Source organism: Salvelinus fontinalis, unplaced genomic scaffold, assembly GCF_029448725.1.
Source record: "Salvelinus fontinalis isolate EN_2023a unplaced genomic scaffold, ASM2944872v1 scaffold_0361, whole genome shotgun sequence".
In the NCBI taxonomy this organism is placed as follows: Eukaryota; Metazoa; Chordata; class Actinopteri; order Salmoniformes; family Salmonidae; genus Salvelinus; species Salvelinus fontinalis.
In genome coordinates, this window is record NW_026600570.1 from 118988 (window position 1) to 191076 (window position 72089).

Consider the following 72089-nt stretch of genomic DNA (forward strand, 5'->3'; position numbering starts at 1 on the left):
CACTCTGCTTGAGTGGAAAAAGAGATCATTAGAGGTTTTCAGTCTGCTTGAGATGCCATATAAGTCAATTATAATTTATTTATCCACATGTGGTGGCTTTCAGAAGCTAATTCATTTGGATACAAACAAATGCTATTCAGTTTCACGAGTGGTAATTCCTCTGTAAACAACAATTTTTTCTCAGTAACTGGAAATGTATTGAACAATTATCTTAAAATGTTGTTTTACCCGGAACCCATTAGTAGTTTCCACAAAGTGTCAAGTGTTTATTGTCACGTGCACTAGTACATTGATGCCTAGTACATTGAATGCCTTTCTTGCTCTTTCTCAACAATGCAGTAGTACTATAAAACATTACATAGAAGACAAGTAGAGTAAAAACACATGAGAAATAGAAATAAGAAGAACAGGAGAGAGTAAGTAAGCTATATACAGGGACAGTTCCAGGGTCAGTAGCTATATACAGGGTCAGTAGCTATATACAGGGTCAGTTCCAGGGTCAGTAGCTATATACAGGGTCAGTTCCGTGGTCAGTAGCTATATACAGGGTCAGTAGCTATATACAGGGTCAGTAGCTATATACAGGGTCAGTTCCAGGGTCAGTAGCTATATACAGGGTCAGTTCCAGGGTCAGTAGCTATATACAGGGTCAGTTCCAGGGTCAGTAGCTATATACAGGGTCAGTAGCTATATACAGGGTCAGTTCCAGGGTCAGTAGCTATATACAGGGTCGGTTACAGGGTCAGTAGCTATATGCAGGATCAGTTCCAGGGTCAGTAGCTATATACAGGGTCAGTTCCAGGGTCAGTAGCTATATACAGGGTCAGTTCCAGGGTCAGTAGCTATATACAGGGTCAGTTCCAGGGTCAGTAGCTATATACAGGGTCAGTTCCAGGGTCAGTAGATTGTAAATAGACATCAGAGGTGAGAATTTGACCATTGAGCAGTTCTCTTTCTTCGTACCACTTATCATAACGTTCACATTTGGAAGCAGAGCTGCTCATTCAAACAGAATGCAGTGTGAGACACGTCGGTGTGGGCCAGACGCCTGCAGGCTGGCAATGATGAATTAATTCCATCACTGTCATTGTGGGAAGCCGGTTGGTCGCTGGGAAGCTGTGTTGTAGCTCTCTCTAGAGTCTACACAGGGCTCAGTATGCTCTTGTAGGCCTAACGGCAGAATGTGCTGTAGGTCCACATCTGCGTCATGCAAGGAGAGATAAAGAAGAATGGATATGAGTTACTATCGATGTCATTAGGAAACAAGTGTTAACATTCAACTTGAAAGACAATTAGCATAACGCCATAGAAACATTGAAAACGTAAAATGTAAATGTGTAAAATGTATGTATGCATGACTGTAACTCTCTTTGGATAAAAGCGTCTGCTAAATAAATTATAAGAATTAATTTGACTACCATCACTAAACACGAATGATGGTACCCTGGCATTATGTGGCTGAGTGATGGTAGTACCCTGGCATTATGTGGCTGAGTGATGATAGTACCCTGGCATTATGTGGCTGAGTGATGATAGTACCCTGGCATTATGTGGCTGAGTGATGATAGTACCATGGCATTATGTGGCTGAGTGATGATAGTACCATGGCATTATGTGGCTGAGTGATGAAAGTACCCTGGCATTATGTTGCTGAGTGATGATAGTACCCTGGCATTATGTGGCTGAGTGATGATAGTACCCTGGCATTATATGGCTGAGAGATGATAGTACCCTGGCATTATGTGGCTGAGTGATGAAAGTACCCTGGCATTATGTGGCAGAGTGATGATAGTAACATGGCATTATGTGGCTGAGTGATGAAAGTACCCTGGCATTATGTTGCTGAGTGATGATAGTACCCTGGCATTATGTGGCTGAGTGATGATAGTACCATGGCATTATGTGGCTGAGTGATGAAAGTACCCTGGCATTATGTTGCTGAGTGATGATAGTACCCTGGCATTATGTGGCTGAGTGATGATAGTACCCTGGCATTATGTGGCTGAGTGATGATAGTACCCTGGCATTATGTGGCTGAGTGATGATAGTACCCTGGCATTATGTGGCTGAGTGATGAGGAGAAACTGAAATGTGTTTTGTCCATTGTGTATTCCCGTTTGCGGAATATTTAGATAAAGGCTGGAATAAAAGAAAAAGGGACACCTATAATTAAATTGTAAAAATATTTCGCTTCTATGTGGTAAATGGTATGTGTGTATATAGATTGTGTATAGGCTTGTCTCCCATATATATATTTTTTAAAATATTTTTAACCTTTATTTAAATATGTATATATATTTTTTAAGTGGCTATATATAATACAAATCGAGGTGAGGGCGGTTGAAATGCATTTGGCGGTTGATCCGCTTCTGTTATGTGGGTGGCACCTTGTGCTCTTTTCCAAGGATGGGTCCCGGGCATTGGGATGACAACCCAACTCGGGATGAGGAGGGGTTTTAGCGAGTGGAATAGTGGGGACCAATTGGAGGTTTACTTAGTAGCAATGCAAATATCAATGTACAGCTATACAGACACTCAATCATCATGTTACTTTTTAATGGTACGTTTACAAACATATATTTGATCAATGTAATTGAAACTTGTGGTGAAATAAGTATTTATAATTGTAATGGCTAAGCAGATAATAAGAAAAGACGATCAGTATTTACCTGGATAAAAAAGAAGGAATATAATATCTATTGTTTTACAGGAAACTCATTCAACAATTTTAGATGAAGTTTTGTGGAAAAAAGGACTGGGGGGGGGGTGAAATATATTTCTCCCATAGGCAAAGAAATTCAAAAGGGGTGATGGTATTAATTAACTGTAATTTTGATCCAAATGTTGAAATTGTCGAAACAGATCATCAAGGTAGATGGATTATTTTAAATATGTTATTGGACAATAAACAGATATGGCTTATTAACCTATACGGTCCAAATCATTTTTATTTTTATTTCACCTTTATTTAACCAGGTAGGCTAGTTGATAACAAGTTCTCATTTGCAACTGTGACCTGGCCAAGATAAAGCATAGCAATTCGACACATACAACAACACAGAGTTACACATGGAATAAACAAAACATACAGTCAATAATACAGTAGAAAAAAAGAAAACAAAAAGTATATATACAGTGAGTACAAATGAGGTAAGATAAGGGAGTTAAGGAAATAAATAGGCCATGGTGGCGAAGTAATTACAATATAGCAGAATATGAATGTGCAAGTAGAGATACTGGGGTGCAAAGGAGCAAAATAAATAAATAAATACAGTATGGGGATGAGGTAGATAGATGGGCTATGTACAGGTGCAGTGATCTGTGAGCTTCTCTGACAGCTGGTGCTTAAAGCTAGTGAGGGAGATATGAGTCTCCAGCTTCAGTGATTTTTACAGTTTGTTCCAGTCATTGGCAGCAGAGAACTGGAAGGAAAGCGACCAAAGGAGGAATTGGCTTTGGGGGTGACCAGTGAGATATACCTGCTGGAGCGCGTGCAACAAGTGGGTGCTGCTATGGTGACCAGTGAGCTGAGATAAGGCGGGGCTTTACCTAGCAGAGACTTGTAGATAACCTGTAGCCAGTGGGTTTGGCGACGAGTATGAAGCGAGGGCCAACCAACGAGAGCATACGTAGTGTATGGGGCTTTGGTGACAAAACGGATGGCACTGTGATAGACTGCATCCAATTTGTTGAGTAGAGTGTTGGAGGCTATTTTATAGATGACATTCCCGAAGTCAAGGATCGGTAGGATGGTCAGTTTTACGACGGTATGTTTGGCAGTGAAGGATGCTTGAAGGAGTGAAGGATGCTTTGTTGCGATATAGGAAGCCGATTCTAGATTTAATTTTGCATTGGAGATGCTTAATGTGAGTCTGGAAGGAGAGTTTACAGTCTAACCAGACACCTAGGTATTTGTAGTTGTCCACGTATTCTAAGTCAGAGCCGTCCAGAGTAGTGATGCTGGATGGGCGGGCAGGTGCGGGCAGTGATCGATTGAATAGCATGCATTTAGTTTTACTCGCATTTAAAAGCAGTTGGATGCCACGGAAGGGGGGTTGTACGGCATTGAAGCTCATCTGGAGGTTAGTTAACACAGTGTCCAAAGAGGGGCCAGAAGTATACAGAATGGTGTCATCATCATTTCTCCCCTTTTTCAGGGGTGTAACACATAGAGGTGGATCAGAGAAGCACCAGCAGCAAGAGCGACATCATTGATGTATACAGAGAAGAGAGTCGGCCCAAGAATTGAACCCTGTGGCACCCCCATAGAGACTGCCAGAGGTCCGGACAACAGGCCCTCCGATTTGACACACTGAACTCTATCAGAGAAGTAGTTGGTAAACCAGGCGAGGCAATCATTTGAGAAACCAAGGCTGCCGAGTCTGCCAATAAGAATGTGGTGATTGACAGAGTCGAAAGCCTTGGCCAGGTCGATGAATACGGCTGCACAGTAATGTCTCTTATCGATGGCTGTTATGATGTCGGTGGTAACAGTGCTTCCTAGCCTCAGAGCAGTGGGCAGCTGGGAGGAGGTGCTCTTATTCTCCTTGGACTTTACAGTGTCCCAGAACTTTTTTGAGTTTGTACTACAGGATGCAAATATCTGTTTGAAAAAACTAGCCTTAGCTTTCCTAACTGCCTGTGTATATGATGATCCAAGCCTCTTTGAAAATATATATAAGAATTTATCAACTCTACAAGCAACACTAGATGCTATTATTTTGGTGGGAGATTTTAATACGGTCTTAAATACCTCTATGGACCGTAAAGGAAATCACACTACAAACTATCACCCTCAGGCACTTAAGGAAATCCTGAATGTCATGGATATATTGGAATTAGTGGATATATGGAGGATTAAATACCCTGACGTAGTGAGATATACATGGCGGAGGCTTAATCAAGCTAGTTGTCTTGATTACTTTCTTATGTCATTCTCTCTGGCACCAAAAGTTTTAAAGTGTTGATAGGGGACAGAATGCGGTCGGATCATCACATAATTGGCATATATATTACTGTTACAGCATTTCCACGTGGGCAAGGATATTGGAAATTTAATCAAAGCCTACTATATGATAAATTGTTTAGAACTAGGACAGAAGAATTTATAACTGACTTTTTCCGACATAACATAGGTACAGCAGATCCCCTTATTGTATGGGACACTTTTAAATGTGCCTTTAGAGGCCATGCAATTCAGTACTCATCTATAAAACAAAACCAATTTAGGTCAAAAGAGTCCATATTAACAAAGGAAATTGAAGAATTAACAGTACAGCTAAGATAGCAATAAAAACTGTACCGTAGAGGCACAGAATAAGTTAGAGGAAAAACAAAAAGAAATGGAGGAACTTGTTCAAGAAAGATCCAGTGTAATATATTATAAAAAATAAAGCGAACTGGTTGGAATATGGGGAAAAATGCACCAAATTCTTTTTCAATCTTCAATATAGAAATGCTACCAAAATGTTTTTATTGAAACTTGTTACAAATGATGGAGTCACGCATGATTCACTGAATTATATTTTGAAAGAGCAAGTAAAGTACTTTAAGAATATGTTTTCGTTTCAGTCTCCTCCATCTCCACTAACCGAAGCTAATTGTATAGATTTTGTCCCCTATTAATAATGTACAATTAACATCTGTACAGAAAGACTCATGTGAAGGCCAAATTACAGAGGAGGAACTTCTTGACGCAATTAAAGCCTTTAAGTCTGGGAAAACTCCAGGGCTGGATGGCGTACCAGTGGAAGTATACCAAACGTTTTTTTGATATACTCAAAGGACCATTATTAGCATGTTTGAACCATTCCCATATAAACGGTAGATTATCGGGCACGCAACAAGAAGATAAAAAAAATTGGCGGCCTCTTACACTTCAGTGTTGTGATCCAAAAATTAGAGCTAAATGCTTGGCGCATAGAATTAAAAAGGGATTGTCAGATATTATTCATCCTAATCAGACAGGTTTTTTACATGGACAATACATTAGAGATAGTATAAGACAAGTACTGAAAACAATAGAATACTATGAAGTATCGGGGAAACCAGGCCTGGTTTTCATAGCTGATTTTGAAAAGGCTTTTGATAAAGTACGACTGGAGTTTATATATAAAAGCCAAGAATATTTCAATTTTGGAGAATCTCTTATAAAATGGGTTAAAGTTATGTATAGTAACCCTAGGTGTAAAATAGTAAATAATGGCTACATCTCCGAAAGTTTTAAACTGTCAAGAGGAGTATTACAAGGTTGTCCACTATCGGCATATCTATTTATTATTGCCATTGAAATGTTAGCTGTTAAAATTAGATCCAACAATATTATTAAGGGATTAGAAATCCGTGGCTTAAAAACAATGGTGTCATTGTACGCCACAGGTGTCAAACTCATTCCACGGGGGGCCGAGTGTCTGCGGGTTTTCGCTCCTCCCTTGTACTTGATTGATGAATTAACATCACTAATTAGTTAGGAACTCCCCACACCTGGTTGTCTAGGGCTTTATTGAAAGGAAAAACCAAAAACCTGCAGACACTAGGCCCTCCGTGGAATGAGTTTGACACCCCTGTTGTACGCTGATGATTCATGTTTTCTTTTAAAACCACAATTAGAATCCCTCCACAGCCTCATGGAGGATCTAGATACGTTTGCTAACCTCTCTGGATTAGAACCAAATTATGATAAGTGTACTACTATATTACGTATTGGATCACAAAAATGTTCTACTTTTACATTACAGTGTAGGTTACCAATAAAATGGTCTGACAGTGTTGTGGACATATCCCAAAAGAAAGAAATGATCTCACTCCAATACATTTGTATAGAAAGTAAGCAAAAATAGATAAGATCTCGCTACCATGGAAATGAAAACACCTGTCTATTTGTGGAAAAATCACCCTGATTAACTCTTTAGTCATATCACAGTTTAACCGTATGCGTATGGTTTTGCCTACACCTAGTGATCTGCTTTTTAAATTATATGAAGAAAAAATATTACATTTTTGGGGGGATTGGCAAGCCAGACAAAATTTAAAAGGCCTATTTATATAGCAAATATGAATTTGGAGGGTAGAAATGATTAAATATTAAAGCATTAGACCTCTCACTAAAGGCATCAGTCATACAAAAGTTATACTTAAATAGAAATGGTTTTCTAGTAAATTAGTAAGAATGTCTCACACCATGTTCAAGAATGGCCTTTTTCCCTTTATTCAGATTACAACTGCTCACTTTCGGTTATTTGAAAACGAAATCATTGCAAAATATTGTTATTTTTTAAACAAGCCTTAGAAAGCTGGTTGCAATTTCAGTTTAATCCACCTGAAAAGGCAACAAATAATACAACAAATATTGTGGTTAAACTCAAATATAGTAATCGATAAAATAAACGTATTTTTCAATAACATTTTTTTTAAGTATAATTTTTGTAAATTATATCATAAATAGGACTGGTGGAGTTATGTCACACATGTAGCTAATACGGATGGAAATGTCTTCTCTACCTAAAATTACAACCAACTAGTGCAGCATTTTCACATTAATGGAAGAGGCAAGTAGAAGGGGGAAAAAGTAAGGAACTTGTCTGTCAGCCCTGCATTAAAAACCATAAATGGTTAAAGAGAATTGTGATAAATAAAAGCATACAGTATACCAATTTCATTTAAGGACCAAAAATTGACAGCTGTGCCATATAAATTGCAAAATAGTTGGGAAGAGATTTTTGATGTACCAATTCCATGGAACATGGTTTATGACTTGACACGCAAAACAACGCCGGATTCAAAACTTCAAATTTTTCCATTTAAATTATTATACAAAATTATTGCAACCAATAGAATGTTATATATATTTGGGGGTTACAATCTTCCCAGCGCTGCAGATTTTGCTGCGAGGAGGCAGAGTCATTCGATCGTTATTTTGGTACTATCCATATGTAACTCGTTTTTGGTCACAGGTCCAGGAATGGCTGAATAATTGCAACATTTACCTAGAACTAACTCTGCAGATCGCAGTACTGGGTGATTTGAAAAGTCATAGTCAATCGATCAATAATATAATAATTAATTTAGCAAAAATGTTTATCTTTAATTTACAATCTGAGAAGCTATGAGAATAGAAAGGTTCAGTACTTTTGTGAAGCATCACAGCACAGTTGAAAAATATATGGCAAATAGAAATACAAAATGGATGGTGTTAAAGGATAGATGGGAGGTGTTTAATGGAGCTGAAGGGTGGGACTAAACAAACAGAATATAACTATTGTATTGTGTCTGTAAAATGTGTAAAACATGTATAAACTGAAGGTCGAAGCCTAAGTGTTATTGTTTATTAGTTTACTCCAATTGGGGGAGGGGTGGTATATGTATGTATGTATGTAGTGTAATGTATCTGTGTAGTGTAATGTATATACAGTTGAAGTCGGAAGTTTACACCTTAGCCAAATACATTTAAACTCAGTTTTTCACAATTCCTGACATTTAATCAAAGTAAAAATTCCCTGTCTTAGGTCAGTTAGGATCACCACTTTATTTTAAGAATGTGAAATGTCAGAATAATAGTATAGAGAATGATTAATTTCAGATTTTATTTCTTTCATCACATTCCCAGTGGGTCAGAAGTGTACATACACTCAATTAGTATTTGGTAGCATTGCCTTTAAATTGTTTAACTTAGGTCAAATGTTTCGGGTAGCCTTCCACAAGCTTCCAACAGTAAGTTGGGTCAATTTTGGACCATTCCTCCTGACAGAGCTGGTGTAACTGAGTCATGTTTGTTGGTCTCCTTGCTCGCACACACTTTTTCAGTTCTGCCCACACATCTTCTGTAGGATTTGAGGTCAGGGCTTTGTGATGGCCACTCCAATTCCTTGACTTTGTTGTCCTTAAGGCATTTTACCACAACTTTGGAAGTATGCTTGGGGTCATTGTCCATTTGGAAGACCCATTTTCAACCAAGCTTTAACTTCCTGACTGATGTCTTGAGATGTTGCTTCAATATATCCACATAATTTTCCTTCCTCATGATGCCATCTATTTTGTGAAGTGCACCAGTCCCTCCTGCAGCAAAGCACCCCCACAACATGATGCTGCCACCCCCGTGCTTCACGGTTGGGATGGTGTTCTTCGGCTTGCAAGCTTCCCCCTTTTTCCTCCAAACATAACAATGGTCATGATGACCAAACTATTCTATTTTTGTTTCATCAGACCAGAGGACATTTCTCCAAAAAGTATGATGTTTGTCCCCATGTGCAGTTGCTAACCGTAGTCTGGCTTTTTTATGGCGGTTTTGGAGCAGTGGCTTCTTCCTTGCGGAGCGGCCTTTCAGGTTATGGCGACATAGGACTCGTTTTACTGTGGATAGAGAAGATTTCCTCCAGCATCTTCAGAAGGTCCTTTGCTGTTGTTCTGGGAATGATTTGCACTTTTCGCACCAAAGTACGTTAATCTCTAGGAGACAGAACATGTCTCCTTCCTGAGCGTTATGATGGCTGCGTGGTCCCATGGTGTTTATACTTGCGTACTATTGTTTGTAAAGATGAACGTGGTACCTTCAGGCGTTTGGAAATTGCTCCCAAGGATGAACCAGACTTCTGGAGGTCTACAATTTTTTTTATGAGGTCTTGGCTTGGCTGATTTCTTTTGATTTTCCCATGATGCCAATTAAAGAGGCACTGAGTTTGAAGGTAGGCCTTGAAATTGATCCACAGGTACACCTCCAATTGACTCAAATGATGTCAATTAGCCTATCAGAAGCTTCTAAAGCCATGACATAATTTTCTGGAATTTTCCAAGCAGGTTTAATGGCACTGTCAACTTAGTTAATTTAAACTTCTGAGCCACTGGAATTGTGATACAGTGAATTATAAGTGAAATAATCTGTCTGTAAACAATTGTTGGAAAAATGACTTGTGTCATGCACAAAGTAGATGTCCTAACCGACTTGCCAGTGTGGTTGAAAAACTAGTTTTAATGACTCCAACCTAAGTGTATGTAAACTTCCGACTTCATCTGTATGTATGTGTATATATGTATAAATACAATTAAAGATGACTGCAAGAGCACAGCGCAGAATACTCAATGAGTTAAGAAGAATCCTAGAGTGTCAGCTAAAGACTTACAGAAATCTCTGAAACATGCTAACATCTCTGTTGACGAGTCTACGATACGTAAAACACTGAACAAGAATGGTGTTCATGGGAGGACACCACAGAAGAAGCCGCTGCACGTCTGAAGTTCGCAAAGGGCACCTCGATGTTCCACATGTTCTACTTGCAAAATATTCTGTGGACAGATTAAACTAAAGTTGAGTTGTTTGGAAGGAACACACAACACTATGTGTGGAGAAGCTTTAGCCAAAAAGTCACAGCATACCAACATCAAAGCCTCATCCCAACTGTAAAGTATGGTGGAGGGAGCATCATGGTTTGGGTCTGCTTTGCTGCCTCAGGGCCTGGACACCTTGCTATCATAGACGGAAAAATTAGTTCCCAAGTTTATCAAGACTTTTTGCAGGAGAATGTAAGGCTATATGTAAGGCTGTAAGGCTATATGCTATATGATGCAACAGGACAACTACCCAAAACACAGAAGTAAACCAACAACAGAATGGCTTCAACAGAAGAAAATACGCCTTCTGGAGTGGCCCAGTCAGAGTCCTGACCTCAACCCGATTAAGATGCAGTGGCATGACCTCAAGAGAGCGGTTCACACCAGACATCACAAGAATATTGCTGAACTGAAACAGTTTTTATGAAGCGGAATGTTCCAAAATTCCTCATGATCATTGTGCAGGTCTGATACACAACTACAGAAAACATTTGGTTGAGGTTGATGGGTTCACCCTGGGGGCATGATAGGGGCTGCACCAAATGATTGATGTATTATAAGAATTGAAAATGCTTATGTTGTATTACAGTTTTTTTGGATTGCTTACACACTAAAATTAAAAGTAGTACACTATTAGCAAAACCTTACACTCAAGAAGCAAAACATCAGCCCATATTTGCACAACTATAAGCACATTGTCAACCTCACACTTGTTGCAAAACTCTACACACAGTGATTTGCAAAACACTAAACACACTTAACATACATTACACACAAAAATCTATCATGAAGTCACGTCCTTGCAATACCAAAGCACTGACTGTCAAATTACCACACCGTCCAACCAATTGGTTCAACACAGTCATCAGGTGAGCAAACACTCGTTTGCTTAATTGTAGACACACCAATCAGGTGTATAAGCACTATAAAAAGCACCAGGTGAGTTCATCGGTCTTCAAGCACAATGGAAAGAGTCAGAGAAAGAGTAAGACGAGGAGGAGGAGGAGGACGAGGACGAGGACGACGAGGAGAACGAGGAGGAGCACGAGGAGGAGAACGAGGAGGACGAGGAGAAGGAGGAGGAGGAGGAAGAGGAAGACAAGAAGGTGCTCAAAGAGGACCGAATCTGACAAATGAGATCCACGCAACACTGGTTGACCATGTTGTCAACCACGGCCTGACGCTGAGGGAGGCTGGACTGCGAGTACAGCCAAATTTAAGCCGATATACAGTGTCAAGTGTGATGAGAACATTTCGACTGGAAAATAGGTATTGTAAAAATATCATAGCAAAAACATCTGCACGGTTTCAGTAACTGCTTACAGTACTGTATTCTATGCACTATCAGCACTTCTGTTACCTTTTCCTGTGAAATTACTGTACTATTGTATACTGTTTTTTTTCTACATAGGATTGAGGGTCAGGGACGACAAGGGGGAAGGCCTCCTATGTTCACAGAACAGCAAGAGAGGGAGATGGCATTGTTGGCCAAAACCATGTTTACTATAACACTCAAGCAGCTCCAAGCTAACATTGTCAATAACCACGCCATTTTCAACGATATCCATCAGGTCTCAACATCAACACTGGCACGCATTCTAAAAAAAAAAACATATTCAAATGAAGCAAATTTATCGAGTGCCTTTCGAGCGCAATTCCGAAAGGGTGAACCGACTGCGGCATGATTATGCAGAGGTATACATTCACTTTAGCAGTGTGATCTTGCATACTGTCTCATAATCTTTTACTGTACTGTAATATGTATACTAGATCTACACTGAACTACACAATTTTGCCTGACACTGTTTTTCTTAGAGTTTTACGAATGGATGGAGAGGAGATCCAGCATGAGTTCATTTACGTAGATGAGGCTGGGTTCAACCTGACGAGAACACGATGTCTAGTTATTTTGTTTATTTTTGGGGGGGATTTTACAATACGTAAAGTGACGTTTGGTTACAGTATTATGAATCTCCATGTCAACATTTTGGGCGTGTTGAGAAATAAATGAGTTTCTTCAGTCTGCAACATTGGTCTTGTGTAGTGTTTGGTGAATTGACATTATATTTGTACTTTGTTGATAGTAGCCTACTCTAATCATAGGGAAGTAGAAGTGATAAAAGTGTTTTAGGTTTATCACAGCAGAGTGTAACTCGTGCAAACAGAGTATAGTAATGTGAAACGTGTGTGTTTCATATGGTAACAAAGTGTGTTTTTTAAAAAGAAGTGTATAGTTTTTACAAGAGTGTTTAATTTTGCAAAGGATCTGTAGTGTTTTGCTAATTGTGTGTAGTGTTTTGAAAACACGGGCCCTGTTTTGAAAATCGTGCTTAAGCAATCAAAAAAAACTGTAATAGAAGGGAAGGGCTATAAGACCCTCCCCCACTACATGTATAGGGTCCTGGACCACAGATGAGCAATATATATATATATGCATTATAAGGTTTAATATTGTTCCACAGTTCTTTTCTAGTCTCTGCTTCTTATAAGAAACGGTCTGAGAGATGTGTGAGTTATTGCAGTCCAAACAGGGTGTCTGTGAGAAAGCGCCTCAAGGCTAAAAGAGATTCATAGACACAGAACCCTGCAGGGGAGTGAAAGAGATAAGAGACAAGTCAGACATACCACTATAAAGCAACTTGGGGAGTGGAGAATTACTGCTGAGCCCTTAGAAACACTGGAACTATTGTCTCTTCTGCAGGTTTGTATAACTGTATATGCATGGGCTTGGTCTCATGTGTAGAAGGTGTTGACGTAGGCAGTTACATCACTAGGGGATGACTGCAAGCATATTAAAGCAACTTGGACCCTTTCCTATTTTGCAGAACTTTCTCGGAAACATGTGTGCTATGTTCCCGTTGTCAACTTCTGTCTGCAATTGCATTAATGAATGAATGATTGATTTACTTAAAGATATTGTCAGATTTCTGATTTCACCAATAAGCAAATGATTGACAAGGGACAAGCAACCTACCCCAACAAGGTTATAGCTTCCAAAGAAGGCTCAACCAGTTATTACAGTTTTTTTTGATTGCTTAAGCACGATTTTCAAAACAGGGCCCGTGTTTTCAAAACACTACACACAATTAGCACAACCACACACCCAATTAGCATAACACTACAGATCCTTAGCAAAATTAAACACTCTTGTAAAAACTATACACTTCTTTTTAAAAAACACACTTTGTTACCATATGAAACACACACGTTTCACATTACTATACTCTGTTTGCACGAGTTACACTCTGCTGTGATAAACCTAAAACACTTTTAGCACTTCTACTTCCCTATGATTAGAGTAGGCTACTATCAACAAAGTACAAATATAATGTAAATTCACCAAACACTACACAAGACCAATGTTGCAGACTGAAGAAACTCATTTATTTCTCAACACGCCCAAAATGTTGACATGGAGATTCATAATACTGTAACCAAACGTCACTTTACGTATTGTAAGTTCAAAAAAAAAAAAAAACTAGACATTGTCTCTTCGCCTAGCTGGATCTGGCCAGAGAATTTCATCAACATTGCATGTTGTCATTAGCAAGACACCTTGGAAAGAAACGTCTTGAATGACGAATCCATCCTTGCATTGCTGCTACCTCCATCTGGTCACAGGCCTCCTCCATGGCTTGGATGAGGAGTACCTCAGCCTGGAGACGGAGATCATATACATTCCACCTCCATGCAGAGAAAAACTCTTCTATAGGGTTGAGGAATGGAGAGTATGGTGGAAGATATAGGACGGTGAAATGTGGATGTTGCTGAAACCAGTTCTGAACCAGAGCAGAGCGGTGGAAAGACACATTGTCCCAGACAACAATGTATTGCATATGATCCATTTGATTTGCTGCTGTTATGTTGTGCAATTGGTCCAAGAATGTAAGTATGAGTGCTGTGTTGTAAGGGCCCATATGGGCATGGCGGTGGAGGACCCCATTCTGTGTAATGGCTGCACAGAGTGTTATATTACCCCCACGTTGCCCTGGGACATTGACTATAGCCCTGTGGCCAATGATGTTTCTTCCCCTCCTTCGTGTTCTCGTCAGGTTGAACCCAGCCTCATCTACGTAAATGGATCTCTTCTCCATCCATTCGTAAAACTCTGAAAAACAGTGTCAGGCGAAATTGTGTAGTTCAGTGTAGATCTAGTATACATATTACAGTAAACGATTATGAGACAGTATGCAAGATCACACTGCTAAAGTGAGTACATACCTCTGCATAATCATGCCGCAGTCGTTTCACACTTTCGGAATTGCGCTCGAAAGGCACTCGATAAATTTGCTTCATTTGAATATGTTTTTTTTTTAGGATGCGTGCCAGTGTTGATGTTGAGACCTGATGGATATCGTTGAAAATGGCGTGGTTATTGACAAAGTTAGCTTGGAGCTGTGAGTGTTATAGCATTGTTGGCCAAAACCATGTTTACTATCTCCCTCTCTTGCTGTTCTGTGAACATAGGAGGCCTTCCCCCTTGTCGTCCCTGACCCTCAATCCTATGTAGAAAAAAAACAGTATACAATAGTACAGTAATTTCACAGGAAAAGGTAACAGAAGTGCTGATAGTGCATAGAATACAGTACTGTAAGCAGTTACTGAAACCGTGCAGATGTTTTTGATATGATGATATTTTTACAATACCTATTTTCCAGTCGAAATGTTCTCATCACACTTGCCACTGTATATCGGCTTAGATTTGGCTGTACTCGCAGTCCAGCCTCCCTCAGCATCAGGCCGTGGTTGACAACATGGTCAACCAGTGTTGCGCGGATCTCATTTGTCAGATTCGGTCCTCTTTGAGCACCTTCTTGTCTTCCTCTTCCTCTTCTTCCACTTCCTCCTCGTCCTCCTCGTGCTCCTCCTCCTCCTCCTCGTCTTACTCTTTCTCTGACTCTTTCCATTGTGCTTGAAGACCGATGAACTCACCTGCTGCTTTTTATAGTGCTTATACACCTGATTGGTGTGTCTACAATTAAGCAAACGAGTGTTTGCTCACCTGATGACTGTGTTGAACCAATTGGTTGGACGGTGTGGTAATTTGACAGTCAGTGCTTTGGTATTGCAAGGACGTGACTTCATGATAGATTTTTGTGTGTAATGTATGTTAAGTGTGTTTAGTGTTTTGCAAATCACTGTGTGTAGAGTTTTGCAACAAGTGTGAGGTTGACAATGTGCTTATAGTTGTGCAAATATGAGCTGATGTTTTGCTTCTTGAGTGTAAGGTTTTGCTAATAGTGTACTACTTTTAATTTTAGTGTGTAAGCAATCCAAAAAAACTGTAAATCCAAGGGTTCACATACTTTTCCCACCCTGCACTGTGAATATTTACACGGTGTGTTCAATAAAGACATGAAAACTTATAATTGTTTGTGTGTTATTAGTTTAAGCACACTGTGTGTATCTATTGTTGTGACTTAGATGAATGTCAAATCACATTTTATGACAATTTTATTCAGAAATCCAGGTAATTCCAAAGGGTTCACATACTTTTCCTTGCCGCTGTATGTTGTGTGTGTGTGTGTGTGTGTGTGTGTGTGTGTGTGTGTGTGTGTGTGTGTGTGTGTGTGTGTGTGTGTGTGTGTGTGTGTGTGTGTGTGTGTGTGTGTGTGTGTGTGTGTGTATTATTTTACCGCTCGAGGGATGTAATTATTGTTTGCATCACCTTATTTACTATTATATATTGATTTCTACCTGACAATGTATCACTCTTTGTGTGATGCCCACTGCAGAGAAGAAGAATGATCACTGAATTATCACAGTGAATTATTGTACTGTTTGTTAATGTGTCAATTCATCCCATAAAGGATGGGATGCCAATTGACGATTTGACACAAAAAAAATGTTTTATTAAAAAAATAATTCATTCAGCACCTCAAATATTTGTAGTTCCATTCTTAAGGCCCCATTAGAGCGTTATGTCAGTTGATAATGATTGAATCATCATCATCTAATGAACAAGAAACATGATGCCAGATCAAGCCGTTCTTATGCTCGTGGTATGAAGACAAGTGGCTGTGCAGACCTACTACAGTACAACAAGCTAAAGTTTACAAAGACAACAGCTTGATTCCTTCCTTTTGCCATGAAGTTGCTTTCCTTTGAGTATGAGAGAACATCCATAACAAGGTTGCCATGGGAATACACTAACTCCTATTACAATCAATACACTACAGTCAATAAATCTGTGTAATTTCCTGCTGCTCCTCCACACATGAAACACAACCGTGTTCCCTTCATTCAAGTCAGTGAAAGATGTTGTTTTTCCTGCAACCATAACATCAAAATGGCAGTTTCCTTCTTCCCAGCGCCTTCCTGATTACTTCAGTCTTTTATATATTTTTTTATTTAACCTTTATTTAACTAGGCATGTCAATTATTAAGAACACATTTCTCCTGTGGGGACGGGGGCTGGGATTTAAAAGATAAATGTAGGACAAAACAGACATCACGATGAAAGAGAAACCACAACATTACATAAAGAGAGACCTAAGACAACAGCACAGCATGGCAGCAACACAACATGACAACACAACATGGTATTAGCACAACATGACAATAACACAACATGACAACAACACTACACGGTATTAGCACAACATGACAACAACACAACATGACAACAACACTACACGTATTAGCACAACATGACAACAACACAACATGACAACAACACAATATGACAATAAAACAACAACACAACATTGCAGCAACACAACATAACCACACATCATGGTATTAGCACAACATGACAACAACACTACATGGTATTAGCACAACATGACAACAACACAACATGACAACAACACTACATGGCAGCAACACAACATAACAACACAACATGGTATTAGCACAACATGACAACAACACAACAACACTACATGGTATTAGCACAACATGACAACAACACAACATGACAACAACACTACATGGTATTAGCACAACATGACAACAACACAACAACACTACATGGTATTAGCACAACATGACAACAACACAACATGACAACAACACTACATGGTATTAGCACAACATGACAACAGCACAACATGACAACAACACAACATGACAACAACACACCATGGTATTAGCACAACATGACAACAACACTACATAGTATTAGCACAACATGACAACAACACTACATGGTATTAGCACAACATGACAACAACACAACATGACAACAACACAACATGACAACAACACTACATGGTATTAGCACAACATGACAACAACACAACAACACTACATGGTATTAGCACAACATGACAACAACACAACATGACAACAACACAATATGACAACAACACAACATGACAACAACACAATATGACAACAACACAACATGACAACAACACTACATGGTATTAGCACAACATGACAACAACACTACATGGTATTAGCACAACATGACAACAACACAACATGACAACAACACAACATGACAACAACACTACATGGTATTAGCACAACATGACAACAACACAACATGACAACAACACTACATGGTATTAGCACAACATGACAACAACACAACATGACAACAACACTACATGGTATTAGCACAACATGACAACAACACAACATGACAACAACACAATATGACAACAAGACACAACATGGCAGCAACACAACATAACAACACAACATGGTATTAGCACAACATGACAACAACACAACATGACAACAACACAACATGGCAGCAACACAACATGACAACACAACATGGTATTTGCACAACAAGACAACAACACAACATGACAATACAACATGGTGGCGGCAAAAAACATGGTATCAACATTTTTAGGCACATGCAAAAGCGCAAATGGCAAAAAGGTAGAGACAGCAATACATTACGCAAAGCAGCCACAAGTGTCAGTAAGAGTGACCATGATTGAGTCTCTGAATGTAGAGATGGCGATAAAGCTGTCCAGTTTGAGTGTTTGTTGCAGCTTGTTCCAGATGCTAGCTGCAGCGAACTGAAAAGAGTAGCGACCCAGGGATGTGTGTGCTTTGGGGACCTTTAACAGAATGTGACTGGCAGAACGGGTGTTGTATGTGGAGGATGAGGGCAGCAGTAGGTATCTCAGATAGGGGGGAGTGAGGCACAAGAGGGTTTTATAAATAAGCATCAACCAGTGGGTCTCGCGCCGGGTATACAAAGATGACCCGTTTACAGAGGAGTATAGAGAGCAGTGATGTGTCCTGTAAGGAGCATTGTTGGTAAATCTGGTGGCCGAATGGTAAAGAACATCTAGCCGCTTGAGAGTACCCTTACCTGCCGATCTATAGATTATGTCTCTATAATCTAGCATGGGTAGGATGGTCATCTGAATCAGGGTTAGTTTGGCAGCTGGGGTGAAAGAGGAGCGATTACGATAGAGGAAACCCAAGTCTAGATTTAACTTTAGCCTGCAGCTTTGATATGTGCTGAGAGAAGGACAGTGTACCATCCAGCCATACTCCCAAGTACCTGTATGAGGTGACTACCTCAAGCGCTAAACCCTCAGAGGTAGTAATCATAACGAGACACCAATACTCCTTAGCCAACCCACAAGAATGGAGTAGTCTACCGTATCAAAAGCTTTGGCCAAATCAATAAAAATAGTCAAGGGCGGTGGTGACAGAATTTAGGACCTCTAAGGTTGCAGTGCCAAATCCATAACATGAGCGGGAACCAGATTGCATACCAGAGAGAATACTACAGACGTTGATTGTGGCGATGGAAAATGCTGCAGCTTCATGGGTGGCGGGATCTCCACAGCGACTGGGAGCTTTGATCAGCACAGTTATTTGATTAAAAATGGATCTGAGTCCCTCTGCATTCTGTGGAGAAATGTGGTGGATCACCTAGACGGGAATAGATCACTGTAACAGAGTGAAGAGGAAGCTCTTGTCACATCAGCCACATCAGAGGAGAATAGATCACTGTAACAGGAAGCTCTTGTCAAATCAGAGGAGAATAGATCACTGTAACAGGAAGCTCTTGTCACATCAGAGGAGAATAGATCACTGTAACAGGAAGCTCTTGTCACATCAGAGGAGAATAGATCACTGTAACAGGAAGCTCTTGTCACATCAGCCACATCAGAGGAGAATAGATCCCTGTAACAGGAAGCTCTTGTCACATCAGCCACATCAGAGGAGAATAGATCACTGTAACAGGAAGCTCTTGTCACATCAGCCACATCAGAGGAGAATAGATCCCTGTAACAGGAAACGCTTGTCACATCAGCCACATCAGAGGGGAATAGATCACTGTAACAGGAAGCTCTTGTCACATCAGCCACATCAGAGGAGAATAGATCACTGTAACAGGAAACGCTTGTCACATCAGCCACATCAGAGGGGAATAGATCACTGTAACAGGAAGCTCTTGTCACATCAGCCACATCAGAAGGAAATAGATCACTGTAACAGGAAGCTCTTGTCACATCAGCCACATCAGATGAGAATAGATCCCTGTAACAGGAAGCTCTTGTCACATCAGCCACATCAGAGGGAAATAGATCACTGTAACAGGAAGCTCTTGTCACATCAGCCACATCAGATGAGAATAGATCCCTGTAACAGGAAGCTCTTGTCACATCAGCCACATCAGAGGGAAATAGATCACTGTAACAGGAAGCTCTTGTCACATCAGCCACATCAGAGGAGAATAGATCACTGTAACAGGAAGCTCTTGTCAAATCAGCCACATCAGAGGAGAATAGATCACTGTAACAGGAAGCTCTTGTCACATCAGCCACATCAGAGGAGAATAGATCACTGTAACAGGAAACTCTTGTCACATCAGCCACATCAGAGGGGAATAGATCACTGTAACAGGAAGCTCTTGTCACATCAGCCACATCAGAGGGGAATAGATCACTGTAACAGGAAGCTCTTGTCACATCAGAGGGGAAATGGAGGCAAGCCAAAGAAGAAACATTCTGATTCATTTCACTTCTTATGGAGATTCTATCCAAATTGAGCTCCTGCAATGGCCTGTTTAAAATACTGTATCGTCATGATACAAACAAGTTAAATAAAGGTTAAATAAGAACATTAAAAAATGAATATACATGCGCTTAGCACCATGTAGCCCTTACAAGACAAGACACTGCTAGCAAAAGTGCAAGTAAAGAGTATTTGTAAATAAATGATGTGTACATGCTTTATAAATAGCCTATGAAACCAAATGCATTTTCTTTTTATCACAGTTTTTAAGAAAACAAAACCATGGGTTCAGATAGGGTTGGTGTCCTCTACTTTTTAATGTATCTCTAAACCTCAGACCTCATTAATTTTCCTTGTGTTTGGGTCGGAGGGGTGCTATGAACACTGAACTGAAAACAGCACTAAGGTCCTGTTCAGTTCAAAGTGTACTTTGGCCTGGGAAGTCCTTTTGGGAGTCCAGTGATGAGCCAGCTTTTTTCTCGTAGTTACTGTATCTGCTCTTTTCATGTTTAGCTTGCGATTTCTCTTTTTTTACAGTAGTCAACATTTTTTTCCAGTGGTTCCCACTGCTTAGGAGCTTGAGTATCTCAACATAAATAGATGATGAACTGAAATGCTAGCGTTTACAGCGTAATGAATGTGTAGTGTAAATACGGTGTTATCGTGCTGCCTGCCCCTTGTCATAATGTATTGCTTTACACACAGCTCCACCTTCTCGTCTGTAGGCCAACACACACCTCCTCGTCTGTAGGCCAACACACACCTCCTCATCTGTAGGCCAACACACACCGCCCCACCTCCTCATCTGTAGGCCAACACACACCTCCTCGTCTGTAGGCCAACACACACCTCCTCATCTGTAGGCCAACACACACCTCCTCATCTGTAGGCCAACACACACCTCCTCATCAGCAGGCCAACACACACCTCCTCATCTGTAGGCCAATCCACACAACTCCAACTCCTCATCAGCAGGCCAACACACACCTCCTCATCTGTAGGCCAACACACACAGCTCCACCTCCTCATCAGCAGGCCAAAACACACCTCCTCATCTGTAGGCCAACACACACCTCCTCGTCTGTAGGCCAACACACACCTCCTCATCTGTAGGCCAACACACACCTCCTCATCAGCAGGCCAACACACACCTCCTCATCTGTAGGCCAACACACACCTCCTCGTCTGTAGGCCAATACACACCTCCTCATCTGTAGGCCAACACACACCTCCTCATCTGTAGGCCAACACACACCTCCTCATCTGTAGGCCAACACACACCTCCTCATCTGTAGGCCAACACACACCTCCTCATCTGTAGGCCAACACACATCTCCTCATCTGTAGGCCAACACACACCTCCTCCTTAGTAGGCCAACACACACCTCCTCATCAGTAGGCCAACACACACAGCTCCTCCTCATATGTAGGCCAACACACACCTCCTCATCTGTAGGCCAACACACACAGCCCCACCTCCTCATCTGTAGGCCAACACACACAGCTCCACCTCATCAGTAAGCCAACACACACAGCTCCTCCTCATATGTAGGCCAACACACACCTCCTCATCTGTAGGCCAACACACACAGCCCCACCTCCTCATCTGTAGGCCAACACACACAGCTCCACCTCATCAGTAAGCCAACACACACAGCCCCACCTCCTCATCTGTAGGCCAACACACACCTCCTCGTCAGCAGGCCAACACACACAGCCCCACCTCCTCGTCTGTAGACCAACACACACAGCTCCACCTCCTCATCAGTAGGCCAACACACACCTCCTCATCAGCAGGCCAACACACACAGCCCCACCTCCTCATCAGTAGGCCAACACACACCTCCTCATCAGCAGGCCAACACACACAGCTCCACCTCCTCATCAGCAGGCCAACACACACCTCCTCATCTGTAGGCCAACACACATCTCCTCATCTGTAGGCCAACACACACCGCCCCACCTCCTCATCAGTAGGCCAACACACACCTCCTCATCAGCAGGCCAACACACACAGCTCCACCTCCTCATCAGCAGGCCAACACACACCTCCTCATCTGTAGGCCAACACACATCTCCTCATCTGTAGGCCAACACACACCGCCCCACCTCCTCATCAGCAGGCCAACACACACAGCCCCACCTCCTCATCAGCAGGCCAACACACACAGCCCCACCTCCTCATCTGTAGGCCAACACACACCTCCACCTCATCAGCAGGCAAACACACACAGCCCCACCTCCTCAGCTGTAGGCCAACACCCACCTCCTCATCTGTAGGCCAACACACACCTCCTCATCTGTAGGCCAACATACACAGCCCCACCTCCTCATCTGTAGGCCAACACACACAGCCCCACCTCCTCAGCTGTAGGCCAACACACACCTCCTCATCAGCAGGCCAACACACACAGCCCCACCTCCTCAGCTGTAGGCCAACACACACCTCCTCATCTGTAGGCCAACACCCTCCTCCTCATCTGTAGGCCAACACACACCTCCTCATCTGTAGGCCAACATACACAGCCCCACCTCCTCATCAGTAGGCCAACACACACCTCCTCATCAGTAGGCCAACACACACCTCCTCATCAGTAGGCCAACACACACCTCCTCATCAGTAGGCCAACACACACAGCTCCACCTCACCAGTAGGCCAACACACACAGCTCCACCTCATCAGTAGGCCAACCCACACAGCTCCACCTCACCAGTAGGCCAACCCACACAGCACCTCATCAGTAGGCCAACCCACACAGCTCCACCTCATCAGTAGGCCAACACACACAGCTCCACCTCATCAGTAGGCCAACACACACAGCTCCACCTCATCAGTAGGCCAACACACACAGCTCCACTTCATCAGTAGGCCAACACACACCGCCACACTCATTGTCATTCTCATGCCTCTAGGTCATAACAGTATATTTTTTCAGGCCCTAGGCTCTTATCTATATTCACTGTACCCTGTGGGTTCGTACTAAGTGAATTTATGGTCCTGATGAAGCATTAAGCGTCTGAACACTTCCCTCCAGTTCTGTCATGACAATCACTTGGATTGTTTTCAAGTGTTAAGCCATTCTACATTGTGTTACAGTTACAGGCTGTTTTCAAGTGTTATGCCATTCTACATTGTGTTACAGTTACAGGCTGTTTTCAAGTGTTATGCCATTCTATATTGTGTTACAGTTACAGGCTGTTTTCAAGTGTTATGCCATTCTACATTGTGTTACAGTTACAGGCTGTTTTCAAGTGTTATGCCATTCTACATTGTGTTACAGTTACAGACTGTTTTCAAGTGTTATGCCATTCTATATTGTGTTACAGTTACAGGCTGTTTTCAAGTGTTATGCCATTCTACATTGTGTTACAGTTACAGGCTGTTTTCAAGTGTTATGCCATTCTATATTGTGTTACAGTTACAGACTGTTTTCAAGCGTTATGCCATTCTACATTGTGTTACAGTTACAGGCTGTTTTCAAGTGTTATGCCATTCTACATTGTGTTACAGTTGCAGGCTGTTTTCAAGTGTTATGCCATTCTATATTGTCTTACAGTTACAGACTGTTTTCAAGTGTTATGCCATTCTATATTGTGTTACAGTTACAGGCTGTTTTCAAGTGTTATGCCATTCTACATTGTGTTACAGTTACAGGCTGTTTTCAAGTGTTATGCCATTCTACATTGTGTTACAGCTGTGTTTTCTATCCAGGTATATTTTCTTGATAAACTATGACTGTAAACACATCCTGTTTTGACATTAGAAGGCCATGTCTGTGCTTTGGCTCTCACATGGCGTAGAATGCCGTTTTTGAGGGGAAAAAACGATGGATTTCAACACTCGATGATAACACAGCGAGTGGACCGGATGAACATAGATATACAGTAGACGTTAACAAATGGACATTTTTACAAGTATATTCACATACTGTCCATACTGTCTATACACTCCATTTACATACATGTATATTATTTATATTCTGGACTCATTTTACTATGGGGTTTTGTACTGTTTATTTAAATACTGTATTCTCGACATGGCTCATTCTAATATTTCTACTACTGCACATTACATTTTAGTTACACTGTTTTAACACACTGCATATTTATTAATATACTGGATTATTGACATAGCTCACTAATATTTCTACTGCTGTACATATCATTCTTAGTATATCTTGTGTAATATCATCCGGTGTATATATGTATAGATTGCTCTTGGATTACTGTTACAGTGCTATTGGGTTGTTAATTGGATTACTGTTACAGTGTTATTGGGTTGTTAATTGGATTACTGTTACAGTGCTATTGGGTTGTTAATTGGATTACTGTTACGGTGCTATTGAGTTGTTAATTGGATTACTGTCGCAGTGCTATTGGGTTGTTAATTGGATTACTGTTACAGAGCTATTGGGTTGTTAATTGGATTACTTTTACGGTGCTATTGGGTTGTTAATTGGATTACTGTTACAGAGCTATTGGGCTGTTAATTGGATTACAGTTACAGTGCTATTGGGTTGTTAATTGGATTACTGTTACAGTGCTATTGGGCTGTTAATTGGATTACAGTTACAGTGCTATTGGGCTGTTAATTGGATTACAGTTACAGTGCTATTGGGCTGTTAATTGGATTACTGTTACAGTGCTATTGGGTTGGTAATTGGATTACTGTTACAGAGCTATTGGGTTGTTAATTGGATTACTGTTACAGTGCTATTGGGTTGTTAATTAGATTACTGTTACAGTGCTATTGGGTTGTTAATTGGATTACTGTTACAGTGCTATTGGGTTGGTAATTGGATTACTGTTACAGAGCTATTGGGTTGTTAATTGGATTACTGTTACAGTGCTATTGGGTTGTTAATTGGATTACTGTTACAGAGCTATTGGGTTGTTAATTGGATTACTGTTACAGTGCTATTGGGTTGTTAATTGGATTACTGTTACAGTGCTATTGGGTTGTTAATTGGATTACTGTTACAGTGCTATTGGGTTGTTAATTGGATTACTGTTACAGTGCTATTGGGCTGTTAATTGGATTACTGTTACAGTGCTATTGGGTTGTTAATTGGATTTTTTGGTTTTGTTCCGACATTTCTTTAAAAAAATATATATATATTTTTGGGGGGATAATGTGTGTTGTTTTGTATTGCTAGGTATTACTGTACTGTTGGAGCTAGAAACACAAGTATTTCGCTGCACCTGTGTACCGACCAAAAAAACGTTCATTTGATTTGATTTTGACGTTGCCGTTAAGAGATTTGGGGGGTACATGTATGACTAAGAAGAGATACATAGAAGTCACATATTAAAACTTGTTCTCTTTTTAGTCATACTTTATATACACTATCGTTCAAAAGTTTGGGGTCACTTAGAAATGTCTTTGTTTTTTAAAGAAAACTGACCTTCTTTAGGCTAGTTGAGTATCTGGATCATCAGCATTGGTGGTTTCGATTACAGGCTCAAAATGGCCAGAAACAAAGGACTTTCTTCTGAAACTCTTTAGTCTATTCTTGTTCTGAGAAATGAAGGCTATTCCTCCATGAGAGAGATTGCCAAACAAACTGAAGATCTCGTACAACGCTTCACAAGTCCTCAACTGGCAGCTTAATTAAACAGTACCCGCAAAACACCAGTCTCAATGTCAACAGTGAAGAGGCGACTCCGTGATGCTGGCCTTCTAGGCAGAGTTCCTCTGTCCAGTGTCTGTGTTGTTTTGCCCATCTTAATCTTTTATTTTTATTGGACAGTCTGAGATATGGCTTTTTCTTTGCAACTCTGCCTACAAGGCCAGCATCCCGGAGTCGCCTCTTCACTGTTGACGTTGAGACTGGTGTTTTGCAGGTACTATTTAATGAAGGTGCCATTTGAGGGCTTGTGAGGGGTCTGTTTCTCAAACTAGACACTCTAATGTACTTGTCCTCTTGCTCAGTTGTGCACCGGGGCCTCCCATTCCTTTTTCTATTCTGGTTAGAGCCAGTTTGCGCTGGTCTGTGAAGGGAGTAGTACACAGCGCTGTACGAGATCTTCAGTTTCTTGGCAATTTCTCGCATGTAATAGCCTTAATTTCTCAGAACAAGAATAGACTGACGAGTTTCAGAAGAAAGTTCTTTGTTTCTGGCTATTTTGAGCCTGTAATGGAACCCACAAATGCTGATGCTCCAGATACTCAACTAGTCTAAAGACTGCTGTTTTCAACTCTTAATGATCGGCTATGAAAAGTCAACAGATTTATTCCTGATTATTATTTGACCATGCTTGTCATTTATGAACATTTTGAAAATCTTGGCTCTCTCTAATTTTCTCCTTCTCTCTTTCTTTCTCTCGGAGGACCTGAGCCCTGGGACCATACGTCGGGACTGCCGGGCGTGGTGGCTCCTTGCTGTCCCCAGTCCGCCTGGCCTTGCTGCTGTTCCGGTTTCAGCTGTTCTGCCTGCGGTTATGGAACCGCCACCTGTCCCAGACCTGTTGTTTTTCAACTCTTAATGATCGGCTATGAAAAGCCAACTGAATATTATTCATGATTATTATTTCGGGTGGCAGGGTAGCCTAGTGGTTAGAGCGTTGGACTAGTAACCGAAAGGTTGCAAGTTCAAATCCCTGAGCTGACAAAGTACAAATCTGTCGTTCTGCCCCTGAACAGGCAGTTAACCCACTAGGCCGTCATTGAAAATAAGAATTTGTTCTTAACTGACTTGCCTAGTTAAATAAAGGTAAAATAAAAATAAATAAAAATTTGACCATGCTTGTCACTTATGAACATCTTGGCATAGTTCTGTTATAATCTTCACCCGGCACAGCCAGAAGAGGACTGGCCACCCCTCATAGCCTGGTTTCTTCCTAGGTTTTGGCCTTTCTAGGGAGTTTTTCCTAGCCACCGTGCTTCTACACCTGCATTCTAGCTGTTTGGGGTTTTAGGCTGGGTCTCTGTACAGCACTTCGAGATATTAGCTGATGTACGAAGGGCTATATAAAATAAACTTGATTGATTGATTGAAGGCCAGTTGTATTAATTATTTAATCAGAACGACAGTTTTCAGCTGTGCTAACATAATTGCAAAAGGGTTTTCTAATGATCAATTAGCCTTTTAAAATGATAAACTTGGATTAGCTAACACAACGTGCCATTGGAACACAGGAGTGATGGTTGCTGATAATGGGCCTCTGTAGGCCTATGTAGATATTCCATAAAAAAATCTGCCGTTTACAGCTACAATAGTCATTTACAACATTAACAATGTCTACACTGTATTTCTGATCAATTTGATGTTATTTGAATGGACAAAAAATGTGCTTTTCTTTAAAAAAACAGGACATTTCTAAGTGAGCCCGAACTTTTGAACGATGGTGTATATCTAGCTCTCTTTCACAGACCAACTGATAAAGCAGTTACGTATTCACTTTGACTTTTAGCTCCCTGTACTCTCTAACGACTTACCACAAGACCTGTTCTCTGTTGACTCAAGAGAATAATATGTTCCAGAAAAAAAAGTTCAAATGTTTTCTGGGACCATCATCAATCAGTTGCTAGAGTTAAATCTCAGAAGCTCCTCTCAGTTCACACAGACACAATAGAGGTGTATTTTTTCTGGGACTGGCTGTTTTATATGTTGATATTTATATTATAATATTTAATATTAAACACAGCACCCAGTCATGTGCAGTGCAAGGCAACCTGCCTCTTGTGAGGTACAGTACAACATCCAATATGAAATGCAATGGTACTGTACTTGAATAATGCATGGTTGGACTGTGGGTCAATAATTCATTTGTTTTCTATTCGTGTGATAAGGGACATGGTTAAAAGTGCTATGGCGTATTAAACAAGACCTTTACTGAAACTCTAAGGGTTGAAGCACCAGCAGTGAAATAGACTAGAATGATAGAAAAAGGGGCTTAATTGCCAGCCATGATCTGTTCCCTGGTAGGTCTCTATGTGAGGTCAGCACAGCCCTGATCTGTTCCCTGGTAGGTCTCTATGTGAGGTCAGCATCACTCTGATCTGTTCCCTGGTAGGTCTCTATGTGAGGTCAGCACCCCTCTGATCTGTTCCCTGTTAGGTCTCTATGTGAGGTCAGCACCCCTCTGATCTGTTCCCTGGTAGGTCTCTATGTGAGGTCAGCACCACCATGATCTGTTCCCTGGTAGGTCTCTATGTGAGGTCAGCACCACCATGATCTGTTTCCTGTTAGGTCTCTATGTGAGGTCAGCACCACTCACTGCTTGTTTGTCCCTGGTGGTTGTTGACAGAGATCTTGGTTGTCCTTGGAGGTCTTTCACAGAGAAGAGAGAGATCTAGTTTATCCCTGGTGGTTCTTCACAGAGAGGACAGAGATCTGGTTGTCCTTGGAGGTCTTTCACAGAGAAGACTGAGATCTTGTTTGTCCCTGGTGGTTCTTCACAGAGAGGACAGAGATCTTGGTTGTCCTTGGAGGTCTTTCACAGAGAAGACAGAGATCTAATTTGTCCCTGGTGGTTCTTCACAGAGAGGACAGAGATCTTGGTTGTCCTTGGAGGTCTTTCACAGAGAAGACAGATATCTTGTTTGTCCTTGGTGGGACTTCACAGAGAGGACAGAGATCTTGGTTGTCCTTGGAGGTCTTTCACAGAGAGGACAGAGATCTAGTTTGTCCCTGGTGGGGCTTCATGGAGGTCAGTCACACAGCTGGCGCGCACACACACACACACACACACACACACACACACACACACACACACACACACACACACACACACACACACACACACACACACACACACACACACACACACACACACACTTCGTCCATCACAAATCACATTTCCCCTCTAGAGAGTCCATGTTTCAATCTAGTCAGTGCTCTTTAGACAGATATCTTAAGCCCTGAAAATTCACATGGGCTTACAGAGGCATAATCCTATTTTATTAAGGTGCTGCCCTACTCCCACATTGAATCCCCATCCTTTCTCCTGGGACCCATTATATATTGTGGCCTTGTATTCAGAGCCTTCAGTTGTTTACCCCCTGGAGGAAATGGTATCCAGTAATACTGTATGACTTTACAAATGGCAGATGAGTCCGTTTGAGACGACAACAAGAAGGTTGTTGAATTTGAGTTACTGTAGTAAGTATCCTTGGCGTGTGCAAGCCGGAATGGCTCATAGGAGCAGGAGCCTGCCCCTGTTTCTATAGCAGCTTGACAGGACGCTAGTCTATCGCAGGGCATTACCCACAATACATCATCTTTATGCATCGGGTCCAATTTATTTTATATTACTCGGCTGGAGATCGAACTCCCAAACTTAGAATCTCAGGGCAGACATTCTACCCACAAGGCCACATTTCATGTGTACATTATATATGTCTTCGGTATACATATCCCACGCTACACTTCACCATACGCTATAGTGCCTTCGTCTGTCTACCTTAATATGTTTAGAGTTGAAATGTTATTGTGGCAAGGCTCCAAGGTCTACATCTCCATATACAGGGCCTTCAGAATGTGTTCACGTCTCCTGACTTCTCCACACTTTGTTGTGTTACAGCCTTCAAATGGATTACATTGAGATGTTGTGTCACTGGCCTACACACAATACCCCAATAATGTCAAAGTGGAATCATTTTTACAAATCTATGGCAAGAGACTTGAAAATGGCTTTCTAGCAATGATCAACAACCAACTTGACAGAGCGTGAAGAATTTGATAAAGAATAATGTGCAAATATTGTACACTTCGGGTGTGAAAAGCTCTTAAAGACTCACCCAGAAAGACTAACAGATGTAATTGCTGCCAGGTACATTTGCAAAAATGTCTAAAAACATGTTTTCCCTTTGTCATTATGGGGTAATGTGTGTAGATGGGGGAGGGACAACATCTATTTAATCCATTTAGAATTCAGGCTGTAACACAACCATATTTGAATAATGCTTTCTGAAGGCATTTGTATAAGTCTGTATAAAGACTACTATTTGCACACACCCACACTTAGCAACTCAGCTATTGTTGATATCCATAATGGATCAAGTTATCACGCAACCTTCAATATGGAGCATAAACCCTGGGTCAATTTTCTTGTCTTCATCTTGCCATAGCAGCTAGTTTTAAATGATGTGTCTCTTGTTTGCACGGAGAGGGTTAATGGAAGCTAAGACATTAGCTGTGTAGAATTATGAACAGGCCCCCCTTAATGCTTTGACCGTAACAGCATGTCAGTGCCTGAGAGGTATCGATCCATTCTGGGGGAAAAAGAGCCAACAGTGCACACATAAATCATGCCTGTTAACTTGATATGACAGAGTCGGAGACGTCACAGGCAGCAGACATTTCACTTTACAGATTCTCTGGAGAGAACTGTTCTACTTCCTGGTACTGAATCTATAGGGTATCCATGTGTTGTGCTTTTACTTTAAAATCCCAGCAGGCACCTGATTCCCGCCCGGTCTCTCAGACAGCAGACACATCCCTGCCACATGAATCCATGTCATTCATATACAACATGCTTGTATTTATTACAGTATCCTACATTTCTAAGCCCTCCTAATCATAATAGATGAATGTGTGTTGCTTGTTCAAGAATCCATCCATCCATATCTATTGAATTATGAATGGTTCCTCTGTACAACATTGCTATGCCACTACTCCATAGAAGGTACAGTATTGTATTCCGAGCTTTCACAACCATTGACATGAATAAGCACTTGGTTATAGTCTTACGGCTGTTGTTTCCAAACGGTGTACATCAAGCTGCCTCAGGCTACAGAAACAGGAGATAGGCTCACGGGTTACGCCACTCACCACTCAGTCATATTAGGCAGTCCTCGCTAGTTTTAATTTACACCACTCAGATTCATGCATGCATTCCAAATAGACAGCTCACACCCCTCTCACTCTCTTTCTTACACATACACACACAGTACATTTCATTAGCACTTCTTGTTGTTCATCAGCAGACTAGACTTTGGCGCACCGCCTCCTCCTGTGTTAAGCCCTCCTCACTCCCCGAGGCCGGTCTGGCTCGTCGACCGACGTGAAAAGCATGTCTCGGTTGTTTCTTCATGGCAAGTGGTTTAGTCATTGGCAGGGAACAGGGCTGGAGGGCAGGGTGGTTGGAACACACACAGCCACAAACACACACCTCACCTGAGCACATACTAACATTCCATTTAGCAGAAGGCTAACACTTGAACCTTCTGTCAGCAGGTCTACATACCAGGGTTATATCACAGACTAATAATTGCATGACAAATGCCGTTCATAGTCATGGCATCCGTTGACTAGTAATTTCATATTTTATGATACAAACCATTATTTAGGTCAGCTGATTGGCTATGCAAACTGGCAGTTAACTAACATAACATTTAACTTACCTAAGGCTCTTGCATCCTTTGACATGATGATGTAGCACAGCGTGGCAATAGCAGAAATGTCTAACTTTCTAACCTGCTTGTTGGCAAAAAATGCTACAGCCTGTTGCATCCTAATTGGTTTAGGATGAGTGTAATTGTTGTGCCCGTTGCATGCAAAAGGCAGAAATCTCTGTTAAGTCTATTATTATCAACTTGACAACAGAGTCTAATCAGGGATTCAGAGGGAACTGCTTAACATGGCTAATATTGCACTATATCAACATTTTTTTAAAGGCCTCAGTCTCATTAAAAATACAATAATTTTTTGAAAATAATGTAAAAGAAAACCAACAAGAGTGTCTTGGCACAAATAGGAGGGCAATATAGAATATATAGGTGATATAGGAGATATATGAGTTATATAAGTTATAGGAGATATATGAGCTATAGGATACATGGGAGATATAGAAGATATATGAGTTATAGGATATATAGTAGCTATAGGATATATAGTAGCTATAGGATATATAGGAGATTTAGGAGATATAGGAGATATAGGAGCTATATTAGCTATAGGAGATATAGGAGCTATAGGATATATAGTAGCTATAGGAGATATAGTAGCTATAGGAGATTTAGGAGATATAGGATATATAGTAGCTATAGGAGATATATTAGCTATAGGAGATTCAGGAGATTTAGGAGATTTATGAGATATAGGAGATATAGGAGCTATATTAGCTATAGGAGATTTAGGAGATATAGGAGATATATAATAGCTATAGGAGATGTAGGATATATAGGAGATATAGTAGTTATAGGAGATATAGTAGCTATAGTAGCTATAGTAGCTATATGAGATATAGTAGCTATAGGAGATATATGAGCTATAGGAACTATAGGAGCTATGGGAGCAATATGAGATATAGGAGATATAGGATATATAGTAGCTATAGGAGATATAGTAGCTATAGGAGATTTAGGAGATATAGGATATATAGTAGCTATAGGAGATATATTAGCTATAGGAGATTCAGGAGATTTAGGAGATTTATGAGATATAGGAGATATAGGAGCTATATTAGCTATAGGAGATTTAGGAGATATAGGAGATATATAATAGCTATAGGAGATGTAGGATATATAGGAGATATAGTAGTTATAGGAGATATAGTAGCTATAGTAGCTATAGTAGCTATATGAGATATAGTAGCTATAGGAGATATATGAGCTATAGGAACTATAGGAGCTATGGGAGCAATATGAGATATAGGAGATATACCAGCTATAGTATATATACCAGCTATAGGAGATATAGGAGATATACCAGCTATATGAGATATACCAGCTATAGGAGATATAGGAGATATACCAGCTATAAGTGATATAGGAGCTATGGGATATATACCAGCTATATGATATATAGGAGATATACCAGCTATAGGAGATATAGGAGATATACCAGCTATAGGAGCTATAGGAGATATACCAGCTATATGAAATATACCAGCTATATGAGATATAGGAGATATACCAGCTATAGAAGATATACCAGCTATAGGAGCTATATGAGATATAGGAGATATACCAGCTATAGGAAATAGGAGCTATGTGAGATATAGGAGATATACCAGCTATAGGAGCTATAGGAGATATACCAGCTATATGAGCTATAGGAGATATACCAGCTATAGGAGATATACCAGCTACATAAGTTATAGGAGATATAGGAGCTATATGAGATATAGGAGATATACCAGCGATATGAGATATAGGAGATATACCAGCTATAGATATACCAGCTATAGGAGATATACCAGCTATAGGAGATATACCAGCTATATGAGATATAGGAGATATACCAGCTATAGGAGATATACAAGCTAAAGAAGCTATAGGAGATATACCAGCTATATGAGCTATAGGAGATACAGCAGATATAGGAGCTATAGGGACTATATTAGCTATAGGATATATATTAGCTATAGGAGATATATTAGCTATAGGAGATATAGGAGTTATAGGAGATATAGGAGCTATAGGAACTATATTAGCTATAGGATATATATTAGCTATAGGAGATATATTAGCTATAGGAGATATTGGAGCTATATGAGATATAGGAGCTATATGAGATATAGGAGCTATAGGAGATATAAGAGCTATATGAGATATAGGAGCTATAGGATATATAGGAGCTATATGCGATATAGGAGCTATTGGATATATAGAAGCTATAGCAGATATAGGAGCTATATGAGATATAGGAGCTATAGGAGATATAGGAGCTATAGCAGATATAGGAGCTATAGGAAATATATTAGCTATTGGAGATATAGGAGATATAGGAGCTATAGGAAATATGTTAGCTATTGGAGATATAGGAGCTATAGGAGATATATGAAATATATATTAGCTATAGGAGTTATAGGAGCTATAGGAGATTAAGGACTATAGGAGATATATTAGCTATAGGAGCTATATTAGCAATGGGATATATATTAGCTATATTAGCTATAGGAGATATATTAGCTATAGGAGCTATATTAGCTTTTTTAGCTGTAGGAGATATAGGAGGTATAAGATATATAGTATCCAGGTTGCATTTGATAGTGTAATGAATTAAAGCAATCCCTATGTACTCAATTTAAACTCCACATTAGGTTGAAATTATTCCTATTTTTAAATCAGTCCATTTATATTTTTCAGCAGGGCTATACATTTGGGTGAGGTATTTTTCTCGCCTGAGTAGCCTCATTTCACTGCCAAAAATAAAATTAAACCATCTAGTGTTCAGCAAAATAACAACACAATGTCAAATACAGGTAGCCTTGTCAAATAATTAACATCCAATCACATTAACCGTTACTCTCTCGCGGGAATTACACTAATGGTCCGTATGTAGCTGCTGTTCATTCCGTTTGCTCGAAAATGGATAAATGGTAAAAAAAAAAAAAAAGTAAGGCCCGCGTCCATAGAGACACATACCAGCTCTATTGGTAATACTGCTACTACCAGCAGTGCTCCACCTGCACCTGTCGACTACACAAGTTGTTCTGCTTCAATGCAAGCATCAGTAATTCTACATTTGATATTAGCCCAGCTAGCATGGACACTAACAGTTGTGAATCTGATGCAGCCGAAGAGCTCCTGCCCCTTTACCCGGGAAAGCACCGAACAACAGACAGGGACGTTGGGGAGCTCCTGCCCCTTTACCCGGGAAAGCACCGAACAACAGACAGGGACGTTGGGGAGCTCCTGCCCCTTTACCAGGGAAAGCACCGAACAACAGACAGGGACGTTGGGGAGCTCCTGCCCCTTTACCAGGGAAAGCACCGAACAACAGACAGGGACGTTGGGGAGCTCCTGCCCCTTTACCCGGGAAAGCACCGAACAACAGACAGGGACGTTGGGGAGCTCCTGCCCCTTTACCCGGGAAAGCACCGAACAACAGACAGGGACGTTGGGGAGCTCCTGCCCCTTTACCCGGGAAAGCACCGAACAACAGACAGGGACGTTGGGGAGCTCCTGCCCCTTTACCAGGGAAAGCACCGAACAACAGACAGGGACGTTGGGGAGCTCCTGCCCCTTTACCAGGGAAAGCACCGAACAACAGACAGGGACGTTGGGGAGCTCCTGCCCCTTTACCAGGGAAAGCACCGAACAACAGACAGGGACGTTGGGGAGCTCCTGCCCCTTTACCCGGGAAAGCACCGAACAACAGACAGGGACGTTGGGGAGCTCCTGCCCCTTTACCAGGGAAAGCACCGAACAACAGACAGGGACGTTGGGGAGCTCCTGCCCCTTTACCCGGGAAAGCACCGAACAACAGACAGGGACGTTGGGGAGCTCCTGCCCCTTTACCAGGGAAAGCACCGAACAACAGACAGGGACGTTGGGGAGCTCCTGCCCCTTTACCAGGGAAAGCACCGAACAACAGACAGGGACTTTGGGGAGCTCCTGCCCCTTTACCCGGGAAAGCACCGAACAACAGACAGGGACTTTGGACCATCAAAGAGGCGCAAATATGATGACCTACATTGATTTGGGGTTCACTTACACTACCGTTCAAAAGTTTGGGGTCACTTAGAAATGTCCTTATTTTTGAAAGAAAAGCACATTTTTTGTCCATTAAAATAACATCAAAATGATCCGAAATACAGTGTAGACATTGTTAATGTTGTAAATGACTATTGTAGGTGGAAACGGCTGTTTTTTAATGGAATATCTACATAGGCGTACAGAGAAACAGATGCCTCACAAGTGCTCAACTGGCAGCTTCATTAAATAGTACCCGCAAAACACCAGTCTCTACGTCAACAATGAAGAGGCGACTCTGCCTTCTAGGCAGAGTTCTAGGCAGAGTTCCTCTGTCCAGTGTCTGTGTTCTTCTGCCCATCTTAATATTTTATTTTTATTGGCCAGTCTGAGATATGGCTTTTTCTTTGCAACTCTGCCTAGAAGACCAGCATCTTGGAGTCGCCTCTTCACTGTTGACGTTGAGACTGGTGTTTTGCGGGTACTATTTAGTGAAGCTGCCAGTTGAGGACTTGTGAGGCGTCTGTTTCTCAAACTAGACACTCTAATGTACTTGTCCTCTTGCTCAGTTGTGAACCGGGGCCTCCCACTCCTCTTTCTATTCTGGTTAGTGCCAGTTTGATGTTTTTTTATGTACAAAATATGTGCTTTTCTTTCAAAAACAAGGACATTTCTAAGTGACCCCAAACTCTTGAACAGTAGTTTATGTTGGGAGTAGTGCCTTTCCTCAGCCACAGTGTGTTATATGTGCAAAAGTACTATCTCATAACTCGATGAAACCTTCACTCTTGCGCAGACATTTAGAAACAAAACATGCCAATTTGAAAAATAAGCCACAGGAGTTCTTTGAGTGGGAAGTAAGATGACTTTTGAATAGTAAGGCATGTATAAAAGCAACAGATACCATTAATAAGAAGGGTCTAGAAGCATATTATATGGTGAGCTACCGAGTGGCTAGGACAGGCAAGCCCCATACTATTGTGGAGGACTAAATTCTTCCTGCTGCCGTGAATATGGCTGGGACAATGCTGGGGGAAAAGGCCCAAAAAACTATTAAGACAATGCATTCATCAAACAACACTGTTTCACGACTCATCAGTAACTTGGCAGGAGATGTTTTGAAACAATTACTGCTTCGCATACAAGCCAGTGAATTCTATGCGTTACAGCTGGATGAGTCAACAGACGTGGCGGGCCTGGCACAACTCCTGGTACTTTTTGAAGTATTGGACAGCTTTCTGACATCAAATGGACTTTGGTGGTCAAGATGTGTGTCACGTTCCTGACCTATTTATGTTAGTTTTTGTGTGTTAGTTGGTCAGGACGTGAGGTTGGGTGGGCATTCTATGTTATCTGTTTCTATGTTGGTTTTGGTTTGCCTGGTATGGCTCTTGATTAGAGGCAGGTGGTTTGCGTTTGCCTCTAATTAAGAGTCATATTTAGGTAGGGCATTCTCACTGTTTGTTTGTGGGTGATTGTCTCCTGTGTCCGTATGTCTGTTCGTACCACATGGGACTGTAGCGTTTGTTTGTTTCGTTTCGTTTCGATGTCGTCTGTTTTCCTGTACGTAAGTTTATGTTTAGTTATGTAAGTTTATGTTCAGGTTGCGTCAACGTCGTTTTCTTATTTTGTAGTTTGGAAAGTGTTTTGTTTCGTTTCGTGTGCCATCGTAATTTATAATAAAGATGGCTTATTTCCCTGAGCCTGCGTTTTGGTCTGAAGATCCTTCTCTCCTCACCTCTTCCGAGGATGAGGAGAGCGTCACCCGTTACAATGTGTTGGTATCTGTACTGATGCCGCAAAAGCCATGACAGGGGGACATAGTGGAGTGGTAATGTGCATGCAAGCAGCTGTTCCCGATGTCACTTGGGTACACTGCAGCAACCACCGAGAGGCTCTTGCTGCCAAGGGAATGCCTGACAGCTTGAAAGACGTTTTCAACACTACAGTGAAAATGGTTAACTTTGTTAAAGCAAGATCCCTGAACTCTCGTGCATTTTCTGCACGATGCAATGATATGGGCAGCGACCATGTAATGCTTTTACATACTTTTACATACAGAGGTGCGCTGGTTATCAAGGGGCAAAGTATTGACACGTTTTTTTGAATTGAGAGTTTTCTTTACTGACCATAATTTTCAATTGTCTGACCGCTTGCATGATGATGAGTTTCTCACACGACTGGCCTATCTGGGTGATGTTTTTTCTCACCTGAATGACCTGAATCTAGGATTACAGGGACTCTCCACAACTATATTCAATGTGCGGTACAAAATTGAGGCTATGATTAAGAAGTTGGAGTTCTTCTCTGTCTGCATTAACAATGACAACACACAGGTCTTTCCATCATTGTATGATTTTTTGTGTGCAAATGAACTCAGGTTTACTGACAATGTCAAATGTCATATAGCGAAGCACCTGAGTGAGTTGGGTGCACAATTACGCAGGTACTTTCCCGAAACGGATGACACAAACAACTGGATTCCTTATCCCTTTCATACTCTGCCTCATTCAAATTGCAACAAGCGGTTCTGTGAAAATTGAATTTAATCAGAAGCCACTGACAGATTTCTGGATTGGGCTACGCTCAGAGTGTCCTGCCTTGGCAAATCGCGCTGTTAAGACACTGATACCCTTTGCAACCACGTACCTATGTGAGAGTGGATTCTCGGCCCTCGCTAGCATGAAAACTAAATACAGGCACAGACTGTGTGTGGAAAATGATTTAAGACTGAGACTCTCCAATACAACCCAACATTGCAGAGTTATGTGCATCCTTTCAAGCACACCCTTCTCATTAACCTGTGGTGAGTTATTCACAATTTCGATAAACAAATAAGTTTTTTTATGTAAGATGGTTAAACAAAGAGCAAAATTATTGATTATTATTATATTATTATTTGTGCCCTGGTTCTATAAGAGCTCTTTGTCACTTCCCACGAGCCGGGTTATGACAAAAACAAATTATTATGTTTAATAAATGTATTGTATAGTGTGTGCGTGGCAGCCTTACAATGATGGCAAAAAACAACATTTGAGAGTGCGCTGACCCTGGTGCTAGAGGGGGTACACAGCTGGAGTGCGCTGACCCTGGTGCTAGAGGGGGTACACAGCTGGAGTGCGCTGACCCTGGTGCTAGAGGGGGTACACAGCTGGAGTGCGCTGACCCTGGTGCTAGAGGGGGTACACAGCTGGAGTGCGCTGACCCTGGTGCTAGAGGGGGTACACAGCTGGAGTGCGCTGACCCTGGTTCTGGAGCTGGAGCTGGGGCTGGAGGTTGAATGTTTGAAGGGATACGGGACTATAAAAAGTTTGGGAACCACTGCTATATTTCATAGCTCCTCCCTGGCCTCTGATACTGTAACAGGATCTACTCCAATAATATCCGTTCGTGTTCAACTCCTAGAGTGCCAGGATGACACAGTTTCATCTTCGCTTCTCTGGTGTTCTCATAGCAACGTCATCCCCTGTAAATTATTCACAGCTGCACTCACAGCATGAAAGAATAAACTCCTTATAGCATCCCCCATCTGGCTAGGCTACCGCATACAAAAGGGAGAAAACCAATTCTGAGACCTGAAATCCTAGGCTTGTCAACAGTGTTTAGCCTACTACTGTATTCACATTCGGGGATATACAGCAGGCAAATAGACTCATTTGGTGCCCTTTCAATGTGCTTGAGTGGAATAGCATAAAAAATGTATACAATTACTGTATAAAACTTTATTGTTTTAATATGCTTTCATTCCGTCCATTATTTCATAACCAGTGGTTTAAGGGTTTATGAACACATTACTTTCAGAGCAGACTATGGCTATAAAATGTATTTCACCACATAAAACCCTGTTAACACATCATCTGTATTACAACAACTGGTTCCTGATCACTGCTAACAGGAGAACACACTGACAACAAAAACAACATAGGGATTCAAATTGAATATCACAATGATCATTTGAAGCATGTTTGTGATTATACAAACAACCCAGCAAACCAAAATTAATTTTGTGAAAGTTCCCAGAACGTTTGTTAGGTTGCGGCAAATGTTCTCATAACACAAAAACGGTCCACTTGTGCTGATGATTATACAATGTTTGTATAAAACATTTGCATTTTGCAAGAAGTTTCCAAGAACGTTGCTCTCATATTTTGTTGCAGCAGTATGTTGTAAAAAACGTTACTGCTACATTGTGTTATTACATTACCTGGTAACCTAATGTGAACGTTTGGGGAATGTTCTGTGGTGTTTCTTACAGATGTTGTGCACACCATTTTAGGGAATGTTAGGAGAACATTCCAAGGATATTTCATTAAAAAATAAAAAATATTGTACAAAATAATGTTGTTATCAAAAACATTATTTTTATGTTTTTGGGATGTTATCATCCTAAAACCCGAACTAGAACTTAAGGGGAATCTTAGCTAATGTTCAGAGAATGTTCCTAGTTTGCTAGGAAAGGATTTGAGCCACTGCACACTCAGTAGACAAAATGGCATCAGAGGACCCTAACTTCATTGCTGATATTTTACATTGTAGTTATTCTGTGATTTTATACCAATGACCTTTGTGATTTTGATGATTGTCAAGCATAATATATATATATTTTTTTACAAATTAGAATATGCCGTTCTATGCCTTTCTAGCTTACTTTTATCTCTTAAGTGCATTCGAAAAGTATTCAGACCTCTTGACTTTTTCCACGTTTTGTTACGTTACAGCCTTATTCTAAAATGGATTAAATAAAAAATGTTCTTCATCAATCTACACACAATACCCCATAATGACAAAGCGAAAACAGGTTTTTAGAATTTTTTGAAAATGTATTAAATTTCCAAAAATGATTTGCGTCCTGTTTCCATTTATCATCCTTGAGATGTTTCTTGATTGTCGTCAACCTGTGGTAAATTCAATTGATTGGACATGATTTGGAAAGACATCACCCTGTCTATATAAGGTCCCATGGTTGACAGTGTATGTCAGAGCAAAATACCAAGCCATGAGGTCGAAGGAATTGTCCGTAGAGCTCAGAGACAGGATTGTGTCAAGGCACAGATCTGGGGAAGGATACCAAAACATTTCTGCAGCATTGCAAGAACACAGTGGCCTCCATTATTCGTAAATGGAAGAGGTTTTGCACCACCAAGACTCTTCCTAGAGCTGGCCGCACGGCCAAACTGAGCAATCGGGGAGAAGGGCCTTGGTCAGGGAAGTGACCAAGAACCCGATGGTCACTCTGACTGTAACGATTGTCGTCGGGAGAAGGAGAGGAGGACCAAAGTGCAGCATGGTACGTATCCATAATACTTTTAATAAAGAATGAACACGCAAACAAAAACCACAAAACAACCAACAAACAGTTCTGAAAGGTATAACAAACACTAAACAGAAAATAACCACCCACAACTCAAAGTGGGAAAACAGGCTACCTAAGTGTGGTTCTCAATCATAGACAACGATTGACAGCTGCCTCTGATTGGGAACCATACCAGGCCAAACACAATAGAAATAGAAAACATAGACATACAAACATAGAATGCCCACCCACATCACACCCTGACCAAACAAAAAATAGAAGCATACAAAGCAATCTATGGTCAGGGCGTGACACTGACAGAGTTCCTCTGTGGAGATGGGAGAACCTTCCAGAAGGACAACCATCTGTGCAGCACTCCACCAATCAGGCCTTTATGGTAGAGTGGCCAGACAGAAGTCACTTCTCAGTAAAAGGCACATGCCAGCCGACTTCGAGTTTGCCAAAGGCACCTAAACACTCGCTTTGGCCTGAATGGCAAGCGTCACGTGTGGAGGAAACCTGGCACCATCCCTACGGTGAAGCATGGTGGTGGCAGCATCATGCTGTGGGGATTTTTTTCAGCAGCAGGGACTGGGAGACTAATCAGGATCGAGGCATTGATGAACGGAGCAAAGTACAGAGAGATCCTTGATGAAAACCTGCTCCAGAGCATTCAGGACCTAGACTGGGGCGAAGGTTCACCTTCCAACAGGATAATGTCCCTAAGCACACAGCAAAGACAACGCAGGAGTGGTTTCAGGACAAGTCTCAGAATGTCCTTGAGTGGCCCAGCCAAAGCCCGGACTTGAACCCCATCAAACATCTCTGGAGAGACCTGAAAATAGCTGTGCAGCGACGCTCCCATTCCAACCTGACAGAGCTTGAGAGGATCTGCAGAGAAGAATGGGGAAAACTCCCCAAATCCCGGTGTTTACTGACTAAAGGGTCTGAAAACCTGTTTTTGTTTTGTTATTATCGGGTGTTGTGTGTACATTGATGAGTTAATACAAACTTTAATCAATTTTAGAATAAGGCTGTAACGTAACAACATTTGGAAAAAGTCAAGGGGGTCTGAATACTTTCTGAATGCACTGTACGTACATTGCTTGAATTGCGCCTGCTCGTAATACAGTAATATGCTCAAAACCCATAACCATTAAAGGTGTAGTTCAAACAAATTGACATGATATTCCTCTTACCGTTGCTGCTGTCAATTTCAGTATTTTTGTGAACTACCCCTTTAAGTGGTATTGCGACCATTCCTTTGCTCGTTGTACATGGTAAGAAGAACAAGATACAGAGAAAAAAAAACAATCAAAAGACTAGATAAAGACAATCTCCATTTTCAGGTTGAAAGGAGCATAAAACATGACTGGCTTATTCTGGCTTATTTTCTCAATGACTATTGCCCATAAAAATGCACAGAGATTTGAATACTTTTAAATCCAACACTCGCTGTTTAAGATTCAGTCCCTGAAGGTAAAACAGTCTTGGGTATAGTATCAAGATGTCTATCTGTCATAAATTCCACATATATTTAAAGAGAATATAGTGTGTCCACACCTCATTTTGAAGTCAGTAAGCTTGAGTCTCACATCATTTTCATGTTGAATTTACGCGGCGCATCGCCGGTTGGACTACTCTCACCTGCCTCCACCTTACGGGGTACATACTCAATCTCTATGTTTGGCTTGACGTTGCCTTTTCCTCTGCTCCAGAGGAAGAGGATGACGAGACAGAAGAGGACGACGCCGAGGAACGATATAAATCCCATGGTGGTGGCGATGATCAGAGTCTTCACGTCGAACGGGAAGGGAACCTGGGCCAGGGTCCCGTTGGCCCCGTCCTCGCTGGGCTGGTTGGAGATGAAAGCAAACGTCTTGTTGGGCTGGTGCGGCCAGTTGGGCGAGTAGCTGTGCACATGCAGGTGGGCAGGCTTGGTGTCATTCCCTGCTGCATTGCTGGCGATGCACAGGTAGGTACCGTTGTCCTGGATCTGGGCGTAGCGCACCTCTAGCGTGCCCTCGGGGGACACGCTGAGACGCCCCACGGACTTGGTGGTGATGAACTGCTTCTTGGGGGACAGCCACATGATCACGGGGGCTGGGTCGCCGTCCGCCTGGCATGTGTAATGGACCGTTGTGCCTTCGTCCACGTGCCTCTGCAATGCCTTGTGGTCTTGTATCCTGGACTTCTGGCAGGTGAAGGAATCGGAGGGGAGGATGTCTGGGAAGTCTTTGAACTCCTTGCCCTGCACGGCCTCGGGCAAAGAGCAGGAAGGCTGCTGCCGGTTGAAGTTGAGCCTCCAGCGGCGGCGGAAGACCCAGAGCAGTCGGCAGTCGCAGGCCAGTGGGTTATCGTACAGTGCCAGGGTCTCCAGGTTCCCCACGGAGTGAAAGACGGATTCCTCCAGGGTGTTCAGGCTATTGCTGGATACGTTGAGGACTCGGAGGTGGTTCAAGCCCCGGAAGGAGTAGGGCTCAATTGTGGCTAATCTCCCTCCTACCAAGTGGAAGGCCTGAAGCCTCAGCAGATTGTGCAGCTTGTTCCCCTCCACCGTGTGAATGGGATTAAAAGACAAGTTGAGAAAGAGAAGGTGCCCAAGGTGTCGAATGGCCTGGTAAGGGATGGCGGTGAGGTTACAGTTTGTGATGGTCAGGGAGGTGATGTTGAGGCCGTACAGGCATTTGGAGGTCATGGTGTCCAGGTAGGGCCAGTAGGAGATCTCTAACACCTTCAGGCGGTCAAGCCTCTTGAAGGAGTAATCCCTGACAGCATTGACGGTGAGGTGGCGTAGTCGCAGCGACAGCAGGTTGTGCAGATGGCTCAGGGCCTCGGTGGGCACCGAGGTCAGGTTGCAGCGCTCCATGGTCAGCTGTTCCAGGCTGCTGAGGCCGTGGAACGCTCGGTGAGAGATGAACACCAGGTCGTTATCGCCGACTTCCAGAGCCTTCAGATTGTACAGCTCCTGGAACATGTAGTCCAGCAGGATGACAATTCTGTTCTCGCTAATGTCCAGCTGGGTGAGGTTGCTGAGGCCTGTGAACACTCCCAACTGGATTAGCTTAAGCTGGTTGTTGCGCAGCCCCAGAGTCCGCAAGCCGACAAGGTTGCTAAAAGCCCCGGGCTCCATGGAAGAGATATTGTTCTCATTGAGCTGCAGCTCCTCCAGCTGTGGGTAGTTGATGAACTCCTCAGGCCCCAGGCTTTTCAGACGGTTCTTGCTGAGGTCCAGTAGTTTCGTCTCGATGGGGATGCCCTCGGGAAACGAGGCCAGCCTCCGTCGATGGCACACCACGGAACGTTCCTGAGCGTTACACTCACAGCGGGACGGGCAGCCGGTGGTGGAGCCGGAGAGGACAGTGCCCAGCATTAGGACCAGGATGGGCTGCCAGCACGCCACCAGGTAGCTGTGCCCACCTGCCTCCCCGGACACCATTCTACTGCTTACCTGCGGAGACAGAAGTAAGACGGATGGTTGGTACATTTAAAGGAGAACTACATGTATAAACCCATTTTTTTAAATATATTATTTTGTCAGGTTTGTCGCTTATCACCTGAAGTATTATTGATATAAAAAAACAATTGTGTTTATTTAACAAACAATACTTTAGCCACACAACAGACAAAAATCATAACTCTTGCCCAAAAGATGATGTCACAGGGTTACATTCGCCTCAGATTTGGAATAAAGGCTCTGGGTTAGACAAGTGGTAGAAATATCAGGTGAAATACAAGAAGGTGAACAGAAAACTTTACTTTCACAACAAAAATCTTCTTAAAACTATATCTGTCGTGTTTAGTAACTACACCACTCACAGAGGACACATCTGAATTACAGCTTTAATTGTTCTTTTAATGCAATGGACGACAAAGCTCAAATTAGTCCTTTTCACTTCCGATTAGGCTCTCTCGTAAACCTCAATCAACTAAATGAAGCAGACAAAGTATTTACAGCAATAAACAAATGTCAGTTTAATTTACAAATCATGGAGAGATACCTACTTCCAATGTGAAAGAGAATTATGCCAGGCTTGTATGGAACATAATGTATTGTTTTGTACAAGTGCAATTGCCTGGAGGACCCTCTATTCCGATTGCAGGTTACTCTTCTCTGTTACTCTTCTCTTATCTGTGTGTCAGGGTCCTAAACACCAACTGCAGCTCTATCGACTTCGGACTGTAAGTCTTCTGTAAACCCCAAAGAACTACTGTCCATCCAACCATGAGGGACAGATACATTCTTCATCCTGGCTTTATGAACTCTTAATCTGCAGGCCAAAGGAGAATGGGCTGCCTTGTGGGCTCCAGAGTCTGTCAGTTACTGTTCTAGGTGTCAGCAGCACCTCGAGTCGCCTGTCAATCTCCCTGTGACAATAGTTGGAATGAGAAGTAGCTTACTGAAATGGGCTTTAATTCAATGCATTAAATGGTGTGAATAAACAAGTGTGCTGCCTGCACCTAAACACAACACTACCATGCGGCTGGCTGGCGAGCTGTCGACCTTGGAGTGATATACAACGGAGATTGCTGCAGAGAAGCGATAAACGGAGAGAGAGAGACTGTTTAAACCCTTATTTGCTTTAGACTCAGGGGCGCTTTAACTTGCAAAAGCCTTCAAGCTCTGGTTCCCACATCGATCATACAATTTGAGGCTCATCCATGTCTGTGTGATGTACTCTGTGAAGAAGCCACGCTAAGTTAGAATAATAACTCTCTGGACATTCTCTTTATTGAGAGGGCTTTACCTGACAGTCAAGCTAAAATCTGTACCATCCATCAATATGCGCTAATGTTGCTAAATGTCCCTAAAGGACAGGGCAACAATTGTCCTCTGTCCTCAAACCATTTCACTGACTCCTGATTAAAGCCCACAGAGACCGAGAGGAAGAAAGGCTGTCTGCACAGTGCAACAAGAATCTACAAACTCAAAAGTCAATCAAAAATACTGTTTGTTTTTTTCCAAAATGCATGGTGAAAGAAAAGTGCCCAAGTCCAAAAACATCTGATGAAATACATGCTACAGGGAGGCTCACTTGTATGCAAGTCATGTAGGCATAAATACATACTGAACATACAGTAACTAACCAAACATTGTGGTTTCACTAGACTGTACATTTCTCCAGGGACAGATACTAAACATGTTAACTAGACTACATTTGTCACGACTTCTACCGAAGTCGTTGCCTCTCCTTGTCCGGGCGGTGTTCTGCGGTCGACTTCACCGGCCTTCTAGCCATCATCGATCCATTTTTCATTTTCCATTGGTTTTGTCTTGTCTTCCCACACACCTGTTGCCAATCCCATTCATTACCTGTTGTGTATTTAACCCTCTGTTTCCCTTCATGTGTTTGTCAGAGATTGTTTTATGTCAACTGTTGTTTGATTGGTGTATAGGTGCGCGACGGGTCCTCGTACCCATTTTTATTTGATATATGTATATTTCTCGTGTTTGGAGCATGTCATGGACGTTTATTAAAAGTCTCCATCTACACTTCATTTACTCTCCTGCGTCTGACTTCCCTGCCACCTATACACACGACGTTGACAACATTTCTCCAGGGACAGATACTAAACATGTTAACTAGACTGTACATTTATCCAGGGACAGATACTAAACATGTTAACTAGACTGTACATTTCTCCAGGGACAGATACTAAACATGTTAACTAGACTGTACATTTCTCCAGGGACAGATACTAAACATGTTAACTAGACTGTACATTTCTCCAGGGACAGATACTAAACATGTTAACTAGACTGTACATTTCTCCAGGGACAGATAGTGAACATGTTAACTAGACTGTACATTTCTCCAGGGACAGATACTAAACATGTTAACTAGACTGTACATTTCTCCAGGGACAGATACTGAACATGTTAACTAGACTGTACATTTCTCCAGGGACAGATAGTGAACATGTTAACTAGACTGTACATTTCTCCAGGGACAGATAGTGAACATGTTAACTAGACTGTACATTTCTCCAGGGACAGATACTAAACATGTTAACTAGACTGTACATTTCTCCAGGGACAGATAGTGAACATGTTAACTAGACTGTACATTTCTCCAGGGACAGATACTAAACATGTTAACTAGACTGTACATTTCTCCAGGGACAGATAGTGAACATGTTAACTAGACTGTACATTTCTCCAGGGACAGATAGTGAACATGTTAACTAGACTGTACATTTCTCCAGGGACAGATAGTGAACATGTTAACTAGACTGTACATTTCTCCAGGGACAGATAGTGAACATGTTAACTAGACTGTACATTTCTCCAGGGACAGATACTAAACATGTTAACTAGACTGTACATTTCTCCAGGGACAGATAGTGAACATGTTAACTAGACTGTACATTTCTCCAGGGACAGATAGTGAACATGTTAACTAGACTGTACATTTCTCCAGGGACAGATACTAAACATGTTAACTAGACTGTACATTTCTCCAGGGACAGATAGTGAACATGTTAACTAGACTGTACATTTCTCCAGGGACAGATAGTGAACATGTTAACTAGACTGTACATTTCTCCAGGGACAGATACTAAACATGTTAACTAGACTGTACATTTCTCCAGGGACAGATACTAAACATGTTAACTAGACTGTACATTTCTCCAGGGACAGATAGTGAACATGTTAACTAGACTGTACATTTCTCCAGGGACAGATAGTAAACACTAAACATGTTAACTAGACTGTACATTTCTCCAGGGACAGATAGTGAACATGTTAACTAGACTGTACATTTATCCAGGGACAGATACTAAACATGTTAACTAGACTGTACATTTCTCCAGGGACAGATAGTGAACATGTTAACTAGACTGTACATTTCTCCAGGGACAGATAGTGAACATGTTAACTAGACTGTACATTTCTCCAGGGACAGATACTAAACATGTTAACTAGACTGTACATTTCTCCAGGGACAGATACTAAACATGTTAACTAGACTGTACATTTCTCCAGGGACAGATAGTGAACATGTTAACTAGACTGTACATTTCTCCAGGGACAGATAGTAAACACTAAACATGTTAACTAGACTGTACATTTCTCCAGGGACAGATAGTGAACATGTTAACTAGACTGTACATTTATCCAGGGACAGATACTAAACATGTTAACTAGACTGTACATTTCTCCAGGGACAGATAGTAAACATGTTAACTAGACTGTACATTTCTCCAGGGACAGATTCTAAACATGTTAACTAGACTGTACATTTCTCCAGGGACAGATACTAAACATGTTAACTAGACTGTACATTTCTCCAGGGACAGATACTAAACATGTTAACTAGACTGTACATTTCTCCAGGGACAGATAGTGAACATGTTAACTAGACTGTACATTTCTCCAGGGACAGATACTAAACATGTTAACTAGACTGTACATTTCTCCAGGGACAGATACTAAACATGTTAACTAGACTGTACATTTCTCCAGGGACAGATAGTGAACATGTTAACTAGACTGTACATTTCTCCAGGGACAGATAGTAAACACTAAACATGTTAACTAGACTGTACATTTCTCCAGGGACAGATAGTGAACATGTTAACTAGACTGTACATTTCTCCAGGGACAGATACTAAACATGTTAACTAGACTGTACATTTCTCCAGGGACAGATAGTGAACATGTTAACTAGACTGTACATTTATCCAGGGACAGATACTAAACATGTTAACTAGACTGTACATTTCTCCAGGGACAGATAGTAAACATGTTAACTAGACTGTACATTTCTCCAGGGACAGATTCTAAACATGTTAACTAGACTGTACATTTCTCCAGGGACAGATACTAAACATGTTAACTAGACTGTACATTTCTCCAGGGACAGATACTAAACATGTTAACTAGACTGTACATTTCTCCAGGGACAGATAGTGAACATGTTAACTAGACTGTACATTTCTCCAGGGACAGATACTAAACATGTTAACTAGACTGTACATTTCTCCAGGGACAGATACTAAACATGTTAACTAGACTGTACATTTCTCCAGGGACAGATAGTGAACATGTTAACTAGACTGTACATTTCTCCAGGGACAGATAGTGAACATGTTAACTAGACTGTACATTTCTCCAGGGACAGATAGTGAACATGTTAACTAGACTGTACATTTCTCCAGGGACAGATACTAAACATGTTAACTAGACTGTACATTTCTCCAGGGACAGATACTAAACATGTTAACTAGACTGTACATTTCTCCAGGGACAGATACTAAACATGTTAACTAGACTGTACATTTCTCCAGGGACAGATACTAAACATGTTAACTAGACTGTACATTTCTCCAGGGACAGATAGTAAACATGTTAACTAGACTGTACATTTCTCCAGGGACAGACACTAAACATGTTAACTAGACTGTACATTTCTCCAGGGACAGATACTAAACATGTTAACTAGACTGTACATTTCTCCAGGGACAGATACTAAACACTAAACATGTTAACTAGACTGTACATTTCTCCAGGGACAGATACTAAACATGTTAACTAGACTGTACATTTCTCCAGGGACAGATAGTAAACATGTTAACTAGACTGTACATTTCTCCAGGGACAGATAGTGAACATGTTAACTAGACTGTACATTTCTCCAGGGACAGATACTAAACATGTTAACTAGACTGTACATTTCTCCAGGGACAGATACTGAACATGTTAACTAGACTGTACATTTCTCCAGGGACAGATAGTGAACATGTTAACTAGACTGTACATTTCTCCAGGGACAGATAGTGAACATGTTAACTAGACTGTACATTTCTCCAGGGACAGATACTAAACATGTTAACTAGACTGTACATTTCTCCAGGGACAGATAGTGAACATGTTAACTAGACTGTACATTTCTCCAGGGACAGATACTAAACATGTTAACTAGACTGTACATTTCTCCAGGGACAGATAGTGAACATGTTAACTAGACTGTACATTTCTCCAGGGACAGATAGTGAACATGTTAACTAGACTGTACATTTCTCCAGGGACAGATACTAAACATGTTAACTAGACTGTACATTTCTCCAGGGACAGATAGTGAACATGTTAACTAGACTGTACATTTCTCCAGGGACAGATAGTGAACATGTTAACTAGACTGTACATTTCTCCAGGGACAGATACTAAACATGTTAACTAGACTGTACATTTCTCCAGGGACAGATAGTGAACATGTTAACTAGACTGTACATTTCTCCAGGGACAGATAGTGAACATGTTAACTAGACTGTACATTTCTCCAGGGACAGATACTAAACATGTTAACTAGACTGTACATTTCTCCAGGGACAGATACTAAACATGTTAACTAGACTGTACATTTCTCCAGGGACAGATAGTGAACATGTTAACTAGACTGTACATTTCTCCAGGGACAGATAGTAAACACTAAACATGTTAACTAGACTGTACATTTCTCCAGGGACAGATAGTGAACATGTTAACTAGACTGTACATTTATCCAGGGACAGATACTAAACATGTTAACTAGACTGTACATTTCTCCAGGGACAGATAGTGAACATGTTAACTAGACTGTACATTTCTCCAGGGACAGATAGTGAACATGTTAACTAGACTGTACATTTCTCCAGGGACAGATACTAAACATGTTAACTAGACTGTACATTTCTCCAGGGACAGATACTAAACATGTTAACTAGACTGTACATTTCTCCAGGGACAGATAGTGAACATGTTAACTAGACTGTACATTTCTCCAGGGACAGATAGTAAACACTAAACATGTTAACTAGACTGTACATTTCTCCAGGGACAGATAGTGAACATGTTAACTAGACTGTACATTTATCCAGGGACAGATACTAAACATGTTAACTAGACTGTACATTTCTCCAGGGACAGATAGTAAACATGTTAACTAGACTGTACATTTCTCCAGGGACAGATTCTAAACATGTTAACTAGACTGTACATTTCTCCAGGGACAGATACTAAACATGTTAACTAGACTGTACATTTCTCCAGGGACAGATACTAAACATGTTAACTAGACTGTACATTTCTCCAGGGACAGATAGTGAACATGTTAACTAGACTGTACATTTCTCCAGGGACAGATACTAAACATGTTAACTAGACTGTACATTTCTCCAGGGACAGATACTAAACATGTTAACTAGACTGTACATTTCTCCAGGGACAGATAGTGAACATGTTAACTAGACTGTACATTTCTCCAGGGACAGATAGTAAACACTAAACATGTTAACTAGACTGTACATTTCTCCAGGGACAGATAGTGAACATGTTAACTAGACTGTACATTTATCCAGGGACAGATACTAAACATGTTAACTAGACTGTACATTTCTCCAGGGACAGATAGTAAACATGTTAACTAGACTGTACATTTCTCCAGGGACAGATTCTAAACATGTTAACTAGACTGTACATTTCTCCAGGGACAGATACTAAACATGTTAACTAGACTGTACATTTCTCCAGGGACAGATACTAAACATGTTAACTAGACTGTACATTTCTCCAGGGACAGATAGTGAACATGTTAACTAGACTGTACATTTCTCCAGGGACAGATACTAAACATGTTAACTAGACTGTACATTTCTCCAGGGACAGATACTAAACATGTTAACTAGACTGTACATTTCTCCAGGGACAGATAGTGAACATGTTAACTAGACTGTACATTTCTCCAGGGACAGATAGTGAACATGTTAACTAGACTGTACATTTCTCCAGGGACAGATACTGAACATGTTAACTAGACTGTACATTTCTCCAGGGACAGATACTAAACATGTTAACTAGACTGTACATTTCTCCAGTGACAGATAGTAAACATGTTAACTAGACTGTACATTTCTCCAGGGACAGATACTAAACATGTTAACTAGACTGTACATTTCTCCAGGGACAGATACTAAACATGTTAACTAGACTGTACATTTCTCCAGGGACAGATACTAAACATGTTAACTAGACTGTACATTTCTCCAGGGACAGATAGTAAACATGTTAACTAGACTGTACATTTCTTCAGGGACAGACACTAAACATGTTAACTAGACTGTACATTTCTCCAGGGACAGATACTAAACATGTTAACTAGACTGTACATTTCTCCAGGGACAGATACTAAACACTAAACATGTTAACTAGACTGTACATTTCTCCAGGGACAGATACTAAACATGTTAACTAGACTGTACATTTCTCCAGGGACAGATAGTAAACATGTTAACTAGACTGTACATTTCTCCAGGGACAGATAGTGAACATGTTAACTAGACTGTACATTTCTCCAGGGACAGATACTAAACATGTTAACTAGACTGTACATTTCTCCAGGGACAGATACTGAACATGTTAACTAGACTGTACATTTCTCCAGGGACAGATAGTGAACATGTTAACTAGACTGTACATTTCTCCAGGGACAGATAGTGAACATGTTAACTAGACTGTACATTTCTCCAGGGACAGATACTAAACATGTTAACTAGACTGTACATTTCTCCAGGGACAGATAGTGAACATGTTAACTAGACTGTACATTTCTCCAGGGACAGATACTAAACATGTTAACTAGACTGTACATTTCTCCAGGGACAGATAGTGAACATGTTAACTAGACTGTACATTTCTCCAGGGACAGATACTAAACATGTTAACTAGACTGTACATTTCTCCAGGGACAGATACTAAACATGTTAACTAGACTGTACATTTCTCCAGGGACAGATAGTGAACATGTTAACTAGACTGTACATTTCTCCAGGGACAGATAGTAAACACTAAACATGTTAACTAGACTGTACATTTCTCCAGGGACAGATAGTGAACATGTTAACTAGACTGTACATTTATCCAGGGACAGATACTAAACATGTTAACTAGACTGTACATTTCTCCAGGGACAGATACTAAACATGTTAACTAGACTGTACATTTCTCCAGGGACAGATACTAAACATGTTAACTAGACTGTACATTTCTCCAGGGACAGATAGTGAACATGTTAACTAGACTGTACATTTCTCCAGGGACAGATAGTAAACACTAAACATGTTTCCTAGACTGTACATTTCTCCAGGGACAGATAGTGAACATGTTAACTAGACTGTACATTTATCCAGGGACAGATACTAAACATGTTAACTAGACTGTACATTTCTCCAGGGACAGATAGTGAACATGTTAACTAGACTGTACATTTCTCCAGGGACAGATAGTGAACATGTTAACTAGACTGTACATTTCTCCAGGGACAGATACTAAACACTAAACATGTTAACTAGACTGTACATTTCTCCAGGGACAGATACTGAACATGTTAACTAGACTGTACATTTCTCCAGGGACAGATAGTAAACATGTTAACTAGACTGTACATTTCTCCAGGGACAGATAGTGAACATGTTAACTAGACTGTACATTTCTCCAGGGACAGATACTAAACATGTTAACTAGACTGTACATTTCTCCAGGGACAGATACTGAACATGTTAACTAGACTGTACATTTCTCCAGGGACAGATAGTGAACATGTTAACTAGACTGTACATTTCTCCAGGGACAGATAGTGAACATGTTAACTAGACTGTACATTTCTCCAGGGACAGATACTAAACATGTTAACTAGACTGTACATTTCTCCAGGGACAGATAGTGAACATGTTAACTAGACTGTACATTTCTCCAGGGACAGATACTAAACATGTTAACTAGACTGTACATTTCTCCAGGGACAGATAGTGAACATGTTAACTAGACTGTACATTTCTCCAGGGACAGATAGTGAACATGTTAACTAGACTGTACATTTCTCCAGGGACAGATACTAAACATGTTAACTAGACTGTACATTTCTCCAGGGACAGATAGTGAACATGTTAACTAGACTGTACATTTCTCCAGGGACAGATAGTGAACATGTTAACTAGACTGTACATTTCTCCAGGGACAGATACTAAACATGTTAACTAGACTGTACATTTCTCCAGGGACAGATACTAAACATGTTAACTAGACTGTACATTTCTCCAGGGACAGATAGTGAACATGTTAACTAGACTGTACATTTCTCCAGGGACAGATAGTAAACACTAAACATGTTAACTAGACTGTACATTTCTCCAGGGACAGATAGTGAACATGTTAACTAGACTGTACATTTATCCAGGGACAGATACTAAACATGTTAACTAGACTGTACATTTCTCCAGGGACAGATAGTAAACATGTTAACTAGACTGTACATTTCTCCAGGGACAGATTCTAAACATGTTAACTAGACTGTACATTTCTCCAGGGACAGATACTAAACATGTTAACTAGACTGTACATTTCTCCAGGGACAGATACTAAACATGTTAACTAGACTGTACATTTCTCCAGGGACAGATAGTGAACATGTTAACTAGACTGTACATTTCTCCAGGGACAGATACTAAACATGTTAACTAGACTGTACATTTCTCCAGGGACAGATACTAAACATGTTAACTAGACTGTACATTTCTCCAGGGACAGATAGTGAACATGTTAACTAGACTGTACATTTCTCCAGGGACAGATAGTGAACATGTTAACTAGACTGTACATTTCTCCAGGGACAGATAGTGAACATGTTAACTAGACTGTACATTTCTCCAGGGACAGATACTGAACATGTTAACTAGACTGTACATTTCTCCAGGGACAGATAGTGAACATGTTAACTAGACTGTACATTTCTCCAGGGACAGATACTGAACATGTTAACTAGACTGTACATTTCTCCAGGGACAGATACTAAACATGTTAACTAGACTGTACATTTCTCCAGGGACAGATAGTAAACATGTTAACTAGACTGTACATTTCTCCAGGGACAGATACTAAACATGTTAACTAGACTGTACATTTCTCCAGGGACAGATACTAAACATGTTAACTAGACTGTACATTTCTCCAGGGACAGATAGTAAACACTAAACATGTTAACTAGACTGTACATTTCTCCAGGGACAGATAGTGAACATGTTAACTAGACTGTACATTTATCCAGGGACAGATACTAAACATGTTAACTAGACTGTACATTTCTCCAGGGACAGATAGTAAACATGTTAACTAGACTGTACATTTCTCCAGGGACAGATTCTAAACATGTTAACTAGACTGTACATTTCTCCAGGGACAGATACTAAACATGTTAACTAGACTGTACATTTCTCCAGGGACAGATACTAAACATGTTAACTAGACTGTACATTTCTCCAGGGACAGATAGTGAACATGTTAACTAGACTGTACATTTCTCCAGGGACAGATACTAAACATGTTAACTAGACTGTACATTTCTCCAGGGACAGATACTAAACATGTTAACTAGACTGTACATTTCTCCAGGGACAGATACTAAACATGTTAACTAGACTGTACATTTCTCCAGGGACAGATAGTGAACATGTTAACTAGACTGTACATTTCTCCAGGGACAGATAGTGAACATGTTAACTAGACTGTACATTTCTCCAGGGACAGATACTAAACATGTTAACTAGACTGTACATTTCTCCAGGGACAGATACTAAACATGTTAACTAGACTGTACATTTCTCCAGGGACAGATACTAAACATGTTAACTAGACTGTACATTTCTCCAGGGACAGATAGTGAACATGTTAACTAGACTGTACATTTCTCCAGGGACAGATAGTGAACATGTTAACTAGACTGTACATTTCTCCAGGGACAGATACTAAACATGTTAACTAGACTGTACATTTCTCCAGGGACAGATACTAAACATGTTAACTAGACTGTACATTTCTCCAGGGACAGATACTAAACATGTTAACTAGACTGTACATTTCTCCAGGGACAGATAGTGAACATGTTAACTAGACTGTACATTTCTCCAGGGACAGACACTAAACATGTTAACTAGACTGTACATTTCTCCAGGGACAGATAGTGAACATGTTAACTAGACTGTACATTTCTCCAGGGACAGATACTAAACATGTTAACTAGACTGTACATTTCTCCAGGGACAGATACTAAACATGTTAACTAGACTGTACATTTCTCCAGGGACAGATAGTAAACATGTTAACTAGACTGTACATTTCTCCAGGTACAGATAGTGAACATGTTAACTAGACTGTACATTTCTCCAGGGACAGATAGTGAACATGTTAACTAGACTGTACATTTCTCCAGGGACAGATAGTGAACATGTTAACTAGACTGTACATTTCTCCAGGGACAGATACTAAACATGTTAACTAGACTGTACAATTCTCCAGGGACAGATACTAAACATGTTAACTAGACTGTACAATTCTCCAGGGACAGATAGTGAACATGTTAACTAGACTGTACATTTCTCCAGGGACAGATACTAAACATGTTAACTAGACTGTACATTTCTCCAGGGACAGACACTAAACATGTTAACTAGACTGTACATTTCTCCAGGGACAGATAGTGAACATGTTAACTAGACTGTACAATTCTCCAGGGACAGATACTAAACATGTTAACTAGACTGTACAATTCTCCAGGGACAGATAGTGAACATGTTAACTAGACTGTACATTTCTCCAGGGACAGATACTAAACATGTTAACTAGACTGTACATTTCTCCAGGGACAGATACTAAACATGTTAACTAGACTGTACATTTCTCCAGGGACAGATACTAAACATGTTAACTAGACTGTACATTTCTCCAGGGACAGATAGTGAACATGTTAACTAGACTGTACATTTCTCCAGGGACAGATACTAAACATGTTAACTAGACTGTACATTTCTCCAGGGACAGATACTAAACATGTTAACTAGACTGTACATTTCTCCAGGGACAGATACTAAACATGTTAACTAGACTGTACATTTCTCCAGGGACAGATAGTGAACATGTTAACTAGACTGTACATTTCTCCAGGGACAGATACTAAACATGTTAACTAGACTGTACATTTCTCCAGGGACAGATACTAAACATGTTAACTAGACTGTACATTTCTCCAGGGACAGATAGTGAACATGTTAACTAGACTGTACATTTCTCCAGGGACAGATACTAAACATGTTAACTAGACTGTACATTTATCCAGGGACAGATAGTGAACATGTTAACTAGACTGTACATTTCTCCAGGGACAGATACTAAACATGTTAACTAGACTGTACATTTCTCCAGGTACAGATAGTGAACATGTTAACTAGACTGTACATTTCTCCAGGGACAGATAGTGAACATGTTAACTAGACTGTACATTTCTCCAGGGACAGATACTAAACATGTTAACTAGACTGTACATTTCTCCAGGGACAGATACTAAACATGTTAACTACACTGTACATTTCTCCAGGGACAGATACTAAACATGTTAACTAGACTGTACATTTCTCCAGGGACAGATACTAAACATGTTAACTAGACTGTACATTTCTCCAGGGACAGATTCCTGGACATAAACGAATGATCAAAGGTTCCATTTTAGGACCACGGTAACCGCAGTAACCAAAACTATGTGGCACATACCATAGAAATAGAATACACCCATTATGCCATCATTGACTTGAATAGGGAGGCTTGTTCTATGGACTCTAGTTCTATGGCACATGCTGCATTTGGCTTCCAAGAGTGACTGCGGTCGACATCATATTTAACCACTGGGCAGTACAGTAAGATTTCATGGTTTATGGGGTTTATAAAGTAGTAAGCTAACCATTCATATTAAACATTTCTGTTGTCTCCGATGCATTCTCCAAAAGATAACTACTCTAGGAAGTATTTCACTTTGATCTACAGACATCTGTTTTCCAGGTATTTCTGAGAAACACTCTATTACAGCATAATTGAAGTATAATATGCCGGTAGTACTACGCACTAGATCAGTACCACATCTCTACCTCGACTGGGTTTCCCCCAGCGAGAGGAGCAAAATGATGAGTGTACAGTAGAGAGTTGTACAAAGCTGTCCAGGTGTGTTAGAGTATGAATGGAAGTATCAAGTGAAACAGAAACAGTCTCCTGCCAGAGAGCCGGCATGTCGTCACTGCTGATAAGTGGCGGTGCTGAATCAGCATAGAAACAGCTTGAACTCACACAGATGAGAAGTGAGGGGGCTCATTCCCTGCAACACATAATGTTTTTTCAAGAGTGCTTCAATTGTTCGGCGGAGGTGCTCGATAGTATCTCTCGTTGCGCAACTTGTGTCACATAGTTGTGTGATTAACAAAACGGACTTGACAGTCAGATGAGAGTGATTCCTCTGGTAGCGGTGAGCTGACACAAATCACACCTTACAAATGCCAGACGGAGAGAAAGTAGTGCCATTAGAACGGTTGGGACTGTTCTTTCAGCAGGACCAGCGACCCACTAGGTCTAACTGTCTTCTACATTTCTCCTCCAATCCAAATTCACATTTTTCAAGGGGTTGTATAGTGACGGTATACACAACCCCTGTGATACACCAAAGTCTACTTTGTTTGTTTCAAACTTCAAGAACATGTTTCAGCCTTTCACCACACAGTATTATTGTGTGGCTTGTGAATGGGTAGATCCGGTTGGTGTAAAAGCATTCACAGACCTCCACCCAACCTAATTGAGGGTTTGGAATATGCCACACAATTAAGATGAGAATTGATCCTTGGGTTCATGAATGTATTGGGTTAATGACTGTGAAATCTCACTGATGCTAATTGAGGGTTTGGAATATGGCACACAATAAAACATCTATTACATATCTGATAGACGAAATGGCTGGTCTTTATCGAGCCCAGACAGGACATCCGTCTACCAGCCCAGGAATATAAAAAGAATGAAGGAGACATTTTGATATTTCAACTGATAAAAGCACTTAAATGTAAATGTTGTGACGTGATTTAGTACTGTGATGAAATGCCAAACACAATGAGTCAAAGGGGACTGGAACAACACCTCGCTAACACATGACTAAGGCCGCATTTACACAGGCAGACCAATTCTGATCTTTTGCTAAGAATTGCTCTTTTGACCAACTCATAACTGGGCATAAAATCAGAATTGGGCTGCCTGTGTAAACACAGCCTGTATCGCCCACTGCATGTCCAGACAATAACATGGACGTGTAGATGAAAGGCATTGCTGTGCTTTGGTGCTTTAGTTGTATCCTAACCTAAAGTCATGCAGCCTTATTTGATGTTTTGTCTTCCTGTGAAAATATGTTACAGTGAGAGAATGGTTACATGGATATTCTACTGTATTATGTCATCCGCGATTCACTTGCAAAAGTTTGTATTTTTATTTGTTATTTTATATGGGTCAGAAATAAACCAAACAATGTAATTGAAATAACCCTTAAAATGACAAGAGAACCCATTACCAATGTTGCTTTCTGTCTCAAATCACTTTGCATGTTTGTATTGGAGTTTAGGGCCTGATCTCATTTCTTTCCACTTTGGAGGAAATTCAACCCATAAAAACAGGAAATTCAACCCCTCACCACCTCCCTCTGTCTCTGTTTCCATCTCCATCTTTCTCTCCCTCCCTCTCTCCCTGTCTCCACCTCCCTCTCTCCCTGCCTCTCTCCCTGTCTCTCCATCCCTCTCTCCCCATCTCTCCATCCCTCTCTCCCTGTCTCCACCTCCCTCTCTCCCTGCCTCTCTCCCTGTCTCTCCATCCCTCTCTCCCTGTCTCTCCATCCCTCTCTCCCCGTCTCTCCATCCCTCTCTCCCTGTCTCTCCATCCCTCTCTCCCTGTTTCTCCATCCCTCTCTCCCTGTTTCTCCATCCCTCTCTCCCTGTCTCCACCTTTCTCTCTCCCTATTTATCCACCTCCTTCTCTCCTTGTCTCTCCATCCCTCTCTCCCTGTCTCTCCGTCCCTCTCTCCCTGTCTCTCCATCCCTCTCTCCCTGTTTCTCCGTCCCTCTCTCCCTGTCTCTCCATCCCTCTCTCCCTGTTTCTCCGTCCCTCTCTCCCTGTCTCTCCATCCCTCTCTCCCTGTTTCTCCGTCCCTCTCTCCCTGTCTCTCCATCCCTCTCTCCCTGTTTCTCCACCTCCCTCTCTCCTTGTCTCCACCTCCCTCTCTCCCTGTCTCCACCTCCCTCTCTCCCTGTCTCTCCATCCCTCTCTCCCTGTCTCCACCTCCCTCTCTCCCTGTCTCCACCTCCCTCTCTCCCTGTCACCACCTCCCTCTCTCCCTGTCTCTCCATCCCTCTCTCCCTGTCTCTCCATCCCTCACTGATATCCTCTTAGTAATGACCTTGGGAGGAAGCACAGTGGGCCTTCCTCTTCCTCCTCTCTCATGCAGTTGTAGGACTGCTAGCCCTTTCCTCTCTGGACCTCTCATTCTCATCACATTCTGACACATTTTTCTCTCCCCAACTACTCTCTCTACCATCTGCCCCCCCCCCCCCCCCCCCCCCACCTCTCTCCTGTAAGATGCAGCTGAGCAAGGAAGCTGGTTAACACAAGGAGTGGTCCACTTACAATGTGAATATCTATACATTCCCTGTCTATACAGAACCACATAGAATCTGTTTCTCCATCCCTCTCTCCCTGTCTCCACCTTCCTCTCTCCCTATTTCTCCATCCCTCTCTCCCTATTTCTCCATCCCTCTCTCCCTGTTTCTCCATCCCTCTCTCCCTGTCTCCACCTCCCTCTCTCCCTGTCTCCACCTCCATCTCTCCCTGTCTCCACCCCCCTCTCTCCCTGTCTCCACCTCCCTCTCTCCCTGTCTCCAACCCCCTCTCTCCCTGTCTCCACCTTCCTCTTTCCCTGTCTCCACCTTCCTTGCTCCCTGTCTCCACCTCCCTCTCTCCCTGTCTCCACCTCCCTCTCTCCCTGTCTCCACCTCCCTCTCTCCCTGTCTCTCCATCCCTCTCTCCCTGTCTCCATCCCTTTCTCCCTGTCTCCACCTTCCTCTCTCCCTATTTCTCCACCCCTCTCTCCCTGTCTCTCCATCCCTCTCTCCCTGTCTCTCCATCTCTCTCCCTGTCTCTCCATCCCTCTCTCCCTGTCTCTCCATCCCTCTCTCCATCTCTCTCCCTGTCTCTCCAACCCTCTCTCCCTGTCTCTCCATCCCTCTCTCCATCTCTCTCTCCCTGTCTCTCCATCCCTCTCTCCATCTCTCTCTCCCTGTCTCTCCATCCCTCTCTCCCTGTCTCTCCATCTCTCTCTCCCTGTCTCTCCATCTCTCTCTCCCTATCTCTCCATCTCTCTCTCCTTGTCTCTCCATCTCTCTCTCCCTGTCTCTCCCTGTCTCTCCATCTCTCTCTCCCTGTCTCTCCATCCCTCTCTCCCTGTCTCTCCATCTCTCTCCCCCTGTCTCTCCATCTCTCTCCCCCTGTCTCTCCATCTCTCTCTCTCTGTCTCTCCATCCCTCTCTCCCTGTTTCTCCGTCCCTCTCTCCCTGTCTCTCCATCCCTCTCTCCCTGTCTCTCCATCCCTCTCTGATGTCCTCTTAGTAATGACCTTGGGAGGAAGCACAGTGGGCCTTCCTCTTCCTCCTCTCTCATGCAGTTGTAGGACTGCTAGCCCTTTCCTCTCTGGACCTCTCGTTCTCATCACATTCTGACACATTTTTCTCTCCCCAACTACTCTCTCTACTACCCCCCCCCCCCCCCCCCTCCTCTCTCTCTCTCCTGTAAGATGCAGCTGAGCAAGGAAGCTGGTTATCACAGGGAGTGGTCCACTTACACTGTGAATGTCTATACATTCCCTTTCTATACAGAACCACATAGAACCATGACCACATGGAACTCTATTCCACATCCAGTAACTCATGCAAGCGGTAAATTTTTATTTAAAAAACAGATCAAAAATACACCTTATGGAACAGCGGGGACTGTGAAGAAACACAATCACAGGCACAGACACATGCACACACACGATAACACGATTTTGTATTGTAGATATGTGGTAGTAGAGTTGTGGCCTGAGGGCACACTGAATGTGTTGTGGATGTATTGTAATGTTTTTTAAATTGTATAACTCCCTTAATTTTGCTGGACCCCAGGAAGAGTAACTGCTGTCTTGGCAGCAGCTAATGGGGATCCATAATAAATCCAAATAGTATTCTATGACCTATGAGCCTAATTTTTCAAGGCTAACTATTCAAGGCTAACTTTTCAATGCCAACTATTCAAGGCTTAATATTCAAGGCTAACTATTCAAGGCTAACTATTCAAGGCTAACTATTCAAGGCTAACTATTCAAGGCTAATTATTCAAGGCTAACTATTCAAGGCTTAATATTCAAGGCTAACTATTCAAGGCTAACTATTCAAGTCTTGATATTCAAGGCGTAATATTCAAGGCTAACTATTCAAGGCTAACTATTCAAGGCTTCATATTCAAGGCTAACTATTCAAGGCTAACTATTCAAGGCTAACTATTCAAGGCTAACTATTCAAGGCTTGATATTCAAGGCTAACTATTCAAGGCTTGATATTCAAGGCTAACTATTCAAGGCTAAATATTCAAGGCTAACAATTCAATGTTAACTATTCAAGGCTGAATATTCAAGGCTAACTATTCAATGCTAACTATGCAATGTTAACTATTCAATGCTAACTATTCAAGGCTAACTATTCAATGCTAACTATTCGAGGCTAACTATTCAATGCTAACTTTTCAAGGCTTAATATTCAAGGCTAGCTATTTTTTTAATTTTTTTATTTCACCTTTATTTAACCAGGAAGGCCAGTTGGGAACAAGTTCTCATTTACAACTGTGACCTGGCCAAGATAAAGCAAAGCAGTGTGACACAAACAACAACACAGAGTTACACATGGAATAAACAAATGTACAGTCAATAACACAATAGAAAAAGTCTATATACAGTGTGTGCAAATGGCGTGAGGAGGTAAGGCAATAAATAGGCCAAGGTAGCGAAGTAATTACAATTTAGCAAATTAACACTGGAGTGATAGATGTGCAGATGATGATGTGCAAGTCGAAATACTGGTGTGAAAAAGAGCAAAAACGTTAATAAATAACAATATGGGGATGAGGTAGGTAGATTGGATGGGATATTTATAGATGGACTGTGCAGCGATCGGTAAGCTGCTCAGATAGCTGATGCTTAAAGTTAGTGAGGGAGATATAAGTCTCCAACTTCAGCGATTTTTGCAATTCGTTTCAGTCATTGGCAGCAGAGAACTGAAAGGAAAGGCTACCAAAAGAGGTGTTGGCTTTGGGGATGACCAGCGAGATATACCTGCTGGAGTGCGTGCTACGGGTGGGTGTTGTTATGGTGACCAGTGACTATTCAATGCTAACTATTCAAGGTTTAATATTCAAGGTTAACTATTCAAAGCTAAATATTCAAGGCTAACTATTCAAAACTAACTATAGCAAACAATCTTACAGAACATACTATAGATGAGACAACTTGGCCTATTGTGTCAGCTGTGCAAATAAGGATAGTTGTAAATCTTTCACTACATGTTTTCAATCATTCACAACACATGAAGTATGAAGGATTTTCTATGACTTTGTATAGAGACATGGGAGCTCCGTCAGCACACAACATATTTCCACATTTCCACTTGTCAAAACACAAAACGCAAACACCATGTTGGATGTTGTTATTTCTCTTCCCCTTCCACACAAATTGGTAACATAGTGACTGACCTTCAAGGCAAGAAAAAGATTGATTTTACAGGCAGCAATTCTGCTATGCTGGGTTTCACCACTGTAGATGACTCAGTATGCCTATCAGTGAAAACCAGGGAATTAACAGAGGTTGATACTTCAAATTGGTACTTTCCTGCTTCACAATTCCTTTACCAAATTACTCAAATTATTGGACAAAATAATATTTAGAGACACTTGTTTCAATGAATCCCATCTAAATAAATCAAAAGGTCTGTCAAAGGCACTGTCACATGAAGTGTAGCCAATAAGTCAGGTAGGGTAAGCCTCACATCTCAATGATACTGTAATACCATGAAGCTAATGAGTTAGCCTCACATCTCAATGATACTGTAATACCATGAAGCTAATGAGTTAGCCTCACATCTCAATGATACTGTAATACCATGAAGCTAATGAGTTAGCCTCACATCTCAATGATACTGTAATACCATGAAGCTAATGAGTTAGCCTCACATCTCAATGATACTGTAATACCATGAAGCTAATGAGTTAGCCTCACATCTCAATGATACTGTAATACCATGAAGCTAATGACTTAGCCTCACATCTCAATGATACTGTAATACCATGAAGCTAATGAGTTAGCCTCACATCTCAATGATACTGTAATACCATGAAGCTAATGACTTAGCCTCACATCTCAATGATACTGTACTGTAATTCCATGAAGCTAATAAGTTAGCCTCACATCTCAATGATACTGTAATACCATGAAGCTAATGACTTAGCCTCACATCTCAATGATACTGTAATACCATGAAGCTAATGAGTTAGCCTCACATCTCAATGATACTGTAATACCATGAAGCTAATGAGTTAGCCTCACATCTCAATGATACTGTACTGTATTAACATAAAGCTAATGAGTTAGCCTCACATCTCAATGATACTGTACTGTATTAACATGAAGCTAATGAGTTAGCCTCACATCTCAATGATACTGTACTGTATTAACATAAAGCTAATGAGTTAGCCTCACATCTCAATGATACTGTAATACCATGAAGCTAATGAGGGTAAAGCAGTTGGCATCCCAATACGTTCAATTTGAAATGGAAACAGAAACAACTTATTTGTTATGCTTTGAGCTTTATTTTTAGTCTAAAACGACCCTCCTTTGATGTTCCGTTTGACTACTCTAAGATTTAGATCAAAGCTTTGAGTTTTTGACAGCTGAGAATCTGTTAAAAGTTGACTTACGGCAAAAAACTCTGGACACCTTGATGTTGACATACTGTAAAGAGACACTTCTCAGACAGATTGTGCCAAAATCAGTAAATATTCCCAAATTTCACAAACCATCAAACAAAGATAATTTCAAAGCAATTCAACATTTTCAAACTACTGTCAAAAGTGTAGGCTACATGCTGTACATTGTGTAAAATGAAAAGCTGGGTATTATTAAGTACTTCATAAAAGTACACTTTGCATGTGTAGCAGGTTGATTTTACATGAGAAATGAAGTAAATTAGAGCTCATTGATGACTTAGAACTGTCTCGTCTGTCTTCTCTTATCTAATTCAACAGACTCTCGCCTGCAGCACATCTGTGCTCCCCTCCTTTAGGGACATGGGGTGCATCTCAATGCCCTTTCAGGGGAGCTTTTCAGACATGGGGTTGCATCTCAATGCTTTTGCATGGCTTCCTTTTCTGTGCTCTTTTTCCTCATTACCACAAACAGATGAAGGGATTGAATAGGTATTCAATACACTTATTTAACCTGTGTTAGACCATGCCCTTTCACTAGTGCCTACCAAAGAGGGGGGAAAAGACAAAAGACTAGGTATCAGCCATCATGACGACTCCACCTAGACCTTCAACAGGAGCCTGTTCCAATGGTCCTTTCCCCCCTTTAAAACAGTGGTGGATATGCTAATGAGATTTGAGTGACAGCTGATTGAAGGGGAGTGATCCAAGTGGAGGGAATGTTGCTGCTGGGAAATGTGGGAGATCCGAGCAGGCAAATCTACTCTAGAGAACACACAAAACAAGGGGATAACATTGACAGCTTGGAATACAGGGCTCTAACCGCAACACAAATTCAATAAATGTTATTTGTCACATGCCCCAAATACAGTACAACAAGTGTAGACTTGTGAAATGCTTCCTTACGAGCCTTTTCCAAATAATGCAGTTCAAAAGTAAGAAAATTAGCAAATAGATAAAAATGTAACAGTAACACAATAAAATAACATTAATGAGGCTATATACAGGCTATATACAAGTAGTACCGGAACTGAGTCATTGGACTAGGGTACGAGGTAGTTGGGGTGATTGATTGTTGTAATATGTACATGTAGGTTTGGTTAGGTGAAAGCCTCCCCAGCTGCTATTGGACTGAAAGTTGATCTCAGTTCAAATTCATGTTTGCTCCAACGGTTTCAACGTCCTGGTTGCTTGTCTATGATATTGGATTGGGACTATTTTAGGGGCCTGCCTTTTTCTCTAATGTATGTGTACCATGGGAGGAACTGCCAGAGCAAGAACTACAATTGGTTTCTGGATCTCAGACACAGAACACTTGGAAAGACTGTCCGCTACCATGGCAACCAGACAGCAGTTGGTCCCAATAGTCTAAAGAGGCTTCCTCATCTCCTTTTCTTGGCTGATCTGACAACATGTGGAAAGTGAAAGCTAAGTATTGAATGCCTCCATACCATGATTGCTTTCACTTTTTCCAGTCGGTGCTGGTGCAGGAAAGTAGAAGGAGACGTTTTATACCACGACCACATTGGGATTCACCCGTTGGGCTGATTTGTTAGGGCACAATGTCACAGCACATCCAGACAGAAATGGAGTGTTAATAGAAGAGCCATTGTTCTCTGTCTTGTGGAATAGGGGATTTTACCAGCTTTGCAAATCGTTTCTATCTGCAGCCTTGAATCCCACAGAATAAGCCCTTGCACACTGAAGTGACCTGCAAAACTAGGCAGGGGGGATTGGAAGAGCTGAGCTCCTACCAGAGAGCTTGTGTTATACCTTTTCTTGATTCAGAAATAATATCTTGATATGCTCTTCAAGTTAATGGTTCCCCATTATGATCATATGTTTCAAGGTCAATGGCAAATGATTACTACTAATAAGAGAAATGGTGTGTCTGGTTAATCCACAGGCCATGTCAAAAATATACTCAGGTGATATTTGGGTGTCTGTGAATCTGAAGACACAGGGACCCCCAAAATGTTCCCCAAGTGGCCCCTTCTCATGTAGGCTAATTCTCCATCATTTAAATACTCTGAATTTGACCTTTTAGTGTAAATTACTGATTACTTTGTAGAATTAACAACAAAACAATATGCGTTTACTGTTAATCGGTGGAGGCTCCTCAGAGGAGGAAGATCTTCCTCAGTGAAATTTCATACAAATAAAAGCATTAGAAACATTTAAAAGTTAACATTTTTAGATAAAACTATGCAAAATATATTCATATGTCACCAAATAATTGATTAAATTACATTGTTTTGCAATGAAGGTCTACAGTAACTTCAACAGCACTGTCTGGGGTAGCACCATGGTGTAGCCGGAGGACAGCTAGCTTCCGTCCTCCTCTGGCTACATTGACTTCAATACAAAACCTAGGAGGCTCATAGGCCTCACCCCCTTAGATATACATGGTAATTATGACCACTTCCAGAGTACGTCCTGCAACCAATCAAAGCTTTTGCAGCATGAAGTGACATGTTGCCAATCCAATCACAGAATTATAGTCAGAGAATTAACCTAGTGTTGTATTGGGATTGTGCCACAGAGCATTATGGGGGTTCAATGTGTTGAGAAGCTTTGTTACATTGTTGGATAGAGATGAAAAGTGATAGTTGAGCATTTTTGGGATATTATTCAATTCAAATTAGTTTTTTCAAATTACAGGAGACGGAGGAGGTATAGTATACAGTGGGGCAAAAAAGTATTTAGTCAGCCACCAATTGTGCAAGTTCTCCCACTTAAAAAGATGAGAGAGGCCTGTAATTTTCATCATAGGTACACTTTAACTATGACAGACAACAGCAAAAAATCCAGAAAATCACATTGTAGGATTTTTAATGAATTTATTTGCAAATTATGGTGGAAAATAAGTATTTGGTCACCTACAAACAAGCAAGATTTCTGGCTCTCACAGACCTGTAACTTCTTCTTTAAGAGGCTCCTCTGTCCTCCACTCGTTACCTGTATTAATGGCACCTGTTTGAACTTGTTATCAGTATAAAAGACACCTGTCCACAACCTCAAACAGTCACACTCCAAACTCCACTATGGCCAAGACCAAAGAGCTGTCAAAGGACACCAGAAACAAAATTGCAGACCTGCACCAGGCTGGGAAGACTGAATCTGCAATAGGTAAGCAGCTTGGTTTGAAGAAATCAACTGTGGGAGCAATTATTAGGAAATGGAAGACATACAAGACCACTGATAATCTCCCTCGATCTGGGGCTCCACGCCGTGGGGTCAAAATGATCACAAGAACGGTGAGCAAAAATCCCAGAACCACACGGGGGGACCTAGTGAATGACCTGCAGAGAGTTGGGACCAAAGTAACAAAGCCTACCATCAGTAACACACTACGCCGCCAGGGACTCAAATCCTGCAGTGCCAGACGTGTCCCCCTGCTTAAGCCAGTACATGTCCAGGCCCGTCTGAAGTTTGCTAGAGAGCATTTGGATGATCCAGAAGAAGATTGGGAGAATGTCATATGGTCAGATGAAACCAAAATATAACTTTTTGGTAAAAACTCAACTCGTCGTGTTTGGAGGACAAAGAATGCTGAGTTGCATCCAAAGAACACCATACCTACTGTGAAGCATGGGGGTGGAAACATCATGCTTTGGGGCTGTTTTTCTGCAAAGGGACCAGGACAACTGATCCGTGTAAAGGACAGAATGAATGGGGCCATGTATCGTGAGATTTTGAGTGAAAACCTCCTTCCATCAGCAAGGGCATTGAAGATGAAACGTGGCTGGGTCTTTCAGCATGACAATGATCGCAAACACACCGCCTGGGCAACGAAGGAGTGGCTTCGTAAGAAGCATTTCAAGGTCCTGGAATGGCCTAGCCAGTCTCCAGATCTCAACCCCATAGAAAATCTTTGGAGGGAGTTGAAAGTCCGTGTTGCCCAGCAACAGCCCCAAAACATCACTGCTCTAGAGGAGATCTGCATGGAGGAATGGGCCAAAATACCAGCAACAGTGTGTGAAAACCTTGTGAAGACTTACAGAAAACGTTTGACCTCTGTCATTGCCAACAAAGGGTATATAACAAAGTTATGAGATAAACTTTTGTTATACTTATTTTCCACCATAATTTGCAAATAAATGTAATAAAAATCCTACAATGTGATTTTTCTGGATTTTTTTTCTCATTTTGTCTGTCATAGTTGAAGTGTACCTATGATGACAATTACAGGCCTCTCTCATATTTTTAAGTGGGAGAACTTTCACAATTGGTGGCTGACTAAATACTTTTTTGCCCCACTGTACATTATTTTATTGGTTTTAAAACAAAATTTTTGTGTCCAGTTAGTGCAATTTATGAAAAAATTAAAATAACATTAGCCTTGCTAACGTCAGTAGCTAGCTAGCTACCAGCGCGAGTGTGCAGTTTTCTCCGCCAGAATGGTAGAATGGCCAACACTGACAAAAATGTTGTGGACGTTTTGTTGAAGAACTCCTTTCATTCTCTAGGGTACACAGAAAAGGTGGAAATTAAAAGCAAGGGTCGACCTCTGACCTCTGTTCAAAACCAACTGGTTTCAAAAGTATAGCTGGCTAACAGGGAGCCTGTCATCAAGCCGCCTGTATTGCTAGCCTGCATTTTGGAAAGTCTGAGCCTTGGTCAAAAGGTGGGTACAGTGATCTGAAGAACATCGATCTAAACGGCAAAACAAAAGCAGGGAGCATATAAATGCCGACCTCAGATTCAAGCTTCTGGGAAAAAGCTGCATCGATAGAGGACATGGTGAGAGGGAAAGTTCTGCCAACAAGGGCAACTACAAGGAGCTTACAGAGGTAATGGCACGTTACGATGGTTTACTTGCTGAACATATCGAACGTTCGACTGTCTTTTCTGCGACGTCGAAAACAATTCCAAATGATTAGATAGCTTCCATCGCATCATCCAAAAAAAATTGATTAAAGAGAGATGTTGACCCAGCGCATTTTTTCACGTGCGCTCAAGTAGGCTTTCCACTTTCCTCCGGTATTTACTGAGCAAAGATGATAACACACAATCACATAGGTTCAAATAATACATCTTTGATGATTTTTGAAACACACTGTCGTTTCCGTGCGTTCCGCTCCTATACCGTGGGTCTCCCATCCTCCTCCATTTTTCAAGTCACCAGCCTCCACTGCTGTTAATCTATGCCTCTGTCATGCTTATCCATTGGACTTGGCCCTACAACTGTCACCAATTGGCCTGCTCCAATGTACAGTACATAGGGCCTAGTAAGTAAGATGTCTTATGTAATTAGCTACACTATGTTCTAATACCCGTAGCTGTTGTGTTTAAGGAACTGGAACACACCAGATGAAGAATACCTGAAATGTGAAAAACCCAAATAGAATATTGGATCTGTAAGAACCTCAGCTCGTTATGTAATATATGCAGAAAATGATGCTGCATGACACATCCCTGTACGAGTGCTGAACACATTGTAATGGTCGCTGTCCGGTTGGTTTCACTTCATTTGGGTGCTTTGTTCTGTATGAAATGACTTGCGGTGCAAAGCCTGTGCCGAGTCTAATTGGTAATATTTCCACACAGATCTGTCTCTCTCTGCTCTGACTGAATGTCTAATAATAATTCTGTAAAGGGATGCTTCTTTCCTCATTAACACCATTCCTCTTTGGAAATTCTGCGCTATAGCAGCAGCCTAAGCTGGTAATTACACAAACCTTTTCCCCTCTGTATCAACAGGGATCCAAGTTTCCAGTAGAATTGAAAACTGTGGCTCAATGCAATCCTGAAGGCAATTTTCCACCGGCCAAGCTTCTTAAGGCCCTTTATAGACAGCACAATGGACGATTCTGGGAGATTTTTTCATCCCAAATCACCCGTATAATAATTACCACCAGCTATCTTCGTTCTCATATTAATTTAGCTGATATAGCTCACTCTAGCCAATACTTCCCTAAATATTCACAGTGACAATTACAACAAATGGGCAGGAGGAGTGTTTAATCGGTAGCCCACACTTTGTTTTAGAATATGCAAAGATCACTGAATTATAGAGCCGGTGGAGTGTAGGAGTCAGAGGGAGAATCAAACCCCATCCTCCACCATGCCTGGATCATATTTTACATAAAGCTGTTATGATTACATTTAAATGGGAGAGGCTGCTGCAGCGAAGCGCCACTGTGACCTTGTGAATACATTTGTAGAGAGCAAGATTGAGTAGGCTACCCCGTGACTGATCTGCCTGTGTCTGTCTGTCTGTCTCACCCGTCCCTCCCGCCTGCACGCGGTCTACACGTGGTCCAATTGTCTTAACGGTCCCTGACAGGAAGGAACCATTACATGTTTAGGATCTTAATTTGAGCAAATTTGCTACAGCAGGAAAATAATCCTGCAGCAACAGGAAGTGTGAATTATTATGTGGATTATAATTCATGGATAATTTTGTAGGGGTTGATACATTTATCATTAGGGAAAATCAAGTCTGAAATTTATAGTGGGAATTACAAACTTCAGATGCTTTTAAACCTTGAATACACAACTGTTTTTATTTCCTGCTTTGCAGGAACATTTTCAGCAATAAAAGCGTGATCAAATTAAGTTCCTACATCTGTTTACTGCAATGCTGTGGTTTCAGCAGCATCCTTAACACTCTCCCTGTTGAGAATATAATCCGTCCATCTTTCCACATCACTATTACAGCATTCTGTAGCTTCCTTCACCCTCTGACTTCCCCCCCATATCTTACGGAGAACTAGTGTACAGGACAGGCAGACTAAATATCCTTGGCACAGACTTGATTTACATGAAAAGCTACTGCTCACCACAGGGTCACACGATGTAAGAGATGGGCGGTGTGGATGGACTGTTGAACAGGAAGTTGGCCAACAGTGTACATGTTCATCTATAGATCTGTTTTTGCGTGTCAAGAGTTGAACTTGTAATGGCTTGTTGATGACTTGCATTCTATTCCGTCTTGTGTGTAACAAAAGTGGGGATAGTGAACCGCCTCAATACTGTAATGACCAGTCGGACCACCAGAGAGACTGTGTACAGCCATCGTCTGCATTGTCCTCAACCTTAACCACTATTTGGTTTTCCATCCTATTAAAAGCCAAATAGGGCCCTATGGAGGCATCCTCTGCTAGATAGTTAAAACATTCCCATTTGAATCAAATCAATCAAAGTGCAATTATCAATCTTGGAACGGCATATAGATTGGCGTTCCCAGTGCTGATGTAACAGTTTAACTTTAGCCCGTCCCCTCGCCCCGACCCGGGCGCGAACCAGGGACCCTCTGCACACATCAACAACAGTCACCC

At 41.4% G+C, this 72089-nt stretch overlaps 1 protein-coding gene across 1 annotated transcript; it reads right to left on the reverse strand.

Moving 5' to 3' along the window:
* Positions 1-39336: 39336 nt before the first annotated feature.
* On the reverse strand, positions 39337-46603 carry LOC129845759 (leucine-rich repeat and immunoglobulin-like domain-containing nogo receptor-interacting protein 1-B). Its single transcript, XM_055913658.1, has one exon. It carries the CDS (start codon positions 44407-44409, stop codon positions 42514-42516), a length of 1896 nt encoding a protein of 631 aa, XP_055769633.1. The 5' UTR covers positions 44410-46603; the 3' UTR covers positions 39337-42513.
* Positions 46604-72089: the final 25486 nt, after the last annotated feature.

Bases quoted from the DNA above. Each gene is read 5' to 3' on its own strand.
- LOC129845759 (XM_055913658.1), bottom strand. From the start codon at position 44,409: ATGTACCAACCATCCGTCTTACTTCTGTCTCCGCAGGTAAGCAGTAGA.